This window comes from Numida meleagris, chromosome 3 (genome assembly GCF_002078875.1).
Source record: "Numida meleagris isolate 19003 breed g44 Domestic line chromosome 3, NumMel1.0, whole genome shotgun sequence".
NCBI lineage: Eukaryota > Metazoa > Chordata > Aves > Galliformes > Numididae > Numida > Numida meleagris.
Window position 1 is genome coordinate 35,934,518 of NC_034411.1, and position 72,089 is coordinate 36,006,606.

At 40.2% G+C, this 72,089-nt stretch overlaps 3 protein-coding genes across 23 annotated transcripts in view; 2 read left to right on the top strand and 1 right to left on the bottom strand.

The window, feature by feature from the left end:
• On the top strand, nt 363–27,115 carry OPN3 (opsin 3). The gene is made up of 4 exons (XM_021392554.1): nt 363–1,747; nt 13,246–13,565; nt 14,606–14,857; nt 17,035–27,115. The coding sequence occupies exons 1-4, from the start codon at nt 1,396–1,398 to the stop codon at nt 17,296–17,298; spliced, it is 1,188 nt and encodes a 395-aa protein (XP_021248229.1). The 5' UTR covers nt 363–1,395; the 3' UTR covers nt 17,299–27,115.
• Nucleotides 58,805–60,714, bottom strand: PIGM (phosphatidylinositol glycan anchor biosynthesis class M). Its single transcript, XM_021391146.1, has one exon. The coding sequence runs from the start codon at nt 60,687–60,689 to the stop codon at nt 59,433–59,435; it is 1,257 nt and encodes a 418-aa protein (XP_021246821.1). The 5' UTR covers nt 60,690–60,714; the 3' UTR covers nt 58,805–59,432.
• The window catches only part of RGS7 (regulator of G protein signaling 7), a 271,402-nt gene continuing 260,079 nt past the window's right edge, over nt 60,767–72,089 (top strand). For 17 of the 21 annotated variants that reach the window (XM_021391140.1, XM_021391122.1, XM_021391137.1 and 14 more), the window contains exons 1-2: nt 61,153–61,278; nt 63,101–63,196. The gene's annotated coding sequence lies outside the window, so the exon portion shown is untranslated. Of the gene's footprint in view, nt 60,866–61,152; nt 61,279–63,100; nt 63,197–72,089 lie in introns of those variants that run through there. The other 4 variants (XM_021391124.1, XM_021391127.1, XM_021391132.1 and 1 more) reach the window with 1 other exon arrangement.

The window sequence follows — 72,089 nt, forward strand, 5'->3', positions numbered from 1 at the left end:
GCCACCCACTAGCTCAGGCTGCCCAGGGCTCCATTCAAGCTGGCCTTGAACACCTCTAGGGATGGGGCAGTCACAGCTTCTCTGGGCAGCCTGTCCCAGGGCCACACTGCCCTCTGAGTAAAAAACGTATTCCTAACATCTAACCTAAATTTCCCCTCTTTCAGTTTAAAGACATTTCCCCTTGACCTATCACTAACAGATCGTGAAAAAAGTCAGTCCCTCTCCTGCTTCTAAGCTTCCTTCAAGGACTGGAAGGCCACAGTGAGGTCCCTCCTGAGCTTTTTCTTCTCTAAGCTAAACAAGCCCAGCTCCCCTAACCTTTCTTCATAAGAGAGGTGCTCCAGCCCTCTGATCATCTTTGTTGCCCTCCTCTGGACCCACTCCAACAGCTCCTCATCTTTCTTGTGCTAGGTGCCCCAGACCTGGTTGCAGTATTCCAGATGGGTTTTACAAGGGCAGAGTAGGGCGAGACAATCACCTCCCTCACACCTGTGAATGCTGGTTCACACCAGCACATACAGTGAACCTTCCAATCAGAATACAAGATCAGCTGGTAAAGAAAACAAACTGGAGTCTTCCCGTGGTATGACTGATGCTTGGCCTGGCACGATGCATTAGGCCTGAAGCTGTTCTGAGCAAAAATTGCAGTGATACATATTCAGGGAGAAGCAAAGGTTGTACAGCTAACCCAGCACAGCTGGGAGTTCTACCACACCATAACTACTACCAGTTAGACTTGTACACAGGCAGGTTTCCATACCATTTTCTCACAACGCACACTGGAAACAAAAGTGTAGAACTTGGTGACTTTGCAGTGTGGGCTTTGGTACCTGCCACAACTTAATTGTCTTGCGTCTGACAAAAAGGTTTTCACTTGCCCCATGGGACAGGACGCTGCCAGCCGCTTTGTGAAGGTGCAGCTGTTACAGCCACCTCAGAGCTCTGCAGGAAGCATCTTGCTCCTCTACTGCCAGTCCTAGACAGGTGCAGGTGAAGACTACTAACTCTGCCTCACTAGAGATGCACACGCAAAAAGAAGCCAATCCTAACGTAAACTACTTCCACAGGAAGGGCTTGCACTGGTGAAATACCTGAATACGGGCTTAGCGGTTTCTACATCTTCCTGAAGCACAGCAGAAAGGTCTGCCCCGCACGAACGCGCTGTTGAAGGCAGCTTCACGAGCCCAAATACGCAGAGCATCCCAAGGGCAGAGGACAGCCCCACGCCAACCACGTCCACGCTGCTCACTGCAGCAAGCCACGGAGCGAAGCTGGGGAGGCGCCGCGCCGGGGGCGAAGGGCGTGCCCTTCGTGGGCGGGAAGGCGGAGAGGGCTCCTCCTCCTGCCGCCTTCAGTAGTGGCCCGCAAGGGCCGGGCCGCGGTGGGCGATGAGCCATGCACTCGGGGAACGGCACGGGAGCGACGAGCCGCCCTCATCCCACGGCGGCGATGCACGAGGTGCCGGGCGAGCGGCCGCTCTTCAGCGCCGGCACCTACGAGCTGCTGGCGCTGCTCATCGCCACCATCGGCACGCTGGGCGTGTGCAACAACTTGCTGGTGCTGGTGCTCTACTACAAGTTCAAGCGGCTCCGCACGCCCACCAACCTCTTCCTCGTCAACATCAGCCTCAGCGACCTGCTGGTGTCCGTCTGCGGCGTCAGCCTCACCTTCATGTCCTGCCTGCGGAGCCGCTGGGTGTGGGACGCCGCCGGCTGCGTCTGGGACGGCTTCAGCAACAGCCTCTTCGGTGGGTGCCGCCGCTCCCGTCCCTCCCCAGTCCCTGTGGGCCTGGCTCCCTCCCCACTCCCTGCTGTCTTCCCGGGGATCCTGACGGTTACGCCGCCGCCCCTCACCCGCCGCCGCGCCCCTCGCAGCCCCGTCAGCGAGCTTCCCCCAGCCCGGCGCGAGGAGCTGCCTCTCGGCGGCCGTCAGCGGGCACCTTACGCCCGGGTGCTGCCGAGCTCGGGCAGAGTTCGTCAGCAGTTGGTTCCTCTCGGTGCGAGAGGAAACCTGTGGAGAAAGGCGGGAACGTGATTAGAGGTGCCTGTGTGGACTTAATGAGCATAAAAGATTTTCTTTCAGCGGGGAAGCGTTACAGTGTGTGGATAAGGACCGTGCACGGTTTTGTCAGTGGAACTAGTAGAAAACCGAGTCCTCACTCTTAATATGTCCTATTACTGCGTGAGGGGTGTAGCCTCCCCAGTATTCAGACTTCTCTACCTATAAAACTATCCAAAATGTGGCAGCACCTTGAGGTTTTTTCTCTTTATGAGAAACTCAGAATTATCTTTCAGCTGCAACGGTGTCACAGGGGGATCTGGGCAATCTCTGGTTGCTGTGAAATAGGACGTTAGCACTGCAGGAGCACTTCCATCTAAAAAGCAAACCGACAAACAGAAACCAACCAACAACAGCCCACACATTGGGTCTCAGTTTTCTTTCCTGAAGTTTGTATTTGCCCTTTACGGAAATCTGCTGAGGATGCAGTCCAGCTGTGTGTTTAACAGATGCTCAATCCGTTAAAAGGAATAGAGAGATTTTAGTTTTTTACTGACTGAGCACGTTGTAAAAAACACATTTGTGTTTCTCGTGGTGAAAGTTAACATCCAGTCAGTAACAAATTGTTAAGTTCTTTTTTTTTTTTCTGGCAGAGGTGTGTAGATGAGAGGTGGGTCACTGTGTGCATGCACACAATGTATGCTCACAGAAAGCTGGTGTTATTAAGGTAAAATAATTAAATAAATAAATAGATTATTTTTTAAGAATTGCAGCTTTTTGCCTAGCTTTCCCTTCACATAACACTGTAGTTTGCTTTTGGTGGGCTGTTGGGAGGAACTGTGTTCTTCTCAATTGATTTGGCTGCTGCTGGATAGCGTAGCCAAAATGCTGGATCTTGGAAGGCAGGGTCAATTCAGGAGGCAGTGAGACCTTTGTGCAAGGTTTGGCATTGCATAATTTTCACTGCCCACGGCGCTTAGACTTTTGTTTCCTTGTGTTAGAAGGGAAAGTACCAGAGAGCCCAGCTAGCATCAGGCTGTCTACATCAGTCAGCCCACTCAAATACCTCCAGCTGATTTTACCGGGCAGCTGAATATTAAGCTTGCGCAAGAGAAGTTACATATTGTTCTGTTCCTATCTCTGTGTTTTACTTAGGATTTTTGATGAAGGCATTTTGTATAGAGAGTCAAAAAATAAGGTGTGTACTAAGGGCAATGGAAAAAAGCAGACTATAATAATCATCTCTTATCTTCCAAAGATGGAATAGAAATAATGAGATGCAAAATGCTTGATCATACATGACTTTTCATTTCTTTTTTTTAGCAATGTGTTATGTCACTATATATTCAGTGTTGATGCTTTTTTGCATCGCTTTGATATAAAACTTATTTCCAAAAAAAAAAAAAAGGTAGTCAAATTCATGGGTCTTATTTACAGAATGATCCAGATTGCATTTTTGTTTGCAAAAATTACATCATCTTGTGCTTGGTCATATTATTTTCCTCTTAGTGTGTGTCAGTGCACAAATTTTTTTTTATGATGTATTAAAGTGCACATTTGTGTGTGCAGTCTTTCGTATGGAAGTGGAAAATAAGTGTACCATTTAATTCAGGCTTTCAGTATTCCTGAACACTGCTTCATTCAGCTGCCATGTGAAGTAATAGCAAATTTTTCACTTGAATATTATAATTTGACTCTAACCTAATAAAGTTAGTTCCAGTCATAAGGTTCCCTCTCGTACATATTTTTTGCTTCCAAATTATCCACTGGAAATACAAAGATTGTTCTCTTCTGCCAGTGAAGATTAATAGTTCTCCACCTAACTGAGTAGGACAGCAGAGGCATGTAAATACTGGGGGGAAAAAATGCCCTGCAGGTAGCGTCTCACTTTGCTGTTTTTCATCTGGACTACTACCGCCACAGCGTCTGTTTTCAGTTTTAATATGCCTATGAAGAAAGCAATGACTTGAGGATATTCTTCTATTTTGGTGGTATCAAGGAGACTGATTAGAGATTTCATTCAGTGTAACTAGGTATTGTACTTACAAATACAGTTCTCTTGGTATATAAAAGCCCACATCAACTATTTTCTTGAGGTGAGGGTTGGCAGGGGGAAAATAAGATAATGAAATCTTGTATGCACAATAACTAGTAGTTATTAAGTGTAGCACTCTTCTTTTGAGAACTTCTGGGAATAGTACATTCTCTGATCAAATGAAACTGACAGCTTAAATTTACATTTAAAAGTAGTGGCCTCACTAACTAAGCAAAATAGTTGCAGCATTCAACTTCAGTAAACCAGAGTGACCTAATGAAGACCTTTCTAGAATGGAGTTCATTCACTCATAATAACAAGTACTGTGAGGTTACTTTACTGCTGTGAATATTTATCTGCTGGGTTTGGACACATTCCAGCTCATTTCACACCAAATAACCAGAACCTTCTTATTTACAGTGATGTGATTATATTCTTGAGTGTAAACTTGGTCTTTGATATACAAGCCGTTCTGTACCCTTCTGGTCCAAAGGCTTTTCAAGTTCAAGCTAATTTTTTTCTTAGGAGAGCAGCTATGAAATCAGTCTAAACTGTCTTCTGCAGTTAGAATAGTTCAGATGGAAGGGTTCTAAAAAGGTCGTAGAGTCCAACGGCCTGACAGCTTGAGGGCTAACCAAAAGTTAAAGGGCATTATCCAAATTCCTCATGAATGTTGGCAGGCGTGGGTTATCAACCACCTTGCTGGGAAGTCTGTTCCCTTATTCACACTGGCAGTAAAGAAATTTTTCTGAAACTCACCCCTGGTACAGCTTTGTGCCATTCCCATTTGTCCTGTGATTGGTTCCCAGGGAGAAGAGATTAGCACCTCCCTCTCCACTTCCCCTCCTCAGGAAGTTGAGAGCAATACGGTCACTTCTTGGCCTTCTTTTCTGCAAACTGGACAACCCGAGTGTCCTCAGCCTCTCCTCATAAGGACATGCCTTCCAGAAATAGTTGTATAGTCTGGAGTTGATGTATATATGAGAACTGGGAGGAAAGCGTTTGGATTTGAGACGTATAGGGTTGAAAAGCACTACCCCTTCTATGCCTATTAGTGCAGCTTATTGCAATAAGTTATCCTGCTGAGTTGCAGACCCTCTCCTACTTCTGCGTTTGACTTCTTCTGATAACAAAATTATTCACACCATGAATTCAAACTGCCTCCTTGAGGAAGATGAATGGAAACAATTTCAAATAGTGCAATTATATTCACTATTGACTTTATAGCACTTCAGTCTTGAGCAAGTTAGGTTTTCAACAATTTGAACTACAGTTTTCTCTGACTGCGAAAATGTTTAGAATATGTGATTAAAGCTACTTTAAAATAGTTGTGACTTTTGTTTTAAACTCAGTTATTTCTCAGCAAGTTTTGAAAATCAGATTATTTCCAATTACTGTAGCTAATAATCCAAAATTAGGATTCATTTTGAAAGTTATGGTCATGCAGCTGTATTTTTAATTGTTACCTATGTTGTTATAGGTAGAGTGTGTGCTTAAAATAAACTGGTAGCATTTGCATTTTCAGACATCTTTGTTAAGTCAGTATGGATCCAGTTTGCTTGTTTGTTTGTTTTCAGAGCCCTCTACATCTCTCATAGAAACTTTGCATCAGTCAATCTGAATATTTTGATTGTGAAAGCGCTTCTGATTGCACCAGCCAGTCTGAATGACTGGGAGCACATTTTGAAACTTTTCAGTTGAGAAGAAAGTAACAGAGCTACAGATTGTAACCCTAGGCAGACAATCACAGTTGTTGTTACGTTCCTAGCAATAGTCTATTTTTGCATTATCATAACTTTATCATTGTGCAAGCCTATGTAGCAATTTCTGCTTCATTTTTTGTGCAAATTGGGACTTCCTGCATGTAAGACAAGCTATAGTTTAGGTGCTTATATCTTCACAGCAGAAGTCCTGAAAAGAGCTTCCATATGCCATTGCAAAGCCATTCTCAGCACTCTATATACCAGTGTGGGGAAAATGACATAGATCAAATGAGTACTGACAAGTTTATGTTTCGATTACATGGTAATACGTCTTGAATAATAATATTCATCTAGCTTAGTTTACTGAGTTCTGACATTTATTTTTTTAACAGGTGCATGGTCCTGATGGTATAAAATAGATACTGCAGTTAAGTGATGTATTTAATCTGTGGGAATCGCCTTTCCATAGGGTTGTGCTGTCAGTTCAGAGCTGGTGCCACTGAGACTGCCACCCTCTCTGTATGTGAAAGTTTGTAAATCTTTTCCTGTCGGTAGTAGTCAACCAAACTGCAAGTAGCAGAGAACTGTGTGATCTCTAAATCTGATTATGTTACACAACTCATACTTGGAAGGTTTTGTGTTATTGAGAGTGTAGAGTTTTGGGTCTAAGAGCAAGAGAAGACACATTTGGGTGTATTTCCCTGTCAAATCTTTTTAACAGAGATGGTTACCCCTTTACCTGAAGTAAGTGAGTGTTTACTTGTGCAATAACTGGCTAAGAGCATAATAATCTTTATGGACACCTGTCAGCTTTTCACAAGTAAGATTTTAAAATAATAGCGACTGTTGCAGAACTTGATGTGTGCAACAGAAGTGTGCATCTACGGGTTTGCCTAAGGCTCTTCCTGCATGCTGTGAAAGAATGCTACCCTGTACCACCATCTTGCATTACCAATGTATGTTATGTGCACTGATTTAATATCAGTAAAAGCATTTTCTGTTACTTGGCAGACGGTTTTAGGATCTTGTGTTACAGACAGCTGGAGACTTGATCAGCATGCTTTCAGCATTAGCAATTTGTTTCAAGTGAGTTAATCGCTTGCAGGATTGAATGTGGAAGAGGTGATTAATTCCATTGTATTTTTATGGTTCAGATATATATAAAATATACTTCTAAGTCTGTACTGTCCAGAAGAAGTGATTTTTGCCTGCCTAGATTGGACTCCAGTTGCTAAAATTTGTTGCAAGTATAGCAATGGTACTGTGCTCTTTCACAGAAGACTTGGACTGCCTTAGAAGTGAATCTCACTGCTGCATTAGGTTGTAGTTAGCTTGTAGAGCTGCTCTGTCCACCTGAAAGGAGTCACAATATTTTGTTCTAATTAAGGTTTAGAAAGTCAGAGTATACACTCATTATATGGAATGATACACTGCAGCTCAGATGGATCATAGAAACAAAGAATTGTGGGATCACTGAGGTTGGAAAAGACCTCCAAGATCATCTAGTCCAACCATACTCCTACCACCAATATTGCCCGACTAAACCATGTTCCTTAGTACAGCATCTAAATGTTTCTTGAACACTTCCAGGGACAGTGACTCTACCACTTCCCTGGGCAGCCTATTCCAGTGCCTGACCGCTCTTTTGGAGAATAAATTTTTCCTCCTATCCAATCTGAACCTCCCCTGCTGCAAATTGAGGCCATTCCCTCTAGTTCTAACTCTAGTTACACAAGAGAAGAGGCTGACCCTCACCTCACCACAACCTCTTTTCAGGGAGTTGTTGAGAGCAATCAGGTCTCCCCAAGCCTCCTCTTCTCCAGATTAAACAATCCCAGCTCCATCAGCCACTCCTCATAGGACTCGTGCTCCTGACCCCTCACAGCTTTGTCCTGTGCAGGTCCTCCATGTCTTTCTTGTAGAGTGTGTTCAGTTTTGGGCTCCAGTACTCAAGGTGTGGCCTCACTCTTTTGCACTCTGTTGAACTCTTCTCCATGATGACTTACACTGTGTGGCTTGAGGTATTTCATGATTTACCAGGAGTAATGTCACTTCTGGAAAAACCCAGGGTACAGAAAAAATAGAATGCCACATAGGAGAAGTGAAGAAACCTACACCAAATGCAGTATTTCAGTAGGAAAGTCATGGGTTTTTTTGTTTGTTTTTAATTGGTAAAGAGCAGTGAGCTATTTCTTATTCTCAGCTCACTACTGGAGAAGAGTACAAGCTGCAACGTAGAATTTGCATATTAGTAGCTTAAACAAGAAGACACTTTTGTTCTGCTATGTTTGACATACACAATTTAAATGAGAATGACTCCTCTCATACCAGTATAATCTTAGGTTTAATTCAGAGTTAAAACCAGTATCTGCAGTTCCTTAACACAGAGTGTTTATAATCAGTACTTAGGGAAAGAAGTATTCTCTGAGATGAAAATCTATAGATCAGACAAGCGTTATCTGTAAATATTGGTTAGTCAAGCCTTCCAAAAGGAGTTTGGAAGTCTCTGATTTGCTAGTAAATTAAATCCATCCTCAGAATGTTGGGCCTTAATCTTGGATCAAGAATCAATACCTTCAGTTAAAAACAAACAAGCAAAAAATTGAAATGCATGTTTTGTTAAGAGAATTAAAGTATTGAATTTTCATATTTCCCTACTTTGCTTGAAAAAAAAAGTGCAGGTCCTCATACCAAGGGCTAATACCCAAATAATTTCCATAATGGCTTTCTGTAACACTTTTTTTTTTAACTTAATCAGCATATACTTCATTATATTAAAATGTAAAACTCATTCAGGATGAAATCTACATCATTTATAGAAAAGCTGCTTAGAGAGGGAAAAAAAAATGTAAAACTGAGTGCTTTCCTTTGTGCTGGGCCACAAAACCTGATCCATATGTGGAAAATAAATGGAGCTATGTACATACATAAATAAAATGTAAGGTGACTGGAAGCAGTGTGAAAGCACAGATCATGCGCATAGCTACTGGGCTAAAAAGATTTTTGTAGGTGAGAATTGCCACTATTGATCCTGATCAAAGGTTGGCGTTATGCAAAGCACCATGTTTCTGTGGGGACAGCGCAAGAAGCCTGCCTCTGTGTGCTCTGGTCAGAACCCTGCCCGGGTTTGGCTTAAGCTAAGTGACATCTTTACATTCAATGGTTAGAGTAGACATTGTAACCTGCTGTTTGCCTTTGTTGATAGAAAGTTGATTGATAGTCCACATTTTCCGATTTATTTATTTATTTATTTTGTGGAGATGAAGGAAGATGGAGTCGTCTTTGACAAAATCATTCAAAACCAAAGATTCATGGCTGCATCACGGCATTTACACAAATTGAGTGAGACACTCTTCATTTTGTGATGTGACAGCTGTTTATGGCCATCCAGAACATGGCTTGTCTTTTGTGTCACTGTTGCCACTGCTGAAATGCACCACCCATTGCCTCACTGTGCTCACATCCACTGTTTGGTCTTCACAAACATTCAGCAAGTTTCAGTGAATGTCAGTGGGTGCAATTTTGTCTCCATGAAGGAATTCAGTGGCACTCCTTTTCTTCATACACTCTTCCATGTCAGATACCATTCTGTCAGACTACCCCTCTGCAGCCATCTGTCACACGGCAACAACATGTAGTGGAATATTGTTGGGAAGGTCCAGCCTCTACTGCTGTACCACTAACATCCACTTCTGACATCACAGGCCACGTAGTAACATAGGAGGCATTACTTTCAGAGCAACCCTTATGTGAGATTTTTTTTTTTTTCCCCTATGTGTGCCTACTCTAGGTAAAAATATGTGTAGAGTTCCTTTCTTTCCTGCATTATCAGGTACAAGTTCTAGAATTCGGTTGACAATTCCTGCTGCTACACATGAGTATTGTTGCACAAAAACTACTAACTCAGCACTAGGGAAGAATTGTGGCATTAGGACAGACATGTTGCATACCTGAAGAATATTCCATTTTCTTGATATGTGAAATGCCATGGATCTAGCCTTTGAAAGAAATGATCCATACTGCAGTGTCATCTATAAAAGAGAATCTGCAGAAAGTCTGACTAGCCAACATAAAGCTAAGTAACAGATGCATGCAGTCATTTGTGAAAGATTGAGGACAACAACCACCTTCTGCTGCCCTCCAAGCCCCAGTCACAGGGTATGGAGTTTTATAAATTGATGCTATCAATACTAAGGATGGTTTCCATAGCATCAGCAGACAGGTACTTCCCAACCCTTGTGGTTCAGTTTATGAGTAGTTAAAGAATATTTGAAAGCTGAAGAACAGGTGGAAGGTAAGTCCTGGGATCGTTTTGAAACTTGACATCATAGCTATATTTAACATAGAGAAATCAACATTAAGAATTTATCTGTAGTGGGGGAACCCATCCTCTGAACACTGCTGGCTCCTGATGAGGCTCTGCTTCCCCTGGAGCTGCCCTGGCTCAGGAACTCCCTGGGTGCTGCCAGCCCTGCGCAATGGACATGCACCACAGTGAGCACCTCAGTGAAAGTGGGCAAATTATGGACATCTAAAAACATACCTCTTTAGTGCAGATCTTGGTATTCCTCTTTCTACAGTTATTTCCATGTATCTTCTACAAATGGACAGGCAAGCATGGCTCCACAGCACATAAGGCTTTCGTGGGACAAAATTCTCTATGTGTTGTCATGTCCTGGAAATACATTTTGTTTCAAACTTTCTTTTTTGTGGTTAACTACGTTGACCTCTACATGTGCCTTGTTACAGTAGAGATCCAGCATCAAAGAGAGGAGTGTGACGTGATATGATCTGACTAGCATTACATGCCTAATGTCATCAGACGCTTCCCAAATACCCATAAAACCAGCGCTTGCATTTCAGTACACATCGGCTGACAAGGTCCCTTTTTTTCTGGTAGAAAACTCAAGTTTCCTTTTAAGGAGCACTGGTTTCAGACTTGAGCTAAAACTATTTGACGAACTATGTGCAAGTACCACTTAGAGATACTGAACTTCCAGTGGCTTTCTTGAAAATGTCAAGGACTCAGCAAATTATTGATGCTGAACTGAACACCTGTGCTTTCAGATTGTTCAGCCAAGCGTGTGTGCTTTTGATTTTGTCATAGCCAAAAATCAGTGCTTGCATATAAATATGGATGTGAAATATTAAGTGTACACAGGGCCACTACTTGTTAAATTACATCGTAGGTACCTTATTTATCATCTTGATTTCCCTGAGCTTCTATAGTGGAACAGAAAGAAATGATGCAGCAGACCAAGGGATTAAACTAGAAATTTTGCTCCACCATACTGTGAGGCAGAATCCTCTTGCTCTACATTGGTCACAAACAGAGCCTCATACACCAGATAACCTAACTTTGTCTGGAGTTGCATGATGTGACTTCTCCTCCATAACCATGTCTGTGGATGATTTTGTTACCCATCAGGTAAAATTTTATAATTCATTGTGCGCAGAGAACTACAAGGTGGTTTTCTTGCTTTACCTTGTGTTCATGAAGTAGACTACATTTAGTTGTATAAAACATTTATCTGTGTTAGTATAACAGCATGGAATGTTACATATAGAATTCTAATTCCTGCTAAGATCTTGCTTAGTTCCAAATCCTTCAGACCATTTTCAGTATATTAAATCTTGGACAGGGATGTTGCCATAAAGAACTTCCTATTAGCTTAATTAAAAATCAAATAAACAAAAGAAAAACACAGGAAAGAAAATCCCTAAGTCTTTTGGAAACCCTCAAGTTCACATTTGGTAGTCCAGTTTCTCTTTAAAGCCATCAAAAAGAAACCCTCTATAGCAATGAGTTGCACAAGAAAAAATTAAACTATACAAAACTATGAAATCAATAGACCTTGCTTTCTGCATGTCCAGCAATATCTACTTTTCTTTGTGCTGAAAGTTTAAAGATAACACTGGCAAAAAGATGTACATAATTAAAATAAAATTGTTCCATTTCAAGAGCAGTAACAATAAAGTGTCACGTTTTGCACTGGAGTGCTAATGCTGTTAATCAAGGAAGCTTTTTTAACTCATAACCTTTATAAAATAAAAAAGATCCTCTAATACTTGCAGAATAAAGCAACTTTTCTAATAGAGATCTTAAAGCATAGCCTATGAGATACTCAGTTAATCGACAAAACCAGCATACTATTGACACAGAGGTTAAGTGTTTCCCTAGATTTTTTTATTCTTGTCTTCCTAAAATTCACATTGCTGGTGCTTAAACACACTATTGTACATTTGTATTGCTTAATGCTTATGCTTTTTCAAAGTGAGATGAGAAATTTATGATATCCTTTGAAAGTTTCTGATGGATATAAAGATTATTCTCTTTTTAGCAGATCTGCACATTTAGCCATCTCACAGCTGTATAAATAAATACTAAGACTGGTACGAATGCAGTTGTAGAACTGAAACATCATCTGCATGATATAAATACTCAGTTTTTTTAGATAAAATGTACACATACTTGAATATACTCACAGTGTGCTGTGAAACCCTTTTGTGTGTAGATTGTGTTGTTTAAAAGGCTGCGTATATGAGCTTGATGTCTGAATCATAACAGAGATCTAAATTGACTGACGTATGTATGACGAGAAGATTTGTTCTTGATCATTAAATTTCACAGACCACTCAAACTGAATTCCTTATATCCTAATCAAGACAGAATTACCTGGACTTCATTAAATTATAAGTGTCTGGATAGAATAGTTCTTAGAGCTGAAAATGACACACAATTTCTGTCATGACATATTAAGTGTGTAGTCTATTAGAAGTGGACAGAAAAGGATGAGAATGCAGAAATAATTGAAACGAAGACTCTGGTATTTTTATGGTAGAATCAAGATAGAAAAGGACACTCAAAATAACCAGATCTCTTCCAGACAGAACTCCTTCAGCAATGTAGCACTTTGCTTTAGCAGTTGTTCTTTGGAAAAGAAAGACTTCTATGAAATCTTCAGAGAATCTGGAGTTCTGCTAGTTATTTTGTTCACATTGCAGGTGTATTTCAATACTTCAGTTCTAAGAGGCTTTCTTCGACCTAAGTCTCAACTCTGAATTGCCTGGATTCCTAATAGGTTTTGTTATTGTTAATTCTTGCATTTTTATATGACAGCTTTTTCTTAAAAAGATGAAAGAAAGAAAGAAAGAAGAACAAAGCAAAAGACCCCAGACCTTTGAAGGATGATCTCTCAATAATAAAGTAATGTTTAGGGGAAAGTACTAGCTTAGTCTTTCTTTTTGCTTGTTCTACTTTCTTTTTTGCCCACCGTACATAATGGGTCATATTGCAGTACCCTGCTCTGAGTAGTTCTGAAGAGGAGCTTTTTGAGTTAGTAGATAATGATTACTGAGTTGTCACCTAAAAAGGCTTATTGGTGTTAGATTTCATAATACGAGCTAGCTAGTTTTTGAGTTAAATGTTTCATTTGCTACAAAGTTATCAAGAAGACTTAAGTCCAATTTACAATGTTTGTGAATGATTAACTTTTCCTTTTCTTACAGGAATTGTTTCAATTATGACTCTCACAGTTCTTGCTTATGAACGCTACATTCGAGTAGTCCATGCAAAAGTGATTGACTTCTCTTGGTCTTGGCGGGCTATCACATACATTTGGCTTTATTCATTAGCCTGGACTGGAGCACCTCTTTTGGGCTGGAACAGATACACACTGGAAATTCATGGATTAGGTTGCTCGATGGACTGGAAGTCAAAAGACCCCAATGATACCTCCTTTGTGCTACTTTTCTTCCTTGGCTGTTTGGTAGCACCTGTTGTGATCATGGCCTATTGCTATGGCCATATTCTATATGCAGTAAGAATGGTAAGTTGATGGAAATAAGACTTATCTGAATGGAGTATTTTCAGTGAAATGCTGATACTGTATATTAGATTTGGATCAAAGCCTAAACTTACACTCTCACTTCCTGTTCACAAGACCTTGGTGTTTAGGTCTTGAAGTCAGGACCATTAGAAAGGATATAAAGTTGAAGGAGAATCAACCCAGAACTACCATAATCTTTTTGTTGAGTAGTTTTACTAGTCAGTGAGCTACAGGTAAAAGGGAGTTTTGGGAACTATTCATGCTCACTGGTCAACAGCAAATCCTTCCTGAAAAAGAGAGAAAAGAGAACTTTAGTTGCAGTTCTTATCATTAAATAACTCTTTCTCTCCTCCTCATTGCTCTTGAGAGGATAATCCTGTAAAATTGTTACAAGTGGAGAATAAGCCCTGTTAAACAAGTTTTCCATGTTCAGGTAACCCATTTTAATTCAGGCCAGACCTTCAGATATTAGAAAGTATTCGTGTTTCGTATTCTGTGGATTATAAGTCTGATGACACCGCTCAAGCTTGTGACCAACAGTATGAGCAAAACCAACAGCTCTTGCAAAGAACATTCACATACATATCCCATCTTTTCTGCATTTTATCACATTAACCCAGATGACATTGGGAACCTAGTATTCTGCTTTAAATAGAGATTTTTAATAGAGATTTTATAATTTCAGAATGACAAACTAAGTGGCAGAGAAGTATAGATAAATCTATTTATCAAATTGTAATCAGCAGTCTTTAGAGGGAAGAAAAAAAATTGCAGTCTCGCCTAAGTTTTCAAACAAAGGACCAGTAAGTATAACCTGAACCTGCATTTATGAAAGAAAGTTAGTTCTCTAAAGTTTTTATGTTACTTAATATACATGGTAAAAGTCTGGGTAGCATGATGCAAGTTTTCAGAAGAGCTGCAGTTCATGAAGTGAGCATATAAGGATCTATGCCTAAAACTATTAGTGAACTAGTTTTTTTGTAAATAAAAATAGAACTATTCAATGATTTTACTTTAACATTTTCCTTTGCCTTTTACAGCTTCGATGTGTGGAAGATTTTCAGACTTCTCAAGTGATTAAGCTACTAAAATATGAAAAGAAAGTGGCTAAAATGTGTTTCTTAATGATCTCTACCTTCCTTATTTGTTGGATGCCTTATGCAGTGGTCTCCCTCCTTGTAACATACGGCTATAGCAACCTTGTAACTCCCACAGTAGCTATCATCCCATCTTTCTTTGCCAAGTCAAGTACTGCTTATAACCCAGTCATCTACATCTTCATGAGTAGAAAGGTAGGTACAGGAAATAATTTCTTATTTGACTAATTAGTAGCATGTTCTACAGTTGTGGAGTTTAGATCTAATTTACGTTTATTTGTAATGCCCAGATTTTTTCTTTTTATTTGAATGGTGAGGATCACTAGAAAAGGGTTTTAAAGAAACATCAAATAATTACAAGAAGGATTTCCCTGGATTTTTATTATCTTTTACCTCATAATAGAAATGGCATTTTCTGTGACTTGGGGGCCAGTCAGAAGTGCAAAGAGACAAAACAGCCAAGCTCGTGTGTCTGATCAGCCCCATACATGACCAGGTAAAGGCATTGCTCCAGAACAGCTCAGACCAGGACTAAAAGCAAAGCTGAGCTATAGTACTGCTCCTGAGTGGAGGCAGGAGGCCCCCAGCCTGCCATCTAGCAGCTCGTCACACACAGATCTTTTCAGGCAGGCAAATTCAGTGTTACATAGCAGGAGGATATCAGAGCTGGCCCTGGATGTGGGTTGCTAAATCCCAGGGGTGGAGAGGGGAGGAAGGGGTTGTAGAACTCTTGAACTTCATTTAGAACCTTGGCAACAATCATACTCCAAAAAAGTATTGTCAGTTGAGTGATTTTAATATGGTGGCTCTGACTCTGCACATAGATGTCAGACTGATTTGTTTAATCTGATAAAGATTTTCTAGGTTCTGGTACCCAGAAGCAAATCAAATCAGTACCAGGTACAAATGCCAGTAAAGTCATAGCCAGGAAAAGAATGATTCAGCTAAATGTTTGTATTGGAGTTGCATCATGAAGTACTTTTCACTCACCTCTAATTCCAGATTAAGACCAAAGTGATAATATTTTTGCTCATTTCTGAGTTAATTTGGAAATGAAAAAACAATCCTTCACTCTTATATCCTTCTTATATCTGACCTATGCTTCCATGCTACTCAGAAGTACCACTATAACTCTGAAATATTCAAGGCCTCCACATGACCATTCCGTTGTGTTTTTACATAGCATCAGATCACCTTTCATTGTCTTTTTAGGTTCCCTTCCCAACAAGATCTACTGCCATCACTGTATCAGCGTAGGATTAATTTCCTGTTACAAAACCTTGTTCCAAACTGGCATGCCAGAGAATTTATTGTATTTCGCTAGACAAACAAAGTCATTGGCCATGTAGAGTAGTATGGAGTAATCCTTAAAGCAGATAACTGGCAGGAGGTTGAGAAAGATGTGGTACTACGTTCTCAGAGAAAAAGTGTGTGGGGTTTTTTTTTGCGTGTTTTTGTTTTGTTTGTGCTTGAAGCGCTCTCCAAGAGCACTCCAGACATGCCTTGTTATGGGTTAAAAGGAAGATGTTGACATATTTCTTGTAAAACCAGAGAATTTCCCCAGACAGTCATACTTGAGCTTTAGGTGTGCACGGACATGGAACTACTGAATGAGTGCATCTTATAGCCCTCATACTTGAATACTTTGTGAAGGTGAGACCGTAAGTGGAGCATTTAGAGCAATGCTGCTACTGGAACTGTCATTTTATTTACTGATGAGAGCTTTATGTGAGTATCTTGCATTTTTTAGTCTCCAAGTAGAACAGAATACCCTTACCATAAGTGGCTTGTAGTTAGCTGATAGACTTCCTTCCCTGTTCAAAAGGAACATTTTAGTTTTGCATTACTGACTTCTGAAATTTTATTTTATACTGTTATTCAATGATTTTGTTGGAATTCCAATCCCTGGAGTTATGTAAATGGGAAACTTCACTTTCATTTAATTCTCCTTTGCCCTTTGTTCCTTTTCTCTATCTCCTCCAGTGAAGTGCTTCTGAGAATATTCTTCCTATGCTCAATGAAATTTGTAATTTTTTAAATACTCAGATGGAACGATACCTATGGCATGTTCTGAGGCTGAGCTCTCTTGTTCTTTATGGATTGCAGAGCTTGCTGCTGGTAAAATATTAAATCGCATTTTTAGTACCCTCTACAAGCTGTGTCATCCTATGTCTTCTTTGGTGTGTGGGGGAGAAGTGCTTGCTAAAAAGCCACTGTGTTCATTATAGCACTGAAACTAACTGAGAACAAAGTGAGGATAAGCAGAAATTGGTTGTTTTGAATAATTTACTGTATTACTATCTTCACTGGATCATACACAATAGTGAACACTTAGGAAGTTGTGATTTCATGCTGTTTATTTTCTCTTGCAGTTTCGACAATGCCTTTTGCAACTCTTGTGCTTTCGCCTGATGAGATTCCAGAGGACCATGAAAGAGCCCTCAGGAGCAGGGAATGTCAAACCAATACGACCTATAGTAATGTCTCAGAAAGTAGGGGACAGGCCAAAGAAGAAAGTGACATTCAGCTCCTCCTCCATCATTTTTATTATCGCCAGTGATGACGCTCATCAAATAGAAGATAACAGCAAACACAATGGGACAAAAGTAAATGTCATCCAAGTAAAGCCACTATAGGGATGAGATAAAGAGACATTAGAATCTGATAGACTCCAGCCAGCAACTGTTTGGGCTGAAGATCACTGGTTTCAGTGATAGCGCCAGTGATTTGCCAAAGGAAGCTGTATTAAGATGTGAAGTACTGAAGTAATTCTGCATCAGAAGCTCTGTAGGCAGTTCACTTTTGGTCACAATATAGAAATCTTCACATCTGTGCCAAACTTGATGAATGTTTTTACTCTGAATTTTCTTAAAGCTTATCATAGTGTTTAATGGATTGTACCCTACCTGGAGGCCAGTAAGGAGAGGAGTCCTGCAGTGGACTGTGCTGGGCCTTGTCTGTCTTTATCAATGACCTGGAGAAGTGACAAGTGTATTCTTGTCAATTTTGAAGATAACACTAAACTGGGCATGAGCAATCTTTAGGCTCAAGGACAGGACTGCCATTCTGGAGAACATGGTCAGGCTGAAGGAATGAGCTGACAGAAATGTTACTAAATTCAACAAGGACAAGCGCAGAGTCTTGTGCTTGGGGTACAGTCATGTGCAGCACAGCAGGAAAGGCCCTGAATGCCTGGGATGTAGCTCTGTGGAAAAGGACCTGAACTCCTTCTGAGCAACAAGCAGGGCATGAGCCTGCAAGTGCGCCCTGGGAACAAGGCATTGAACTGGCTTTCTGGGCTGTAATGACAACAGCAGAGCCTGATAGGTTGAGTGAATTATGCCTCTCAACTCAGAACTCATTACATCACATGTACACTGCATTCAATTTTGGAACCTCTAATACCATAAAGGCACCTGTAAACTGGAGTGAATTCATTGGGTCTGCCAAAATTGTCAGGATTTGGAGCACTTGGCTTGTGAGGAGAGGCTGGAGCAGTTGCATTTGAGAAGCCTGGAGAAAAGAAGTCTTCAGGGGAATATAATAGTAACCTTCCAATAGTGATGAAGAGGTTTTCAAGAAGATGGAACCAGGCTGTTCAGGGTGATGCATACTGAAAGGATGAGATTCAGACAGGATATAAAGAAAAGCTTTTTAACCCTGAGGACAGCCAAGTAATGTAACAGGTTAGACTAGAGAATTCCGAAGGTTCCTTCAGCCTGATTCCCTAAACTGCCAGTACTTCCAGTGCACAGAGTTCTTAGGAATGGGGGAGGAATATTTGAAATTGGCTGGAGTTTAGTTTGTCTTACTTGATGCTTTGCAGGGGAGAAAAAAAGAAGTGATATCCACAATGACTGGGGCAGTGGTTAAACCAAAAGCCACCTAAAGGTTATCCATCTGTACTCAGCAAGCCATTCTCTTCTTGCTCCCTGGTAGAACTTCTGAACTCTGTTGTGTGAAAAAAATCATACAAATCAAAGCTCCAATGAAAAACAGTCAGTGAAAAAGGACAATCATTTTTGTTTTGTTTTTACTTGTTTGTTTGTTTGTACTTTATGCGTCATACAGGAGCCTCATGCTATATTAATACAAACCTGCTCAGGCACTTTGGCAAAAGTAATGGCTAAAGAAGAGTAGGGGAACTTTTGCCTACATTGTAGTGTGGGTAATGATTGTCCTATTTATTGTCCAGTAAACAGAACAGAAACAGATTTTTCTCACCTTTGTAAATGCTGATCATACCAAATGACAGCAGGATTCTGCTCTGGACAGGGCTGCCTGTCATGTTGGATGAATAAGTTTGAGAACTAATTTTGAGTTGTGGGAGCTGATTCTCCATCACATCCGTTACACTGATGTGATTTATTTGCTTCAGTCTAATAAATGGGCAATGTGGGTCTGCAACATACAGCTTTTCCATCTTGGTGAAAGCTATGACAGAAGCTATTAAGCAACTGCTTGCTTCCTCTAGGGGTAAATCTTTGAGAGGTATAAGAACTATGTGAAGAATAACTGCCAGGACCAGCAGCCATTGATCTCATGGTCAAGAATATAACTTCAAATAAAGGAAAATCAGACCCCAAATACAGATCCGTTTGGCCTCAATCACTGAGGATATCACGGTGTTCCTGGGAGTAGGGACTGATGACTTCAACTCAAAAGACATGTTTGTGCATGTGCTTTTGAAGAGGCAAATTACTTATACATGCACTCCTTTAGAGCATCAGCACTGGCATTCTGGTTCTGCATCATATTTAAAAGTACATCTGGAGTCCACTCTGTTTCCTAGATTAAATCACAAGCTAAGGGAAAACATGAAAATTACTCATTTTTTTCATGTTATTTTTGTTTTGCTATAAATGCATAGACAAGTTGTCTTAGGATGTCAAGGGTTTACCCTTACAAAAAGCATGTTCATTTCAGTGTCAACAACTTTGTTTTCAGCCAGTGATCACTATATCTATGCACTTTTGTATTTACAAAAAGTGTACCCTAGCATTGCATACAGTAATTCCACCCTTTTAACAAAACGTGATATTTTAGCTTTTTATGTATATTGAGCTTTCAGTAAGTGATTAAATTTATCTTATTTATATTAGTGTGTTCTCAGTGAAATATTTTTTCCCACAGAGAGGAAGATGTTTTGATATCACCACTTGTTGGAGGCAGCTTGAAGGGTATCGTTAGACACTGAAAAAACAATAGCATTTCAAGATTGCAGTTGATATTTTGTAGAAAAAATATGAATTTGTCTTAAAGAGAAACTGTTCAGATTTCTGAAGGTAAAATTTAAGTAATTCAGAACACTGTATTTGGAACTTTTAATAATTCGTGTAAGACACGATACTTACTGTGACAATGCCCTGAACAATTAAAGTTATATTACAATATGGGAAAGCTAATCAATAAGAACTACTATAAATTTGTTATTTTGGCTACTTCATGTAAATCGGTGGCCTAAAATGATAGAATTTCTAAACTGTTTCAAGTAACTTGTTCTTGCAGCCCTGTAAAAGTCACTAGCTTTACCAGTGATGCTGTGCACAGTTAACATGCTGCAGTCCTATTTACTGATATTTTAAGTGCAACTGTTTCCTGTAAGTATCTGCAGCACTGACACAAAATTCACACCCTGCTACAGAATTTAAGTATTGTAATGTTTGATCTTGAGAGCATCACCAGAAATTATAATTATTATTACTATTATTTTACTATTTGTTATCACTTTTTAATTTCAAATCTTTCTTTGGTCTGTTCTGAGGATGAGTTGTAAATTGCTAGTTTATTCTAGCAGAGATGCAGAGACCTTTCTCTCCCATTCCAGGGAATGGAGAAAGAAGACACAGCACTGAGATCTGGATCATTAGCTGTTCCTAAAGTAATAGAAATGCAAAGAAAGAAGAAAAAGAGGAGGAAGTATGAAGGACAAAAAAAAATGGGAAGAGAAGGATACACAGTTTCTGGAGGTGCTGAATAAACTGGTTGATAAGAATTTTCATGATCCCATCAAGCAAAGAGAAGCAGCTGTATCCTGACATCTTTGAAGACAATTAGAATCATTAAGGCTGGAAAAGACCTCTAAAATGAATTTCTTTCAACACAATTTCATTCATTTTTTTTGCATTAGTGGGAAAGTATGCATGATGATGTTGCTAGAATGTTGTTTGTTTGAAATGCAGTAGCCCAAAACAGTGAAATTGTCTCCTAACAGCCAGTGCATCAGCACTCTGCTGAGATACATTTCTATGTCTTCATGTGCTGTGTTTTGAACCAGCCATGAACCTAAGGCTGTGTGTCCATGGTCCTGCCAACACAAGGCCTCTGCTGCTGCCCTAGATTTCATGGAGACTGGAAACTATGGGATATTTGATGCAGATCTGCTGCAGCTTTATGACCACCTCCTTTTTCAACCCCTAGAATATGCTAGGTTTATGCTGAATGTATATGTCTTCATGCAGAAAAGTTGGGTTTATAGTACTGAGATATTATCTTTTACCACAGTGATTAAATCTGTCAGGCAATCAGTATTCACAAACATTATCCTTTGTGCATCTGTCCCTTCCATAACAGCAGTAGCAGAGGATGCTGTTTCCTGCCAAAATACTGCAGCAACAGCTAAGAGAAATGGGTATTGAAGTGTTTTGTATTGTTCTTTCTGGATGGTTTAGCACAGCTTTTAAGAATATATTATTCTGAGCTTATGTCAACAGCCTTCGTCTCAATAACAGAATTTGACTGTACGTTATTAATAGGTAAAAGAAGAAAAAATCTAATAATGATGGCAAAAGATTTCACAAATTTCTATTTGACCCACAAATGAACAGCTCAGTTTGCAAATATCTGCTATTAGTTATTTAAGAATCTTTTTCAAGGAGTGAAAGACACCTGCAAAACCTCAAGCAGTGCTAGTGCCTGCAATTCTACCCTGGACGCAACAGCAATATCAAGGCAATATGAAACAAAAACATGGTGTGAAGTTTTGGGATTCAAAGAAATGGGAGGATGGAGCAGAGGAGGAATAGGAGCAGAGAACTATGTTTGTAGTTGAGGATACTTTTCCACAGGGCTGGAAAGTGATGATGCTTTTGTCTTCGATGATACAAGGATCCGCTCATTTCATCAAGAGTAGTACCCATCAGTGCTGATGTGCTTTGGAAAGCCTCTTCTTTAAAATACAAAGAGAGTGCATCCATTTATTGGAAGAAAATAATTTGAAAAATCAAGAGTCAAAGATCTGTGAAATTATTTTGGAAGATACTACAAAGTGGAAGCCTAAGAAAACAATTAGCTACTCTTTTCAGATCTTAGTGAATAGAAGTGGCAATGGAAAAAGAAGCAATCAGCAGTATAGAATTTTTTACATTATGTTTTGCAGAAAACTTTGAAAAAAAATGTTTACACTATAAAAGTATAAATATCTTAATGGAAAAGGTTCAAGAAAAAGAACATAGAAGAATAAAAGATTTGTAGGCCTGGGTGATGTGCACAGAAGAGCACTGAAGGATGTGGAACTTGCTTTTCTGAGCAGCAAAGATATATTCAGTAGCTTGAAACGAGAAGAGGGAGGGCTTGGGCATGGCAATTTGTGTTAATGGTATTATGTGGCATTAATGTAAACTATGCTGAGAATTAATGCCCGTTTCACCACAGTTAAGGAGCCCTATTTCTGACTCCTTGAAAGGAAAAGAGGAGGGGGTGAGGTAGGAACAGTTCTCTGTCTCTCTCTCTGTCTCTCTCTAACATATTAATATTGAAGATTTACTTGTAACAAATTAAATCTAAAGAGGAAATTAAATTGATTTTTCACTACAAATTAGAATTCAGGCTATTAGCTACAGGCTCAGCATCAAGCGCAGCCTGGACCTGGCTCTTCTACCAGGTGTTTCATTGAATTTTCAACAGTGCTTTTACCCCCTCTTGTGGTTAGCTCAACACCTACAATAGAAGAAAGATCCTGTCTGCATAAGACGTATGTTTTCCTTATGCACTTTTCCTGTGTATGAGAAGATTCAGTAGGTCTGTTTAAGGTCAGTTGTATTTTGGTTCTGTTGCATGTGACTCTGTATTGGAAAAATAATGGGAATGACATGTCTGTAAATGATAGGAAATCTGGTCTTTCACTGTGGTAGTTGGAAGAGGTAATGTCTTTGCATATTCTGGTAGAAGGCTGCTTTTTATAGACTGTGTAGGTGTGGTGCTGGAGCAGTGTGTGAAAGTGTGTCTAAATCCACTTTTTGCCTTGCTGAAACTTTCTCCAGAGGAAAGTAGGATTTAGGTTTACGTGAGGAAGGACAGTTAGCCACAGTGTTTTTTCACCTGTCTTTTTTATAGATAGGAGATTGAAACTAAGGCCAGGATATGGTGTAAACTTAATAAATCTTATTTAATAGGCCTGGTATGTAGCAGAAATGATGCTTGCTACCACCCTCTTCTTTATACTGACTGATTTTCTATTACATTAGTGAATTTCTGGATGTAACTGAAATGGAATTTTGTTTCAATTATGAATGGATCTAAGACAGAAAATAAGAAAATACTCTTTGTTTTTACATATATCTTTGTCCTCATGGTTTATCTAATTGACTAGTATCAATAGACACTCAATACACTGTGCCTTTTCTTTGGTTTGCTGTGCTGGAATGAGTGGTGTACTGAGTGCATGATCTAGGCCATGACTGATGTCTTGAATTGTGTCTGTTCAAATTCCATCTGAAATTGCCTTTTACTAAGGCATGCTGAAGCATTCAGAAAGAGACACAAAGTCAGGCAATATGCCAAATTCCTTATGTCAAACATGCAAGATTGTCTAGATAATAAAATTTATTTTATCACAATTTCACTAACATTTGTCTACCAGCTGGGTCTGAGGAAAACTTAAGTTATGATTTATGTGCTATTGAATGTGAATTCTAATTATCCTCCTTGAATTAAAATATAGAAGAGACGTTTGTCCACTTCTGAATTCTCTTTCAGCACTGAGCTTATATGATCATTTGAGTAGATAGTATTTATATACATGACACATAACATCATTCTAAACTTCCATTTCATATGCCAGCTTCTTTTAATCATGAATCACTCATTTGTAGAGATAGTTGTAACAGAAGTATTTTCTTTGAACCTCTCAGAAAACAATGAACCTTTATAAATCATGGAAATATGTATGCTCAGTTGCCTGAAAATTTTTAAATGAGATGATAGTAGATCAGGAGAAGGCAAAGATGTAGGTGTGGGAAGACATTTTTTTTATAAACACTAGAACAACGTCTGATCTAAAGATGCTAAATGAAAAAGTAGTTCCAGTAATGTAGATATTTATGGTTACACAAAATTGTTCACCTCAAGAATACTGGATGTATTTAAAATTTTAAATAAAGCTTAGCTATAGCCATCTTCTTTTCCTGCTCTGAAGGTACTTCTATTAAAGTTAATAGCATGTCTGGTCTCCAGAGAATTGCTATGAAATGGACTGACAGTGGAGAACATTTGCTTTGGTAACTGTGTTGAAACAGCTTATTGGTTTCTATTATTGGAACAATGTGTGATAGAATAATAATCATATTTGCTTTGCGTTTCCTCTAACTACATTTTGTACTTCCAGATCAGAGTACTGTTGTAGAAGACACTCAGCTTTTAAATTTGGGAGAACATAAACTGCCAGTTTCCAAGGTGAAATGAGAAATCAGTGATTAGAAATAGACACATTACTGCCTGAAGTGGACAGAACGTTTCCCCAGAACAGTATGTCCCAACCCTTACCTTTCAAATGCTATCTCCTAATAACTGGTTCTTGAGACATTAAAAAGAGACATATAAATGATGATGTCTTTCTCAGAAAGATAATGAAACACAAAAGAAATTATGTTCTAAATCGTCTAATATAGGAAAAGTTGCTAACAATGTACCCCTTTATGTACTCATTTACTCTTTGAAATTGAATTTTTAGACTAACAAGGCATTACTTTTTCTGAGTGAAGGCCTCTGCATTTTCCTATTTTTCTATTTTTCAGCTGGTCATAACACTCTTTCATTAAGATCTCATTTTTTTCTAACAGAAAGCCTCAAATATGTCTTTTGGTGAGTAAAAAGGGAAATACAATATATTTCTTGAGAACTCCACCTTATTACAAGGAGGTGTGGGAAGACAGCATCAACTCGGCTGTGGGGAAATTGGACTGAACTGAGATCTACAGAAATTTTTAAGAGGATGATGTAAAGTGAGACTGGCAAGTACTTTAAATCTTTAAAGTAAGCATAATGTATCCATATGCTTACTTTGCAATTAGTACACAGTTATATCTGAATATAAGGAATGAATTATTCCTAAGAATATTGCAATTTTCTTTGGAAACAGCTTGACATGTGCACTGATTACATAGCAAGACTGTATTTATCTGAAGAAGGCATCACCCTGCAGAGGGAGCCATTGGGTTATCAAGCCAAGCAAAATGATGACATTTTTATTGCTGGAGTTTGACTTATTTTTGTGGTCTTGATAGTTTGTTTATATATGTATATGTATATATAAATATATATAATGTTATTATTTGCATGATTACTTACGAACTATGTATGTTTCTTCAGGTTTTGCTATGGTTTGCAATGTCCATCTCCTTTAACTGTTCTTCCTAGAGGTGAAGATAACATGCTTAATGGTTTCTCTGCAAACGAAAAAAGATAGGAGAAAAGGTCCGTCCTGTTCTAAAGTAGCAAGGACAATGCTTAATTTGTATGACATACAGCCTGTCTCACAAGAGTACAAGTTATCTGAATATCATATCTGGGTATACAATGCTCTGTGTGAATGGAAGCAGCATTCTGCTGTGACAGAAGAAATGAGTTGCTTTCATGTAAAAGAAGATGCTCACCACCAACATGCATAGAGAAGAGCTGGTCATTTCTTGTGTTGGTGTGAGTCCTTGCATTCTTTTGCAGGTCCAAATATGAGATGCTTTAATCCACTATAACTTTATTTTGTCCAAAGCTCCCATCCAAGGACTTAGGTATTGAGTGTCTATACAGTATTGCTGCCTAACAAGAAGCATTTAGTATACTGTCTCGTTTGTCTCTACAATGTAGTTTTTAAAAAAGCCTAATCCTCTCTAAAATTATATCCACGATAATGTCAGCAGAACATTCTCCTGATTCCACAGTTGCAAAGATCATCTCTGTCATACAATGTGACCAGAGAGTAGAGAGCCAGGAAAAGCTGTTTGTGGTTAGAAGGTTTTCAAGTTTTCTTTGAAGCAGCTGAAAGATGAGGTCATGACTTTTGACAAGTAAAGCAGTCACCCTCTTCACAGGATAGGATCTGGCTGTCATAGGGGGGTGCAGGTCTCCTGTTGGACCTATTGTCAAACTTATCAGCCATTCCTGGATGTCTTGAATACCCTGGAGAATCCCAGGTGCCGGAAGGCACCTCCGTAGCTGCATACGTACAGAGAAATGTCTCCACTGGCTACAACACAGTTTAGTGGGGAAATATTGGTGGTAGATGGACAGTTGGACTAGATGATCTTGGAAGTCTTTTCCAACCTTGGTGATTCTACGACTGTACACTTAGTCCATACTGAAGTAACTAAATTGTATACATCCAAATACAGGTGTCTGAATTTGGGCTTTAATCTTCCACTGCTCAGCTCTTGATCAGGGTGATTCTATCACTTAAACCTGATGACTCCTGTTTCCTTCCCCTCTCCGCTTCTCTTGCCTCTTTCTTTCTTTCTTCAGTAGGATACTATAAACTTTACCTGGACAGCTTAATTCCATGGCAGCTAATCACCTAGCATCTATGCTGTCAGATGTAAAAACAGTTTATCCAGATGCATGATCTGCCATGCAACAGATGTTACACCATGAAATGAAGAGTATCTTGATCAGCTCATTCATGTAAATAATGGGATTATGACCAGGGAACTGTGTAAGGAGCAGAAGATTGACTTCAATGTGTTGGAAACAATGGTAGCAATGTTAGAATATCAAAAAGTGGGTCCCACGAATGCTTGCGCAGGAATAGAAAGAACACTGTATGCAAGTTTGTCAGGGCCTATTGTACCAGTACAAGTCTGAAGGTGACAGTTTCTTGGATTCACTCATTACCAGTGATGAGATGTGGCGTCATCACTCCGAGCTGGAGTTAAAATAGTAGTCTGTGGAGTAGCAACATGTGAATTTCGCATCAAAGAAAGAGTTCAAGATGCAACCCTCAGTGAGTAAAGGGATGTGCATTCTAGTTTTCCTAGAGTCCAGAAAAACCATCAACTCAGACGGTTTGAAGACTGCGGAGGGCATTGCCAGTCTTTCCTGGAGTGTCCTACACCCCCTGTATAGTCCTGATTTGTCACCTTCTGACTTATATCTGTTTGGGCCAGTGAAAGATGGATTATGTGGGCAACATTTTCCTTGTAACGATGCTGTCATAGCAGCTGTGAAACATTGGGTTGCCTCCGATGGTGCAGATTTTCACAAGCGTGGTGTGCAGGCTCTTGTTCATCACTGGTGGAAATACATAGCTAATGGTGGTGACTACATTGAAAAATAGTGTTTTGTAGCTGAGAATTTGCTCTCTCAAATAGTATTATTGTGCTCTTCGTATTTGTTGTAGTTTCCATGGAAACAAATGGAAGGCATTACTTTCAGAGTGACCTACATACTGTAGATGTAGCAAGAGAGAAAAAACACGTTCTAATCTAAACAGCTTTCCTTAGGAGCAGAACATTAACTTGAAAAAGGCATTTTTTACCTCTCCATAAAGAGTGGAGCACTGACAATTGACACGTTCACTTTTTCTGAGAATCTTCCAAGTCCAGTGTTTTTTATTCCTTCGAACTTGTAGCAGTGATCTGAATCTAAAATAGTTTTCAACTTGTTTTTATCATTTCATTGCTGGCCAGTGGAAAGGAGATGCAAAATGCTGCCAATTTAAGATGGCAGGGATTTCTGTACATTTTGCATTCTGAGGAAGCAAACTGCATGAGATGTAAGGTAAAAAGGACATCAATATAAAGCTTCAATAGAATGTACCTGAGTCCTGGAGCAGCGGGCATCTCCATGTGACTCCTCCATTACTGTACTGCCCAAGCACGCCAAATTATCCTCACATTCCTCTACAGTGGTACACTACTAGATCTTATCCAAGTATCCAAGCTACTGAAAGGTCACACAGGAAAGTGTGGTAGCAGGAGGAATGCTTTCCTGTAGTTTGGTGTTCTTTGGACTATCCTACTCCTGAATAGACACCCCCTCCAACAGAGATTTGAACCACTTTTCTTTCTGGGAAAGAAGATATATTTACTGCTGCAAACAAGGAAGGAGAAGAAAGCAGATCCTGCACAGAAAGGCACAGGGGGGGTGATTTTTATGACGGTGAAAATAATTGTCTTTCATTAAATAACTTACAATCTCAACTTTCAACACTGCTTTCCTTAGCAGCTATTTTGGGATTCAAGAACATTTGAAAGTTACATTTAATTCCAGTGTCTAATTACTTTTTTAATCTTCATTTTAAAAAGCTGTTGAAATAAAGGTCACAAAATGCTAACTATAAATTTCCCAGGTCATTGCTTTTCAATGACTGTTGCTAGAATGAGCAAAACAGTTATGACTACAATACAGATTAAATATCTTAAAATATGTTTCCACTCCTGCTATGCTAGCAAACATGAACATCACAAGGTGTAATGATTTAGTAGATGTTTTTCTGTGGCTCAGTATGACCACTGAGATTATATAAGAATCTCTTTTAAATACTGTTGTTAGCAGTAACAGCAATGTTTGACATATCTTTTTAATCAGCTAATGACTTAATTACAGGGAACACTGGTAGACATGGTGGCTTTTTTCCATAGCGTAGCACAAAGTAAGTCATCATAAGTTTAAACCTTCAAAATGCTGAACAGATAAAAGCTAGCTTTATTTGTCTTGGAGACAGATTTTCCCTTAATTTTGTGAAAACAGAACACAGAGGCTGAGTGCCTTCCCATCTTGGAGTCGTTGTCCAGCTTCATCATCTGTCAGATTTCCCTACAGTCACTCTTACATTTGGCTCTCGGTATTATACTGCACCCCTAACAGTAGTAACATTGAGCAAATTATTAGCAGCTTAACAAATTAAGCTGTTTGGGTCTGAACACTTTGCTTTGTTTACATATTGTGCCTGTTCTAGTCAATATTAATCTGAAGCATTTGACAGTTTACATTGTAAACCATGGTGGCTCATATAGAAAAAAGCCAATGTTAACACTCTTATTGTCTCCTCTGCAAGAAATCTAGCCAGAGGAAATTTTAGCACATGGAGTAATAGCTCCAAATTGGCAAGAGAGATTACTGTAGAGACAGTTCAGATAGCCAAGGATTGACCTTGACTAGTAAAATATCATTTTGTATTCATGGATAAACTTCATCATGGACTGCCTTGCTGGCAGTGCCCGAAGCTGTGCCTGGGTGGATAAACAAGTAGTTAACCAGGAAAACGAGTGTCACTTGAAAGAACGTGTTGCAAGCACTTGGATGAAGCAATGCTTAGAGAAGAAGATAAGAGAGCAACATCTGTTTGTAGCTGTAAAAAGAGTTTTGCCCTGGGCAAAGCCATGGATTGACACTGAATTATGAAGCATCAGGCCCATGCCATAGGGCATGGCAAAAGGGACACAGCAACAAAGGTGCTGCCCTGGACATGGGGAGGCAGATCTGTTACAGAAATCTGGACAGGAGATAAGAGCAGAGGAAGTTTGGAGAAGCTGCCAGGAATCTGATGATCTTAGAAGCAGCTGTCTTCTCCCCCAGACAATCCTTCTGAAAACAGGATAGCTGCTTATAAGTGTAGCTCTTCTGCTAGTGATATACTAGTGAAATACAGAAGCTGTATTTTAACAGCTGATTTTCCAGAGATCACCAAAACCCACTGAAATCCATACCAAAAATAAATAAGAATCTCCGTTTAGCACGGGCTGAATGACAAATAGCCATTACAGCTGAGTTTGCTGAGTTAGAGGAGAATATATTTCAGAGGTCAGTTAGTTGATTTAAGCTGTGCTCGCTCACCACGGAAGAGGTTAAATTCAGTAGGAGATTGATGTAAGCACTGCTCTTCGGAGTTAAATGCGTTCATTTAACAGATGAAATTGCCTTCATTATCTGTGGCTTTTTTTAAGTGAGGCTATACCATTCCTCCTCTCTCTCTTTGCATTGGTGTTGACAGCTGCCATTGTTTACAGGAAGCATTAGGGGAGAAGCTAAGCTGCAGACCCAGCAGCACTCCTCAAGGTCAGCTCTTACGTAGTAGTTGTCTATAAGCAGCATTGTGTATACTCCGTCAAGGTCCACGGGCTTTTCATTCCTGGCAACTGCCATTTTCTGTTAGCAGTAATTGGGAAGTAAATCAGGGCCTTATTATATATCAAGCCATTGATTCAGAGCTTCACTTCTCCTACTCCTTTTGGTTTGTATGAGCACTGAGAAGCTATTAGTATGAATTTCATGTTAGTACATAAGGATACTTGGATATCGCAAAGGAGCACTGGAATTCAAGGGCAGAAAAAATAGAGCACAAAGAAACACATGCATTTTAGGGATTTAGATTCAACAGAGAAACCCAGTAAGAGACAACTATGTGAAATACATGGAGTTGAACAAATTAAACAATTACACTAAGATTAAACTCCTTAAAGCCATCTGTAACAGTTAAATTTGACCCATGTTGGTAGTATTTTGCATTAACATTAAGCTGCCCCAGCTGCCCTTCCCTGTTCCCTGTTTGAGACTTCTGGTGAACTGTTCATAGCTGTAGGGTCTCCTGTGCTGGTCTGCGGCCTGTCTCTTCTCATTCCATGCCTGCACTGCTCTGCAGTGCAGCTGCCATGGCCCCTGTTCAAGGCCCCTCCTGTCAGAGTAGATCTGCATTTCTTTATGCTACATTGTTGTGTTAGTTGTAAATATCTTGTTCTACAATAAAACGTTATTTTTTACTTGTTACTATTGCCTACATAAAAAAATTTGGTTATTACTGAAAGAAAAGCAAATTTATTACAAAGAAAAGCAACTGTAAAGCAAATTAGTCACAGCCTGGTCATTGGGAAAATCTGTGTTACAGCCAAGCCAAATGAAAGCAAAGCTGCAGTCCACAAGTCCATAGAGGGCAAGCTGACAATCCTTGGTCATCAGGCCTTGCAAATTCACTACAAAGCCTGTGACTTGTGACTTGCAATGGCAATGCTTTCCCGGCATTTGCTGTTTGTAACACTTAAGAAAGAAGCATGTTTGGTTTCTGTGTGCAATGCTGTTATGGCATCCCACCAGCTCATTCCAGTGCCTCCATTCCTGTCTGTATTTATATTTATGCCGACACTTTCTCTTTTGAACTAGAAGCAGTGTAGTTCTTTCTCCAGCTGCAAAATGTCAGGGAAGACTTTATTCTGAAGCTGTAGACGTCTTGGGCAGAGACAAAGTGTGGAAGGTTAAAGCTGAAAAGGAGGATATAATGAGTAAGGAGTACTTTCGGTTAGGAAACTTAAATAACGTTCTGCAATCTTGCTACCTGCAAAAGCTGTAATGAAACATCTTCAAAGTCAGATTTGCCTTCTGAACTCATGCTGGGAGTTTAGCCTGTTATATATGAGAATATATTCTTCCAAGTGGAGTACAGGGGCTGACTTTGCAGAGGTAAAAATTGGGGCAGGCTTATACCTGATGTCATTCTTTAAAAGTCACATCATTGCTGAACCCCGTGTTTAAAAATGTCTGCTGTAAGATCAGTCGATAAGTCTGATTATTCAAGTCTGAGGGAATGATGTGTTCTTTGCAAAGTCAATGTGGAGTTACTATATACTGTGCTCTGTTAGGGTTATCTTAGGCTACAAAAGACTAATGAGGATGCCATCATTTTCTTGCAGGAGATGCACCCTTCAGTTTCAGTGACAAAAGAGCTGGAAACTTAACTGTTTTCTTCACTCTCAACTGTGAAAGTGTCCCGCAGGCAGAAAGTACTGCTTGATTCAGTGCTACAGTATTGAGAAACTGTGCTTTTTTCAATTTTTAATGTCTTAAATCTGAGATAGAATGGTATTCCCTCAACTCTTTTCTATCAAGAAGCTGTGGCAGCTAAACCAAGACCAATGGGTTGTCATCTGTCAGTGGAGAGCTGTTATAAAGCCTTCACAGGTAGCATTTTGCTGTCAGCTGCATCACAGGTGTCATGAATTGAAGTATCCTGCAGAGTGAATTTTCCTCACTGAACTACCTCAATGCTGCTCAGCAGCATGGATAAAACCAAATTTTCACATCCTAAGCATGAAGGACTGTAAGCAGAGACTTATTTACTCATGTCATGAGAAGGCAGTAGTGGAAGGGACAGAGATAGGATCCAGAGCCAGAGGGAGGATGTGGGGAACCACTTTTCCTCTCCTGCCACTGCTGGGTGATCAGAAGGTGGATCAGCAGCAGTTGGTGAGTCTTGAGTTCCCTCTCTTTCTCCTCCACATCCTCCTTTTCCCTTTCTTCTCCCTGTTTTCCCTCTGTCCCTTCAATATATCCCATCCTACGTCATACATTGGCAGCAAGTGGTGTGTGCCCTCCATGGCTATCCAGGACTTTAGCAAGGTAAAATAGGCACCAGGACCACAGATGTTTCAGTGCCCTCAGGCAGTTCTGCCTCTGCTCAGTCTGGTGTCAGAGCTCTGGGAGAAGATGGGCAAGCTGGGGAGCAGCAGGGAGCCAGAGAAGGAGATAACTGGTGGAGTTGTGCTTTGCCATCCTCGAGACAGATACATCAGCTGGCCACAGCACAAGAAACAATGGATTTCAGCAAAGCTTTCAATTATGTTTCTCACAGTATCCTTCTGGACAAAATAGTCAGCATATAGTTAGACAAAAACACAGTGTGACGGGTGATGGGCTGGGCTCAAAAGGGTTTTAGTAAATTAGGTTACATCAGGCTGGCAGCCAGTCACGAGTAAGGTTCTGCAGGGCTCTGTTTTAGGGCAAGTTCTCTTCAATCTTTTCATCAATGACTTGGATACAGGACTTGAAGGTACACTAAATAGGTTTGTGGATGACACTAAATTGGGAAGAGCTGTTGACTCCCCTGAGGGTAGAGAGGCCTTGCAGAGAGATCTTGACAAATGGAGGGCTGGGCAACCACCCATGAATTTTGCACTTGTGAGGGCATAACCCTGAATACATGTACAGATTGAGGGATGAGAGGCTGGAGAGCAGCCCCATGGAAAGGCATCTGGGGATTCTGGTTGAATCTGAGCCAGCATTGTGCCCTAGCAGCCAAAGGGCCAACCATACCCTGGGGTGTACCGGGCCCAGCACTGCCACCGGGGAGGGCAGGAGGTGTCCGACTCTACACTGCACTGTGCAGCCTCACCGTGAGCACTGGGAGCAGGTTTAGGTGCCGCAACATAAGAAGGACATAAAACTATAAGAGAGCATCTCAAGGAGAACTACAAAGATGATGAAGGGTCTGTAGGGCAAGGTGTATGAGGTGCGGCTGCAGTCCCTGGGTTTGTTCAACACAGAGCAGAGGAAGCTGAGAGGAGGCTGCAGCTCCTCACAGGGAGAGGAGGGGCAGTGCTGAGCTCTGCTCTGTGTGACAGTGACAGGGCCTGAGGGAACAGCATGGAACTGTGTCAGGGGAGGGGTAGCTGGGGTGTTAGGAAAAGGTTCATCAGAAGATGATGGACATGGAATGGGCTGCCCAGGGCAGTGGTCATGGCCCCAAGTGCCGAAGTTCAAGAATAGTGTAGACAATGCTCTCAGAAATATGGCTTGAATTTTAGCAAGCCCTGTGTGGAATCAGGAGTTGGACTCGATGACTGTTGAGACCTTTCCAACTCAGGATGTTCTATGATTCTATGATTTTGTGTGGCTGGGACAACTGAAACCTACCTTACACTTGTAGTGAAAAGATCCCACTTCATTAATGAATTCTGACCTGAAAGAAAGCTAGTATTTTCTCAGGACTTTGGAAGTCACCAGTACCCCCCTCCATTTAATAATATCTGCAATTGATTTTAAAGCATGGGTCCTCTGTCACTTCCATACTTCCTCCTCTTCTTTGCCCCAGTCAGAGGCAAGTTCTACTAAAGCTGATTTTGTGGCCTTCTTTTTTGTGGGTGATCTTGACACGTCAGGAAAATAAGTGTTGTTAAAAACATTTTTAAAAAGAGGCTTTGAACTTATGCTTTTGTCCTCTGTAATTAAGTGTGCCAGGAGGAACATAGCAGTCAAGGACATGAGAGGTAGACTTGAGTGACAGATTCGAAAAGGTTTCTTTTAGTGTAAAAACTTCCCAGTTATTATCCAAAAATCTCCTCCTCTTAGAAATACTAAATGGTGGTCAGTGCAAGCTTACAAGCGTAATGGAAAAGGAGAACAGGAAATGTTGCTTGAAGGTTTCATTAATGTGTCGAGCTCTTTAACAAGTCAGCATTTGAATCTATTTATCAACCTGACAGCTTCTTCCCTCATCAGTCTCACTGGTGACATCATGTTTACTTCTTCATTTCTGAGAATTTAACATTAATGCAGCGAAACTGGTGTAAAAAGTGACGGTGTGGGGAATAATGGAGTTAGTGGAAATGAAATCTTTCATTGATTTTTCTTGAAAGGAAAGGTGACCCTATTCTGTGTGAAGCTGTAACCATGGTAGCAGATCTAGTCACTGGGAGAAAAATGCTGCTGCTTTTACAGTAGGAGGTAGAAATGGACACTCTGAGCTGAACGTTTTCAAGCCCATGATTGGTTGCTTGAGACATTTTCATTTAATAAGCTTTGACTTTGAAGATGGATTGTGCTACTGTATTTCTTACAGAAAAGAAGTCTGTGGGAAGAGAACACTTTTGGTAATTGGGCCACACCAGCACTGAGAAGCTGAGGGACACCTGTGCTGGAAGAAAGCTGAATCCCTGATGATAACTGATCTAATAACAGCTGTCAGAGATACAACAGGGTATCCCAGATATGTAGGGACCAACTATTACTTAGATAAAGGACCTTTACATTACTGGCTGCGCAAAGGGGCCTTGAAGCATTAAAAAAGTGTCTGGATATGTAACCAGCAATTCAGGCCATGGGCAGGGTGGGGCACTTTAAGTCTCTCAGGTGCTTTAGAAGAACTAATTCTCATTATTATCTGGGAAAGAAGACAGCACGGATAGTGAGCCAGGAAGGTCAGCTTGATTGCCTAAACCCGGACAGAAAATCTATGTCAAAGCTAGTGCTGGAAAGCATGACTCAAAATCCCGATCCTGTACCAGTTGCCCCTGCAGCTCCCAGAGTACCCTCCCAAGCCGTACAGACATGGTCACTGTATGTGCAGCTTCTTTCTGAATTCTGGAGACATACCTACACATGGAGACATACCTACTGGAGACTGATTGGTCCCGATCCAGCCCCTGGGTGCTTGCTCCAGTTTGTACCACAGCTAAGCACAGTGTAATTCGGCACTTTTGGGCATACTTTCTCCTTCACAGCTGTAGTAGGATCTGGCTGAGGACTGACACCCATGAAAAATTTAGCTCCTCTGTGTTCTCCCCAGACTTGCCACAGACAGTGTTCAAAGCTTTGCTGAGCACTAGTACGTAAACAAGGAGGGCCAGCATGCTCATTCTTCATCTTAAAGAAAAAAAATGTTAGCAGTAGACTTGTATTTGTGAGGTACAACTGGTTGCAATCTGCATAGGTAACTGATTCCTTCTTGGTTTTAATATCAGTGATATCTAAAGCCCCATGTTTTTGTTACTTTGGGACAGTTACTAGGAAAAAAAAAGACAGGGAGCCAAACTACTACCTGGTATATTTTTAATTAGGATTAGTGTACCCCTTAATATATAACAATGATGGCATCACAAACCAGTGTGTAGTCCTGCAACCCAAGAGAAATGTTCACTGTTATATTAAAATATTATACCTACTAGGAAGTGTGTAATCTGATCAAGAAGAGTTGACAAAAATCAGAAACAGAATACTTGTTTTGTAGCAGCACTTTGATTCAAAAAGCATTTGTAATCCCTGCTGTGCTAGATAGCCACTGTAAAATTAAAAACACTCGTCCTTGTAACGCTAGGTAAGAGACTGAGTGGCACAGTTACAAGCTGATGCTTCTGCTTGTTTTTGCTGGAAGCTGCCCTGTAGAAGTAATCCCTGCAATAATGTACATCCAGCTAGAGTATACAGGAAAAAAGAGAAAACAATACGCAACTTAAAATGTAACCTTCAAATATAGCAATAGCAGGAACTCTGCTAACTGTGACAGATGGGCATACTGCATGCTTTTCCCAATGGGTTATATGCTTTTTGTGCATAATATCAAATGTTCCATTTTTAAATCTGGGCATTTAATCTCAAGCTTTCTTACTGGTTTTACAAAAAGCTGTCACCTTGTTTATACATTCTGGAAACAGGATTGACATAAGACTTGCTCCAGAGAGGCCAACCATGTTTCCCATGGAGCCATTAAGAAATCTTTCCATCAGCAGACTGAGTAACTCTGGTTGCTTACCTGTCCATACTCCAACAAAGACACCCAGTGGGTTTTGTATCTACAACTCTGTTACACAGCGTAGTGCAGGCTACTGACTGCAGTGACGGAATGGTTCCCTCAGCTGACTCAGCCTCTCCTGGTTTTGGACGCCATACTCATACTGCTGTGAGCTTTTGTGATCCTTCCCATACCACCCCTGAAGGGGAGCCACATTTACTGTGGTAAGCACTAAGCACTTGCTATATGAAGCCCTCAGGGGAGCTTAAGTTGCACTGTCTGAATCTCCTTAGCTGTGTGGGAAAGTAACTTTCAGCAGGAAATAGGGGAAAAGAGAATCTGTTTCAGTAGGCACTGAGGAGTAAAAGAGTTCAAAAAGATTGATTTGAGGATAATGATAAAAGGACAACAGCAGAGGTCAGAGAAAAGGGCAAGTGTGAAAGCTAGAGAATCAGAGGATGAGAGAAAAGGAAATTACAAAAATATAGCAAGCACTTTAATGATCTCAGTTGTGAGCTTCAAAGGAGGGGAAGGATCAGACTTCCTTTGGTTTTGGGTCATTGCTAGAAGACTTCACTCAGATCCTCAGAAGATGAATTTTCCATCTTGACACCTAACAAGTAATTGTGCAGACTGACTGGCAAATGTTTTTTTTTTCAGTAGACTCATCTGCTGTTGGGGTTTTTCTGGCACCACTTTTTGAGTAGAAATTGGAATAGAAATAGACACAATATAGCAGATCTCTGCTTTTCTCTCTTCCCTTTTGTGTGAAACCCGGTTCTTCCCACCTCAAAAGTAATTTTGGTTCTGTGTGGGGAATACATATATTCACAATAGTAAATAATAAATAGGATTGGGGAAAGGGAAGAACAGTCACATAGAGACAGGAAAAGAGAAAAGAAATGAAAAGAACACAACCTGGTCTCTGGAGGAGAGTATCCTGACAGTAGAGGACATCAGAAAAAAAAATAAATGAAGCAATATAGTTTGTTTTTGTATGATCTAAACAGAACTAACAAGGCATATTTCTAAATGACCAAAGAAGCTTGTTAGAAGCCGTTCGCAAGGCTAACTTTTTGTGAGTCAGATTAGCATATTGAAAAGGTATAATAATATTCCCAAAAGGCGATTAAAATTTACAGTTTTGCAGAAATTTGTTTCTTTTTTTTCGGTGTTGTGATCAGCTGCACTTTGTTGCCACATTGCACTAGAAGGTTATTGATTGTGAAGCCGCATAACGTATACACGCCTTCTAGTGGTATATGTAGCTCAAATGTCATTTGTAAAATCTTCATTTTGCTTAGCAAAAGTAGTGCTTATGAAATGTTCGTGAAATGTTTTCATGCAGAGAGCTCAGAATAGTCCACAAAATGCTCTAATGCACTGTGATCTGGATAAACCATACTATTAAAAAGTTCTTTGGGCTTTGATATGGCTCAGTTTCAAAGTGGATGGTAAATATCAGTGAGTATGTGCATATGCATGTGTGTATGTGTGCAGACAGAAAGGAAAAACAAAGATACATACACAGAGGGCAAAAGAAAATGGAATAGAACATGGGCCTTAGTCATGGAGCTGTATCTGTTGAGTTACTGTGCCATATTAGATATTTTATGCAAAAATTCATATTCCAAAAATGCTAAGCACTGCTTCTAATAAACAAATGTTCTTCAGATCAAAAATGCATTAAACTTCTAAAACCTCTTAGGAGATGCCTGCATTTCCCTCACTGCCAGCTGTGTGGACAATCTAAGCAAATGGGTGATCAACAAACTAATGAGAAAGTCTTTTGATGGAAGTGACAGAGCTGAACATCCACATCGACAAAAGCCTGAGGCAGGTGCCTGCCTGAGCACACAGAATGCATCTACTTCAAAAACAAGGCATAGAGTGAGCAAGCTAAATCATAAACTACTTCAGAACTGGCCTTTGTTACCCACATTTTTCTTTGCCTCCTTTCTCCTTCTCTCCTCCCTTTCACCATGTGTTGTATTTATTTAGATGGAGGATTCATGTCAGTGAATGGTTTCATCATATTTAAAAAGAAGCTGTATCATAAAGGGAATGGCAACTTTTTTTGCTTCTTTAATTAACAGGCTAACATCTTCCCTACTTGTGATTCATGTTGAAGATCTCAAATGCTAAATTACAGTATATATAAAAAAATCCTACTGTACACAAATTAGAGGGTGAAGACTGCTGTCAGTAAGGATAGGAACTTGAAGAGAGCTATAAATCCAGACTTTTGAGGGTGTTAATAATGTGTTCACGGGTTACGCTAAGGAATTACAGAGGAATGCTAAACTACAGCTGTAGGATAATGAGTAACATTTCAGCTCAAAATCATGTAGGTCATTGTTTTGCATTCTTTATTAGCTATCTGCTCGTTCTTCCATACAACTCAGCAAGGGTGCTCTTTGCCAAGGTTGCGTTGTACCAAACACTCTGTTGTGCTCATCATTTTGCCTCATGAACAGTAATACCCCAGGGAAACCTTTTTTTCAGTCACCTCCTTTCTTGTATGAACATGTGGCTTGAATGCTGAACATCCTTTCTTGTCCAGTTACCTTTATTCCTGTTCTGATTAGAAATGCAGGCAAATGTCAAAGACATTAAATTGTTTTCAAATAAGAAGCTAAACACTGAGCATTGTTCAAGGTCTGCTGGTTTCCTTCAGCAATGTCCTTTACCTGACAGTGAAGTGAGGTCTTCCACAGACAGGGCTGCACTGAGAGCTGTCACATAGCAGAAGAGGAGGACTTCATGATGGGCTGGGGCTGAAGATACCCATTTGTCATGCTGCAACATGTATTTTTGAAGTGCTGAGGAGATCCAGAGAGTGTTTTCTTGCACTCTGTAGTTCCTGCCTTCAGACTGCTCCATTATGTGGAATATAAATACCGCTGTATCGCTAGGAAACATATCAAACATTGCAGTGGGGCTAAGTCTGATAGTAATGATGCCCTTTATTTCATATAATCTTGGAAAGTGAATAGTGTGGTACTTCAGTATTCCTCTTCTGAGAATATGGCTTCAGTTTCTTGCTTTCAGGCTACATAATCAATTGCATTTATAGTTTCATAGGAACGAGAAGAGGACGAAATTGAATAAGTAAGTCAGAGTAAGATTTTTGTCCATGGTATTTACTATGTGTAGTATTACATGGTTGTAGTAAGCCTGTACCTGTGCAGGGGGTTTCACCAGTGCTCATCCTGTCTGCCCTTCTGGCCAGCTGCCAACATCTGACTGCAGCTGGCAGGCCAGAGGAGCACATTAGAAGAAGGGAAAGAGAAAAGCTCAAGAAGAGGGCTCCAGGACAAGACTGTCACTCATTTTCCATTCTTCTGTCTTCTTCAGCAGCTCCTCCACTTTCTTTTTACATGAGTTTACTTCAAATTCCAGTCCCAGAGAAAGGAAATTTAGTAATAGCCTTCATGAAGAAAGAGCTTCACTGTGTTGAACATCTTTTGATTTCTCTCTAAATTTAGCTCTCTTGAACCCTGTGAACCAGCAGGCATGAAAGCCATCCAGCAGCAGGGTCACGGCGTTACTGCTCTCTTCGAGAATATCAGTGCATCTGAAAATCTGTCTTCTCCTTTAATCCTGCCTCCCCTTTTCTTTCATGATTCAGTATCAGGGAATCAAAATGCCAAGCAGAATATTCAGTAGCTAATAGGTGGAAGGATCAGCAAAATAAAATAACTAGGATCAGTGGGAGCCAGCTAACCTTATTCTGTGAGGAAATATGTGAGTGGATGTATTAGTAGACAAAACAATGTTTGGTTTTTGATTAGGTGTACTGCCCTGAACTCACTGCAATCATTTAGGTGGAAAACAGCATAGGATTTTAAAAACAGGACAGTGACAGGAGGAAGATTTTGTTTTCCCCAGGGCAAACCTGAAACTTTGCATGTGCCTGCATATATATAATTCCCTTTCTGTGACTGGGAGAGCGGCCAAATGAAAATGTTTTCATGGCAAGTGTAATTAAAAAAATTGCTTACTACCTGAGCAAGTCTCACCAGATGCCAGTGAGTACCAACGAATATCAATCAAGAAAATACTTGCTCAAATAACATAATAAATTAACTAGCTAATTATATTGGATACATGTCATCCTTGATCAAAATAATACGTCCCTCAAGATGTCCTGGCTGAAAAGTGGGAGTCAGCCAAACAAAAAACATGACTGCACTATGTAACCTTGGGATCCATTCTAGGAGACAAATAAAAAGTCAATGATCTCATAAATCTTCTTTCGAAGTACATACATATTTCAAATTTAAAATTGAAAGAATAAAAAATTTGTATAGGATATTCCTAATGCAAGCAATGAAACGGTGGAGGTCTGAAAGAGAAAAGGGGAGCTACTGTTCATTCCCCTGGATAGAAACCTCTAGTTATGTTGGCCCAGAAAGGCTGTTTACTTTCAAAAATGCTTTTCAGTGGGGTGATGTTTGATAAAGAAGGAACACTATCACAGATTATTATAAAAACAGTTTGAGACTACTGAACCCCTCTGTTTTTCCCATACAAGACAATTACAGATTTTTTTTCAAAGAGAAGGCTACAAAGCTGAGAAGGAGGAAAGCCAGGCAGGTGTAGAGGGAAGGCTTTGCCAGAGCATCTGGCTTAGGGCCTCCAATTTCATCAATGTGCCACAGGAAGTTAAACCACAAGAGTCCATAGCTTCTAACTTGAGAGATGAAGAGTATGCTCTTTGTAAGAGTCTAAACATTAGTGTTTCTATACAGCAGTGCAGTGTAGAAGTATCCAAATTATCACAAGGACTAGGTTTAGTTACGCTGTATGTTTGTGGGCCTACCTGCATCTGGCCTCCTAAACCAACCGAGACAGAAGGCCACAGTGTATAAAGACTAGCCCAAGTCTCCCAAACAGATTGGGATCTCTAGAAATTATGCATATTAGGATACAATGGAGGTGCCCAATGAGTGGCTTGGGAGACTTCAAGTCCATTCTCAAAGTAGCTCAAGAATTGAGGGACCAGTTGGACCTTTATTTTCTTGGGAAATTAAATTTTAAATATCATGAATTACCACACTGCTTCCAAACATTCGCCTCAAACCTTGTTCTGTCAAGGATACAGGGTGAGCTAAAAAACTTCTAGTTTTGCTGTGGTGGTGTAACAACATTTCCAGCACGCACAGCTACTTAGTTTACAGTGGAAGATGTTGTATGTTTGACTACTTGCTTTGAACATAAAGCTTATGGATCTGAAGTGAATAACATCATTTTGAGGTCAGAGCTATTGAACCAGAAAGCACTGGGAGTTAGACTTACATAGATACTGCAAAGCAAGCTAATTTGGCAAAGATACAGAGAGGTCTTAGAAGAATATCTGCAGAGGAATTTTCAGATTACTTTTAAAAAGTGTTGGCTGGAACACAGATAACTTTTATCTGGAAATTTATTTCCATGTACAAAGCTAGGACAATAGTATACTATAAAAGGATATGAAAAAGTGGACTTTGAGGAAGCAAAAGTTCTGTTCAAAGTAAAACAGGTAAAACAGAAAGTGGACAGTGGTTTGCCATCTTTGAGCTGGTGACTATGTAAATGCTACCCAGGGCTCCTTGACACAACTGAGAAGCCATTGCAGGCACTTCAACATGCAAGCAAACCTGCCTGGAAATGCCACAGGAGCAGCAGCACTCTGCTGCTGACAACCCAGCAAGGGGAATGATGCTGAGGACACACTGCTGGGGAGATGTTTTTACTCCTAAAAAACTACCGGTCTGAAAATCATTACACCTGATTCTAATTTACATTTGAGAACTTTTACACAGTGTGAAGGGGCCCTAAAAGTTGTGATTTACATTCATACACACTTCAAGGGCCTTCTATATTGCCAGGGTACCCAACAGAGCAGTAACATACAACCTCCATGAAAGTGGAGATTGGGCGTAGTCACCCAAAAATGGACATCATTTGGGAGACCTGGATCCAGTTGGTGTTGGGGGAGGGAATGAGACCTGGACAGCCAGAGATGACAAGAATGAGTGCTGTATAAAACCATGACCATGAGGCTATGTCCTTTGCACATACTCTTCCCTTTTTTTCCTCTTTCCTCCTCTGTTTGTGCGTCTGTTGCAGCAAAGATACTCCGCTTTAAGTAACAGAAAAAGAGAGAGGAAAATGATTTCATCATGATTTCATGTGATTTCCCTGGGTAGGTAAAAATAAAGTCGTTAACCAGGTGACCATGCATGAATGTCACAGAAGTGACAGCACCAACTCCTCTGTGCTTTTCCTATATATGCAGAGCTGAAAACAGCCGATACGATGTTGGCCTAAGATTTTATCTGTCGATATAAATGTTCTCTCAATGACAGTGAAACAACCTGGCAACACCCATGAAAATGCCAGATCAGGATCTGGCATGGAAGACATTACATCAAGAACAGCTAGAGATAATAGGGAACTTTTCCATAAAAACTTATGTGGAGAAGATTTCACTGGGGAGAGCAGGAGACTGATTGGGTATGGCTCAGAGGGCGCAGGATGAGACTAGGTACCAGGAGGAGATAGAGTGCAATTGATGTCCCATGCAGAGAACGTGCATGTCCCCTTCTTCCCTCCTATATGTAAGAGCTAAGTTGTTTTTTTGTTTTGTTTTGTTTTGTTCTGTTCTGTTTTGTTTTGTTTTTCTGGAATTTTGAATCTGGTACCCAGATTTTTTTCTGGTTTTGAGGACACTGGATACTCTGAGATAACACTAATGCTCACTGTCACTGTCTCATATGCCTTTTTTCCTTCTGCTCCCAATACTCCAAATATATGTCCAGTCATATATTTTCTTTTGTTTTCCCTATAGGATCAAAGCCTCTGTTTTTTTTCATGAAGCTGAACTTACACACTCTGGCCAATACTAGTGAGAAAAAAACGTGATGATTGAGAGTAACTGTGTAAAATTATTTTTCAAAGTACTTCAGTAGTGTAAGGGCTAAGGGAGGTAATAAAAACAGCTCATAGATTTTGTTTTGTTTTGTTTTTAGTCAAGAAAGAAAGAGCTCCTCTCTGATCAGAATCCTGTCTCCGTACCCTTTTTGTCCTCAGAAGAGTTTCCCAGGTGTAGCTGGGAAAAGACCTGGCCCAAGCAGGCTTTCAAACAGAAGTTAACAGAGTGTCTAATAGATGGATCATGTAAAATCACTTTGTGATTGCTGTTGCTTTTTAAGCCCACAGTCATGAGTAATCCCTCATTTCCTTCCTTTTATCTTCCACAGGATATTACAAGACAGACCAGATTGCCAAGAGAGCAAACGAAGGGATGGCACCAAAAGCAGCTGCCAAGTTTGGATTCCTCAGATAGGAACAGTCTGATCAGCAGCAAAGCCCAAAGAAATATTTGGCTTTGAGTCATTTTCTTTAGCACCATGGGGAACAGAAAATAGAAGAGGGAGAGCAGTGACAGAGAGCTGCAGATGATTCTGGTGCCTGTTTAATTTTTTTATACAAAGCAATTTAATTGTGAAGTAGAATTTTTTCATGTACATTACATAAGAGAGTTACCCAATGTGATAAGCACATATTAGGTATTTACTAAATGCCCAAATGATATTGGCCACATTAAGAATACTGCTACCTCAAAGACAAGAGCATCTTTTACAGTTTAAATTTACAGATATCTGAAAAGGAGAATTATTTCTATGCTAGATGAAAGCAGGGCCATGCAAAGACTCAATCAGCCTATTTGTTACAGAAATGTGAGTGCGTAGTTCAAAACTAAACTTCCTAATTTATACGGGTGACCTGCAACTTTACGATTTGTTCATTCCTTTCTGTTTTTATCTTTGATGTCTGGTTTGCACTTTCTAAAGAGGCTCAGGAGATTAGTGGAGCCTTGCTGTTTCAGGTCTGAATGGCCTTGTAAAGAGTTAAAAACAGACCGAAGAGATGCTTCCAATGATCTTTTTAACAGCCATATAAGTTGTTTCAATGCTTGTATGACACTAAGTGTGTGGAGTGGAAACTTTCCAGTTTTTGCAAGAGTTGGCAGATAGAAAAGCTCCTTAATAAAACAGCAACATATTTTTCTTTCAGATTTGCAGTTTCTAAATGTCACTCTTTTCTTACTGATTTATAAAGATCTTTTCATACCAGACAGAACCAGAGCAATACGTACACATGAAATAGATATTCTATACTTCAAAAGTAATGCCTTTTCCCTTGATAGAATCAAAAATTATGATGAAACACTGAAAATTATGTCTGCTTTACACAATTGTATTAAATAAATCAAATGGTTGGATCTTTCTGAAAGAGAACTCTTCTAATTCTATGCATAAAGTGGCACAGTGCACTGAAGAGAAAGGATGCTAATTTACAGACACTGTTGACCATACATTTAATTTCTGTAAAAGGTTGTCTACTAACTGCATAATTTGATAAAACTGAGTAAATAATGCACCTGTGCTATTTAGTGAAAGGTACACTTTGGAATTACTTCCTGACATGTAACTTGAACAGTTTAATACCTCAAGAAATTGCATGAAGTGAAGAAAAATCTAGTAATAACCGTACTGTAAATAAGATTTTAATTGAACGGAGCCAGAAAAGACAGTCAAATAGCAGTCTCACCCCTGCTGTTTCTCCTGAAGACAGAGACAGTATTTAGTGGCCACACTTGAAAAAGTCAATACTTGAGGGACAAAGGTGAAAATTTAGAGAAACACAATATTTTCTCTTTATTCAGAACAGAAGCAGACCCTCATTTTGATACAAACTTCGGGGAGTTCTGGAGTTATCCCGTGCTCCTGGGCTGCAGGTGTGAAACTTCCAGAGCTGTATGAGTCACTGTGGTCAGTCATGCAATTTGCACTTGGCTCTGTTATAAATAACTCCTACTGGCAGTGATGCTCAGCAGATTTGCAGGTTTCGTGAATTTTAAGGTCCTAGCTGAGCCAACAGCTTCACCTGTGCCACTGTAGACACCAACACTGTCTATTTTTCCAGATGGAAGAATGCTGCTCTTGCATCACCCATTGCTTGCCTTGCCTGCTTTGCAGTTTGTGCCTTCCAGTGACTGGGAAGTTTGGTTTGTTGCAGTTAGCAGTTTACTGCCTCCTGTTTTCCCATATGTGGAAAACTAAACAAAATAATAAAAGAATACTCTTTTGCTGCAGGAGAAAAGATAAAGCTGTGGGAATTGCAGCATCACCTGAACTTTGCTTCCTTGACATGCGTACCTAAAAAGGCTGCCTGAGCCGCTGATTTATGGGGGGACGTTAGAACTTGGGAAGTTCTGGCATGTTCTCGGGGGAGCTGTTTCCTGGAATGTTGTCAGATTGTGGCTGAATACGTTCTAAAGAAGAATTCTTTTTATAACCACACTGCTCACTTATAGGGAGAGCATCACGGAAGAGCAGTCCTTTATGGAAAACTCTCAAGCTCAGTAAATATATGTTTTTAACCATCCATAAAGCAAAATCAAAACAGGGTAGAAGCTGGCTACTTAAAACATACCAGCTAGAGGTAATTTCAGGCATGGACCAAAAACTAGACCAGAGTATGAAGGGATCTGAAAGAATGTACAGTAATCAGCATTTTCCAATAACCTTATTTATTAATCTATTAATATATTTACTTATTTACCAAAAAGGCAGAAATTAGGAAGGACTGAAATTTGAGGAAGGAAATAAGATACTTGCTGGCATCCCTAAGACAGTTTTTAGCTGCTATCGATGGAGTTTTTATACTGATATCACGTAAGTAACATCTTGAGCATCATATGGGGGCATGGTGAGATGGTGAGAACCTGCCAGTTTAACCAGTGCTACAAACATGACCGAAGTTTGCTGAAGTAGAAGAATAGAGCCCATAGCCTACTTTGAAGCAGATCCCCTTGTAAGGACGTGCCACATCAAAGATGCTCTGAGCTGTTCTCTAACAGGGATAACAGTCCTGCACACAGGCAGTTTGGTCATCCACAGACTGTGCTTGGAAGTCATCCTCACGTAGTGGGCACACTGGGATGCAGCTTGAGTTGACCGTTAGCTAATTAAAAAGAATTCTTTGTGTAAAGCTTTTGCTTTTCATGTCAAGCAAAAGCTGATCCTGTATTGAAGAAGAGGTTTGAGTTTTTCAAAGAATCACGTTGAGATGATACTGAAATTGCTCCACTTGTCTCAGTTTCTTGCATTGTTAGAGCATCAGCTATTTGTCTTAATACTTAATATTAATTATTTAGTATATAATAATATCATTTGTCTTAAATGAGCAGCTTGTACTCATTCTCTGCAGATCAGCCTTGAATGGAAACAAAGAAAATGACCACCGGGACCTCTGTGAGCTAGAACGGTGTCCTACAAGCATAGATCTCATCCACAGCTACACCTGACTCATTTTTGGTTGTATAAGCTGAAGAAGACAGAGGTGGACATTAGTGTCAATCCATACTGTGCCACACCAGAGTCAGGTGTTGTGTCCTGGACAATACTTTAGGCAGACTTCTGAATGCAGCAATTGCAGGCATCCTGCAGGCTTTCTTCAAGTAAATTTACTTGTAGAAGGGGACATTTTGCATGGCTGCCTGGACAATAGTGACATTGGTGAAACATATAGTAAGGCAGCATTTGATACATGCTCCAAAACCTTTGAAACCAGTGGAACTGGACCCAGCACAGCAAAGCACTTCAAACATGCTACATTCTACAGAACATCTACTGGCAAAGGATAAGCATATGAAGATTTCATAGAGTGAAAGTACAGTCAATACCCAAAGTATTTAGATGAAATTTAAATACAGTATATTAAATGGCTTTGCAAGGCCAAATACATATATATTTTTTACAAGTATGATACATTTTAGACAATTCACATGACTGAATTCTGTAGGTGGTACTGAAGTTTCTCAATAATCTGAATTAAAGGAAGGAGAATGACTGCAGACAGGGCCAGAGATGGTTAATTTAGATGCAGAGCTTGGCCTCAGTACAAGGTTGAATTTGAAGATGTAAACAGAGTAATTGCCAGTGTGAAATAGAACCATATATAATAGTTGGATATGATAATTTAAGATGTAATTTTGGATAATAAGGGTGTTTTCAGAGAGCAGAATAGCAGTGAATGTCTTTCCACTTTGGTGCACCACAATGCTATTATCATTTCCTGCAGTTTTTTAATGAAGTATCTACAATAACTATTTCTGTGTCTTTGATTAAATTCATAAAAAGACACTAAGAAAATAAAATTACAGGAAATAATGGGGATCACGGCAAAAAAGAAAACATGGACGATTTTTTACTATGACTAAGGATGCCTCGCAGTGGGTGAAATGAAAATAAAGTGAAAATAAGGAATTAGTAAATCTCTTCTTCAGAGGCACTTGCTGAACAATTCATTTCCTAAATGGCTGCTGACGAAGAGGCGTGAGCAGTGGGTCTGTCATGGCATAGCTGTTTTGTCTCTGTATTCTGGTTAGTTGTAATTGTGATGCTGTAATCATACTGATCGTGGAAGTAATTGCACTAAATGTGCCTTTTCACACTGGAGCTTCTGCTGGTGGTATGGCTGACTGGCAGCGTGAGTACAGATGTGACTACCATACCCCAGCAATCACAGATGTGAGCTAATCACTAACAAAAAGCTGCTCAGCTCCCAGCCCCAGCGAGAGATTCCTTATTGCTTGTGTGGGTTTAATTAGGGCATCCAAATAGGAAGCCCTGAAACTTCTCCGAGATGTGAATAAGATGCAGGTCTGTGAAGAATTGAAAACTCATTATTCAATTAAAGGAAAGGAAATATAGCTGCGAGGGTTATCACAAGCAGATTGGATCAGGTGCTTTTGTTTTATGCTTTTCTTGCATATTTTTTTCTCATGTCAAATGGCCAGACCAGGAGGGACAGTCTTCCAAACTGGAAAAGAAACCACAGAAAATGTTTTGTTTAAAGAAGGAAAAAGGGACTGAGATTTCAGACTGATGATTTTCAGAATTAATCTGTCTACAAAAGATTTTAGTACTTTTTTAATCGAAGAAAATCTAGAGACACTGTCTTGATTCTGCTTAATTCTTGTAGTGACAGACTTTCATCTGGAAGGACTATTGCCTTTCGTCTAGACTTGAATTGTTGTGCTCCCAGCTACCGGGAGAAAGGAAGTTCCCCTTCACACTGAGGCACAGCAAAAACATCCTGAAAGAGCTCCAATGTAATTGCCAAATTCTGCCCTTAATTACCCTTCTGTACTTGCACTGATTTCCACAGGGATCAGAAAGCCTGCATTTCTAATGCTGAAATGTCCATGTAGGTTTTTCTTCAATTAAATGGAATGTATACCCACGGATTTTTCAAAGATTAAAATGTTTTCAGTCACTTCAGGCTACAGCACCATTAGCAAATAGTGTAGAGTAACATGAATGGAGCAGCAGGCTGGAGCAGCTGGGGCTGAGGCCTGGAGAACATCTGAGGGGTTGCTGCGGAGCAGCTTTGGCCTTGCCCCACTATGTGGCATTACTGTGGTCTCAGAAGCCGAGGAAACCGCCAGCCTCAGTGGGAGAGATAGGGGCTGGGAAAGGAGGGACAGTGAAAGAAGAAAGGGAGACAGAGGCAAGCCATCTGGAAGAGTTCATCCACACAGGGATGGCAACAGAGAGGAAAGAATGGAAAAGATAGTGGTGAGGGGATGCCTCCATGGAACAAAGAAGAGCTGTTCTCGTGGAGGACTGGCAGCAAGTGTGGAGGTGCAGATGACTTTGCACAGTACAGGGAGAATTTGGGGTTAGCAGAAGATGACTCGATTTGGTTAAAGAGTGTTGGGCAGGTGGATGCTTATTCCACACATGCCAGTGCATTCCCTCACTGGTTTAGAGCCTCTGATTCCACAAGGGAATAGTATTCACTGGCTGAGCATCTGGAGCAGGTCTTTATCTGCATGAAATTCAGGTTCTGTTTACCGACAGCATGCAACCAGCACATGGTAAGAGGGGACAGGTGGGGAACCATTTCACTGCTGCTCTGAGCTAAAACACAAATGTAGGTACACTTTAAAAACTTGACTGAGGTCTGGTAAGACTTTGTTATAGAACTGTCAAGGATAATTGTTCTGGAGGCAAATGCTCTCCTTTATTAGGGGACAGATGACAAATATAGCATTTATCATCTTGTTTGTAGGATACCCCATGTCACTGTTAGTGCTTTCTCAGCTAATCTAGCATTGTAAATGGTATTTAAAGTGTCTATAATGCTTCTGGAAGGTATTTGGTCAGCAATGCTAGAGATTAGGTTTTTCTGCCTTCCAGGAAAGTTTGCAAAATACACACATTACTCATGAGTCACTGAAGACCTGAAAAATCACTTGTAGTGAAAGAGATGATACATTTTGCTGCTGCATCATATTTTGATGTTATGTCAATACTTGCATAAGAACAGGTATCATTTATTGCAGAGATCTTACTATATATATTTCTCTTTGGGAAATAAATACACACATTGTCTGTATTATATATGTAAAATATTGAAAAGCCATCAGATTAAAATTCCTTTCTGTCCCATATGACTTACTGTTAATGATGACTCAGATGGGACAGCCGCTAGATACCAACTCCTGTGTCATGTGCTCTCACAGAAGACAAAAATCCTGCATTTCCTTTGAAAGCAGCTCTTCTGGGTGGTACCACAGGATCTACCTAAACTTTCAAGGCTGAAGCACATCTTTTACCTTCTACGAGTGTTCTTAAAACTGCTTTGCAGAAGTTTACCATTGCATTAGCTTCCACATTGCCCAGCTAAGTGTGATCCACAGGGTTCCCTTGCAGTATTCTGACCCTTTCTTCTATAACAGATGTGTTATTCATATTCATTTGCCAAACATACATAAGATCACACGTTCTCATGAATTTACTTGACCTTTAAGATGCTAAACCATATGCATGTTCAGTGACTAATGTGGCACGATTCCTTTGTAAACAGAGTTTTCATTTGGCTTGCAGTCAAAGCACCTGAATTAATTCTAGCACCTTGGCTTGACAGGAAGATGTAACTGTATTAGTTTCTCAGTTTTGCAAAAACACTTTTATTTAGGTCCAAATAATGCTCAAATTCCAAGCAGCTCAGTGCCCACATAAGACCTCCTCTGTCATCCTGAGGATTAATTTTAGACAGAATGTCAGCTACTAATTAACACTAAGGATCAGACTAGTTGTAGTTTTTCCAAACTGCTGAATTAATATGGTGTTAGCCTTGGTGAACTGCAATGAAAACACATTTTATATGGTACTGTAAATTGCGTGCAATGCCTCTGTAACAAGAGTTCACTTCTCTTTCTTCAGAGGCATAATTAATGCCAAAACTCAGGGAAAAAAAAAGTATGCGAGTTTAAAATGAAGAGACCAGCTATGCTTTCAACAGCTTTTGCCTTTTTTGAGTTCTCAAGGGACCCTCCTAAAATCGGCATTAATGAATGACAGAAATGTAGGAACAACTTTTTGCACCGGATGAACATTAGCAAAGACCTCAGGACCAGGACTATGCAGCACCAGGTGCAAGAACTATCTGTGTGCCTAACAGCACAGCACTTAGATAGCAAGTGTAACTTGGGACTACAGACACGCCTAAGGCCTGTAAGACACAAGCAGTTTGCAGCTATGCTATGCATGGCGAGCTTTCTTTTTGCCCTTGCATTTAAAACACTGAAAAAGCAAAGGTATTCTGTTTGTCCAAAGTAACACTGAGCAGCTCTGACAGAAAATTTGCCTGCTGCTTTTCCCCCCGGAGAACACAGGTGACGTGCCGGGGATGAGAGCACTTGGGAATGTCCCCGTGAGGACCTGGCCACAGCAAGGAGAGCAGACAGGTGTAATGAGACCTCCAGCTCCCCACTGTGCAACTGCTGCTTTCAGCCTGGCAGGGACTTATAAGGTAAAACGATTTCTAAATGGGTGTCTCTATGTCACAGGCCATACCTGAAACATTGCTAATTTCTCTGTATTTAATTAATAGTTTGGACACTAACTCTAGAAAATGTTTTAACCTTGTACCCTATTAACTGTAGCAGCATGTTGAAAGGATTTCTATTCTGAGAAGAGTTCACACCTATTTCCTACAGGCATCACTATTCTTCTTGCCTATACACGAAGTTAATCATTATAAAAAGCAGTTATGTATCATTCCATAGCTAAAGGTAAACTATTATTAAGATGGAAAAATGGAATAAGGATAGCTTTGGCCAAGGACCAGATCTGTATTGGAAGTCACTGACATACATCACTTTGACACAAATGACTGGAGCTGTGCCAACGCATTTGTTTCCCTCCCCATCTCATGAGATACAGTCCCATAAGTGAGACATGCGTTACCTCCAGGAGAGAAGGCAGCCAAGCTCCAGGCGCTCAGTATGCTTGAATTAAACTGGCCTAATAATTTGTCTGAGTCTACCTACTTTTTAAATTGCCTAGCCAGCCAAAATCACTCTTTGATCAAACAGATCTGTTGTGTCAGCTTTGATTTTGCTTTCTGATCTTCTCACCTATCAATCTGTCATCAGCTGCTAACTGTCATCTGTGAAATGCCAACAAAATAAACTGTGGCTGTGCTTTACTGGCCCAGTCTGATAGCATCCTTTCTGGAAAAAGAGCAAGCAGACACACAGGCCCAAAACTGAGGCAGTCACTGACATGTCCTGCTGTATAGGGAAGGGCACAACTGTGAATGAGTGGCTAGGGGGACACTGCTGGGGACGCTCCTGTAGCTAGGAACCTAGGAACAATCACAATGGATGGGACCAAATGCTCTCTGAAACCAGCATCCTTCTCCAAATCTGGCCACTAAAAGATGCAGAGGAAAACTAGAGAAGCACAGAAAAAAATTGTCCAGAAATACAATGCTAGTTTGCTACATCTTGTAGCTCAGTGAATTCTTGAAGTCTCTGGAGATGTTTTTTTGTTTAGATGCCCTTGGCAAACTTTTCTTCTATGTGTTTGTCCACCTGTTTTCATAGCCCTGTAAATTACCATCCTCAGCATCCAAAATTAAGAGATCATTTATTCATCCCTTCCACTGTCAACAGATCTGCAAAGGCCCTGTTCCCTTTTGGGGACAGCCAAGTACTTTCTCCTTCAAGCCTTCAGAAGATGTAAAAATGATTCTGAGTGTAATGAACTTCAGAAATCCTTTACGTGTCAGCTTTGTCTCTGACAATACATAATGATGGAAACAGGCTAGTGTCAAAGTTGTTTCTTACTGCAGGATCATTTGGTCTTCACATCAGTTTTCTCCACTGACACCTAGTTCTAGACTTTCTAACCTTTCCAGACCTGAAATAGAAATATAATTAAAATGACTGCTTGCTCTGACCCACATTTATTTTCCCACTTCTCATTTTTGCATATGCATTCATGCCTGCCTTCACAACTAAAAAGCAATTGGAATTCCTTACCATACAAGGACAGCAGTGGCAGTCATCATCCATTTTACCGAGAGGCAAAAATAGCTGTATTGTACAAGGCAGAGGATATAGCTGACACTGACCAGTTTTCAGATCAGCCAAGAAGGGTACTAGTCACAATTTGGTAACAAAGAAGGGATAGCTTACCCCTTTCTGAGGATAAAGGCTTACTGGAAAGCTCCCAAAAGATCTCCAAGTAAAGATGCTTCCTCTTCAGCTGCCAGCCCTTAAATGAGGTTAGGGACGGGTGGACACAAAGCGCACTCCTTCCGGTCCCACATGTGAATTGCTCACACCTGTGATCCCAGGGCTGGCTATGCCCCTTCAATGGGTGCTCAATCACTGGTTCAGGCCGTGACCTAATGGCTCCCATATATGAGCCCTAAGGAAATGTCCTGCTAAAGGGCCTGAAGTGGCCCTGTAACCCAAGAGAGGAGACCTTCTTATATCCTTAACAAATGCTCATCCAGTTGGGCTGGGCATGAAGTCCCTGAATATGCTGCTGTAACACTATAGCTGAGGAGATATATATTAAGATACACATATGATAATAGATGTAACAATTATAGCATATCTCAAGGCAACATCTGGTTGCCTTAAGAATCATGGTAGGCTTTATTTTGGGTGTGCCATAGGGAAGTTTGCATCTGTGCATTCACACCACTTCCAGCTTCCAGCACCGAGCGTACGCTTGTTCTGGGAGCCTAGGAAGCTGAAGCAGATTTAGAGCTCCCTGTAACTGTTCCTTGTACAGTATGTTAGCCTGGATTACACTTTGGTAGTCTGCATTTTTCAGTGAAACCTTTGGGAAAAGACCAAAGCAAAAGAATACAGTTTCACCTCTATCTGAACACAGAAAGGAGATTTGTCTTCAAGAGTGAAGGACAGCAACTGATTTTTGCTTGGATAACAGCATAGTGTATAGGACATTTTATGAATACACATATCTCACATCTGAAGTGCTGTCTCACATCTGAGGCAATAGCAGCTATTTACACCAGCTGCAGAGCTGTCTGTGGTTTCATTTCCCTAATACATTTTCAATAACTACTTCCAATACAATCTAAGCAGGCTGCTAATAATATAATTTTATTTACTTGCAGTATCAACTACCCTGTAATTTTTAAAAAGGATTTTTCTTTATTGTCTAGCTTTTTACCATGAGTGCTGTTAACCTACTTCTAGATCTTCATTTAACTTCAGCACTGGTCCACTCTCTCATACAAATACAATGCTGAAATGCATTTGGGAACTTAACACATCTCACAGAAGATTTATATATATGCAAAAAAAAAAAAAGAATATTTTTTAAACACAATGTCTTTAGGTGTTTATGATTTACTAATGATCAGATTTACAACTGGTGCAAACAAGACTGCAATCACTTTCTGGCAGTGTGTTATGGGAATGGATCAGGAGACACGTTATGGCTAGAATAAGTTATTTGAATGGATCAAGCAATCAAAAGCCGCAGAGGGAAACAGCATAGCAAGCTGAAGTCATTTGTTAATGATGAGTGGCAGAAGCCAGATCATAGTCAAGGTCTTGTGGGCCTCACTTTTGTCCTTGTTTTTCGATCACTTCGCTCCATCCTGCACGTGTAAATTTTGGCACTAGACATGCTGTATTTCTTTCCAGTGAAAAATAACATTCGGTTCGCTTCCAGCAACAAACTTTCTTATACTTAATCAAACAGTTTATTAGAGCATGAAGGAAAATTGGTCATGACTTCAGTTCCTGTACTGCCTGAATTAACAAGCTGGCTGTTGCCAACACTAAACTTGGAAGTGCTAATGGTAATTAAAATCTATTTTCAAACAGATCTCACATTTTTAAGGTGGAGAAGTACTTGACACTCATGTGAATTCCCAGACTATGCATTAAAAAGAAGTATTAAAAAAAAAGGTGCTACTTTCTACAAGATGATGTTATCTGTGGGAAAGAGGTAATAATTAATGAATTATTAATGCAGTGTGTGATATGGCATTTGTTCTCCTTTAGTATGTTTCTGACTATGTATGTTCTCTAAAATCTTTTAAGAGAAGATTGAAACTACAATTTACAAGTATTGCTATTTTTGTTAACATTTGCATTGTTATATTCTTGTTATAACAGCAAAATACAGAAAAAAATAGTGCTAATATTGAAATGGACAGGTTATCAGTAGCTTCACTGTCATTTGGCAAAAGTCCATGTGGCTCATTCAGGTACATTTAGGTAAAAACACCTTATATTAAGGAAGTACTCTTACCCCAAGCTGAAGTGGCACTGTGTCCCAAAAGGTAATCTTTTTAATTATTCAACATATTCTTGCTATGCAGTGAGGGAAACAAGAGAAGGATAATCATACTTTGTTTTCCACTTCATTTTCTTAGCCTGCTTCCTAGCTCACTCAATTTACTGGATCAGAGGGAGGGACACGAGATGGACTGAAAAAATGTCGACTGTCAGATCAACAGGGGATTTGAATTAATGTTCTTTTGCACAGAATGGAAGCATATGGGCCGCAGGGTGCAGCTCTCCTTGGAAAATTACTGCCAAAACAGTACCATCTCTATTAACACAGCCACTGGCTTATGAAGCAGAAATCAGTTCTTACTTATGTTAACCTTCAAATAACACTTTCAGAGTTACTGCACACTAATACCCTGTCTTTTGCTACACTACAACATTGCCTATTAAAACTATATTCCGAGTCACACCTGTACAGCTCCGTAAGCGTTACTGTAGGATGTAACATCCTATGGACTCCTCTTACGGTAATGTGAAAGAATCAAAGTTATGTTCATCCAGCATGATTACTGTTACCAAGATCTCATTTTCCTCATGTGAAAAAGGAAAGCACACTTTGACAGAATATCTTTCACATAAATAATGTCTGTTCCCTGGTACGGCGCATTGCTCAATTTGCCTGCATGTCAGCTGATTTCCAAGGCAGAAGTTCTGTCCTCCTACACAATCAAATACAGACATTTCCTTTAGATACTTCTTCCACAGATGTTCTAGTTTGCCTCCCTACTGTTTTCCACAGGAAATAGCGAGGATCTCTTATTTCTCATTTCTTTACTTGCAAACTGAAATAAATGTTTTATCTGAAGAGCACGTTAAAGACTCAAGCTCCAAGAATATAATGCTGCAGTTAAAGTGTAATCTATGCATTAAGTAGGACTGCCTCCAATGTGCAACCTCTTGTTTCTGCAGCAGCCCTCACCTTGCTCAGCACGTGCCAGGAAGGAGGCTTGTCATTAAGGCTCTGTATGGGAATCAAAGATTTGCTGTTTTCTGTTATGGCCTGTGCTATCACATCCTGTATTATCATCTTATGTAACTTCCTCAATCTTTCTGTGCTTCATATCTCTCAATGTAAAATAACGATAACACACACTACTTCTCATTTACGTGGCAAATGGTGTTGCTACATCTATAACTTCTGAGCAGTTTAAAATCTCGTGATGGATGACACAAATCAGTTCAGGGACTTGGGTCTGCTGAGAGGTTTGCAGGAGTGCATAGGGATTGAAGGGATGGTCATGAGGGCTTCTCCTGAAATAAAGTACTATTGACTTACACTGTTAAAAAAGAATGCTGGTGAAATGGGTACAGTCAGATATAGTCAGAATGAACTGGTTCTTGAAAGTGTCTCTTCCAACCCACTATCCTTGCTACCTGAGCAAGAATGGGCTTGGGTTTGGTCTCACTGAAGACACTGTCCCATCCCACAGTGCTGCTAGCACTGGGGTGTGCACTCTAAAGCTGTACTTCGGAATGATATGAAGAATATAGTTCCTGTGTTCCATGTGCTCACTCTGAACTTTAACGTCTCTCTTTTAGAATAGCAGCCTTCCCTTTTCTTCTCAGCTAAAAAAGCAAAAAACAAACACAAAACAATTTGCTCATAATTTACTGTCATAAGCATTGCTCACTTTAGAGCATATAATTACTGATTTTAGGGTTACAGGAATCAATCCAGTGCTAGTTGCACTGACAGGACAGCTGCATAGCAAGGATCAAGAACATGGTTATTGGGTCAGAGATGCTAATTTAGCATGCTCAGCCTAAAACTCAGTGAACCATTTATTATGATTTTTTTAATCTTATTTTAGTAATTTCATGTATAAATTTTGCAGCAAATCAGTGTTCAGTGCTGAAGATTTTACTAAAGACTTGAGAATTCACCATGAGCCTTTGGACTATAGGCTACAACGTAAAAGGCAACGCAAAAATGTTATTTGTCTTGATATTTATTTTCTTTTTTCCCTTCTTTTTTCATGTCTTGTCTTTAGCTTTTCAAGGCTGATTTCAGTGCAATCTATAAAATTTGTGCAAATGAAACACACAGATCTTTTGGGCAACTCTACCATTTCTTACTTAAAATAGACAACACTACAATTTTGCAACCCACAGAAGGGAATGAAAACTAGTATTAGCATTTAGACATTTCAGTTCCCAATTACTAGAAGGAAAATGGACATACAGTCACTAAGTGAAAAAATCTGAACAGCAGCAAAATCAGTAATTTGCCATAGGAAATGAATTTGGTAAATTTTAAGGAGGTTGTAATTACTGATCATGACTTGTTCAAGAATTACAACTTGTTCTGCACTTGGCTGCAGTTACTCAATTTAATGATTTTTATCAGTGACTAAAGCTATTCAATTCCACTTATCTATCAAAAGTGATTTGCATGATATAAACCCTCAAAAAACGTTGATGTTCATATCTTTCAGTTCATTTCTCCCATCCATTTTGGAGAAGATGTAGGCAAGCTTGTGCTAGAAGTCTTTCTTCCTACATCCTAGGCAAAAAAAGCAGAAGGAAATCCAGTGCCATAACTGCAAGACCTGCCTGAAAAATCAAGAATTTGTCAAAAGAATACGTGTTTGCTTCATCAGATTTCTGGATTTACAGAAAAAAAAGGTTAGCACTATCTGTGTGATGTGAAGGTGAGTGTGAATGGGGCCAGTGGGGAAAATCAGCACACCGTTGCAGCTTAAGAGCAGAACCAACCCTGTGCCATTGTGAGCGGGGAAATTCTTACCTCTATGAGAATGTCAAAATGGCTGAACTAGGCTGGAACAGTGCAAGGATATGCTACATGTGGTAGCACGCTCTTTGGCTTGAGGCTACTGGGGCTTGAGGGCTTCCTCTGCTTTCCGTAACTGCCCCAATTCACACAGCTAAAACCCATGGCCCAGCCCCAAGAGATAGAACTACACCAGGGACAGAAAAACCTGTCAGTAAGCAAGCTGTGGAGCTGCCGCAGCACGGGGAAAGCAGAGCTCCCTCAGGAGATCTCAGGATTCTAAGAGGAAGCATGTCACACAGGAACTTCTGCCTCATTCTTCCTCTCTGGTAACGCAGGTAACCTCACTGACTGGTTGGAATTACTTTGCCTTGAAACTCTGCTCACAACTCTACAAATTTCCCTTTCCTGTATCTGTTAGGTAGGGCATAACTTAAAGTTGAGGTAAATATCAATTCTTAAATTTGGCATTTATCTATTTAAACTGAAGATCTTATTAAAAACCACACAGCTAGCTACTTCCTCTGTCAAAAGCCGTGGAGACCAGACCTCTGGTAGCACGTTCTTGTGGAGAGTGTTGACTTCATCACGGCTCTGAACTCCTCTCACTACCACTCACATCTCCTGTCTCATCTGGGAATAAATACCTCATTTTGACAGGATACAGAAACTGTTTTAAAACTTTCCTTCTGGCAACTGCTACACTTCCTCAGATCCTTTCACTTCCCTTTTCATTCATTTTTAATAGCAGAGATATTGAATTACCGAGAAACTATATTTTCAGTTTCTCTTTGGTATAAACTCTAGCGCTTTTGGGACACAGGTGGTGTTTGAGCTGTACTTTGACACTGCATTTGCTTCTTTTAGCACCCACAATAATTGTTATTGAAATGCTGATTAAAGCAGTGGCCTCTTTTTTAAGATTGTGGCAGCAAGGAATACAAATACTTTTGCTTCGTGTGTTTCTGTCATCCAAGACAGGCATTTGTTTTTCTCTCCAGCAAGAGAATGGATTAAGTCTGTCTGTTCAAAAATCCAAATATCACTGAAAAGGGGGAAAAAATGTGTCAGAAAGTGAGAAAATCTGAATTTTAAAATAAATGCAAAGTTTCAGGAGCTGATGAATTGCACATAACAACCATTTTTTCCCTGCTTTGCTGAAAAAAGACTGGGTACAGGCCCCAAATAATATATTGCTAAAATGCTAAAATGAAGTGTGAGAAGAAAAAAAAATAAGTGATTCTTTTTCATATTTATTTATTAACTTAACACTTGCAACCCCCCCCACCCGCTTACTGGAGTGTATAAGACCATCAAACTCGCAACATCCCTAGACAGAGGCCACAGTCCTTAACAAGGACAGAGCAAAGTAACAATGAGAAAATGGGTGTTGGGGAGTATGACTGGGGCTGCCAGCATGAGGCAGAAAGAAGCCCCCAGCACAGGCCGATTCGTCACTGATCGAGGCACAGCCCCACAGCATCTGGCAACAGCAGGCAGAGATAAGTGCAAGTAACGGAGTCCACCTGCAGCCCCAGACGTGGCAAGTGATGAACCAGGTCTAAAGTCCTTCCAGTGAGTCCAGACATGAGCAGCAACAGCAGAAGACAGAGCCAGGACAAGGCTACAAGGCAGTTTCAGTCCATGTGGCAAGCAGGTTCCCTTGTAGACAGAGATCAGGGTAGGACAGTGGCTGCTTGCTGCAGTTAAGACCTACGAATGCCCTCAGAGCCCTAACAAAGCATTGCTTACATACAACATACGTTATATAATGTACACATATTTATGTTAATCGAAGTGCTGCTGGTATTAAAAACCTTACTAAAGATAACAATGCTCTTTCTGAACGTTGGTCTACTTATTACTGCTCTTTGACCTTCTTGGCAACTTGTGTTTCCTGTTGATAATGTGAAATAATCTGAACGAGTATGAAGCTATTGATAAAAAGAAAAAGCAAGCCAGCCAACCATATAAGTAAAAAAGTGTTATACCCTTTGAACTCCAGGAAGTACGCAGGAGCAAGCCACAGGCCTTGTCCAATGAACCACAGAAACAGCAGCAACAAACCGCGATGCCAGGACATTTTAATATTAGGTATTACGATGGGCAAAAGGCAGAGGTACCAGACAAAATACTGGGATGTGCACACTTTGTTAAAACTCACAAAAATAGCGGTGTGCAGGAAACAACAAAAAAAAAGGTCTTTGTAAAATGCTATAGACACAACCAGGAGCAGGAGCAGCTGGGGCAAGAAAGCTGCAAGCCCAAGGGCAAAACTCCATTTGCTCTCTGCAGTTAAATACAACATGTAGAAATAGGGAGAGAAGTTGTGTCGGATATCCCTCCTGGTTAGGTGGTAGAGGTAGGCGTGCTCTAAGAACTCCCAGCCGTAGTGGTGGTAAAACACAACCGTCAAGGCAGCCAGCACGGAACCAGAGACCGCTCCAAAAAGCAGCACGTTGCGGTTCAGCACCCGGACAACCCGCCGCCAGAAGGCCCCTACGAGTGTAAACTTGGCCGTTCCATCACGCCCCGCACCCGCCGCCCTTTCCCCGCTGCCCTGCAGGTGCAGCGCTATGGGCAGCGCGTAGGTCAGCGGGTAGATCTTCAGGTGCACGGCCAGCCCGTAGCACAGCGCGGCGCTCCCTACGCTCCCCGCTTCCACCAGGTGCAGGGCGGCCAGCACCAGCAGAGCCACCAGCGCCTCCGCGTTGCCGCGGCTGGACACGGCCATGGGCAGCGGGTTGAGCAGCCAGGCGGCGGCACAGCACCCGCAAGCCCTCCCGGGGGAGGCCCCTCGGCGCCGCAGGGCCCGGTAGGCCACGCCGGCGGCCGCCAGGTCCCCGGTCACGAAGAGCAGCTTCCCGAAGAGCTCGCCGAGGTGAACGTTGGGCGTCAGCAGCCAGGCCAGCAGCGGCGTGTAGCGGTAGGTGGCCCGCCGATAGGGCGACCGCCCCTGGGTCACCAACCGCGCCGCGTCCGTAAACACCTGGTAGTCGACGTCGGTGTACCGCACCCGCATGACCGCGTCCTGGTACAGGCCGTACAGCACCAGGCTCAGCCTGGCCAGCAGCCCCGCGCCCAGCGCCGCGCCCAGCCCCGGCCGCCCCCACCCCATGGCCGCGCTCAGGAGCTCGCGCTTCCGCCTGCGCGCGGAGAGCAGACAGCCCTACTGCCCATGCGCGCGCCGGCACAGCGGCCGTTGGGTGATGGCGCGTGCGCGGTGCGGCGCTGGAACCGGTACAGCCGTTACTCCGGCCGGGGACGGAGGAAGTCACTTCCTTTAAGCGGCAGGTGATGGCATCTGCCGCTCTGGGCTGTAGGCACGGGTGTCCCACGCCCTCTGAGGTGGCTCTGGAGACAGAGCAGAAGCAGCAGCAGTATTCGCCGCGGCCTGCTGTCCGCTGTTAGCGTGGCGTTAGTGTTGGTTTTTCCCTAGTCTGTGGTGCCCGGCTGTAGGGAGGGCGGTCCCGGAGAGCGGAGGGGTACCGCCTGTGGGGGCTGCCGGGCAGGGCTGTGGGCTCTGCCGGCACTGCTGCCTTTCCCGCCCCTCCCCAGGGCCCGGCGCAGCGTGCGGCTTAGAGCTATAAAGCTCTTCCACGTGCTGTGTAAGTTAGGAGAGAAAAAGGAAAAATGACATCTGTCATTTACCTTCTGCAACTGGATGTGTTTTGCCTAGATATTTGAGTTCACTCTGGAAGGCTTGGGTAAGCTGCCTTCCGTGTTAAATTTCTCATTAGGATTAGTACTGTGAAAATCAGAATTTAAAAAGAGGTACTTACAATAAGGAAATAAATATCACTTTTTATTCAGTCTTACTGTATATTTTATCAATAGTTTTCATACCTGGGCTTTTGCCATACATTTCTTCACATTTGAATTGCGGCTGACTGAAAAATGTGTTTATTAATTACCACTTTCATTTTAGTAATGAGTGGTTTTTTTTAAATTTTTGAGGAACTGAATTCATTAAAAAAAGAGCGCATTTATTTAGCAGTTAATTGCAACTGCGTTCTTTGGTGAATGGCCTCACAGAGGAACGCTAGTGCTACAGCACTGCTGGCTCACGCCACTTACGGAAAAGAACTTTTTTCTGGTCTGGGGATACCTACGGAGGAAACCAGCAGATCTTTCACATAAGTCATGGAGGATGCCCTAACTGGCAGGCCATTCAAGTGACAGGAGAGATTTCTGATGGTGTTCACACAGTTTTTCTCAGCTGTCTGTTTTGCTTTGCATAATGATACAGAAGCATAAAGGCTAGTGGCCAGTGGGGGAAACATACTGACTGACACAGATAATCAGTTTTTCTCTGTCTGTGTAGTTCACTACATGTTGCCATATGCATATACTTTTGCCCTCCAAAACTAATGCCTCCTATTTATTTCCATGGAAACTGCAACAGATACAAAGAGCACAGTAACACTATGGGATAGAGCAAATTCTCAGCTACAAAACACTATTTCTCAACATAGTCACCACCATTAGCTATGCGTTACTGTCAGCAGTGACCGGGAGCCTGCATACCATGCTCCTCAAAATCTGCACCAGTGGAGGTGACCCACTGTTTCACAGCTACTGTGATGTTGTTGTTGCTGAAATGCAGCACCCACTGTCTCACTGTGCTCATATCCACTGTTTGGTCATCTTAAGCATTCAGAAGGCATTGATGAATGTCAGTAGGTGCAGTTTTTTCTGCATAGAGGAATTCAGTCCTACACTTTTGCTTCATCAACGCTTCCATGTCAGATGCCATTTTGTTAGTGTCCCTCTGCTGCTGTCTGTCACACGGCAACAACATGTGAAATCCACCTTCGAAGTCATGGGCCAACATAATAAAATAGGAGATGTTACTTTCAACCTTCATATTAGTCTAGACATCTTCCATAGGAATCATCAAGAGATTTCTCCATTAATTTACCATATGATACCATTAAATCCTAAAGCTGATAATTAAGGTATTTTTGGGATGTTGCTGCTTCATAAGTAATTGCTTACTACTGCTTTTCTACTTCAGAACAAGAAAGATTGGTGACATTTTATCTCCTTCCTCCTTTTATGTATCTTGTACCATAATGGTTTGGATGTTGTATAGAAAATTATGTCACCTAGTCTTTTGCAGTGGGCAAGGTACCCTTTGGAAATGCTAGGAAATAATAGAGGCTTACAGAACCATTGAAACTGAAATCGCTTGGTATTCTATGGAACTACAAGTCCAAGAAAAATTGTGGGAGTAGATACTCATTTCTAAGTTTTTGTTTCAGGAAGTTTATTGCTAAAAAAGAACTGTTCTTGCCATCTCTGTTTCTTCCCAGGATTATCTGTGATTCTTCTGTTACTACCTTTAATGGAATATGTTTTGTTACTTCAGATTCTTTCTGGAAGCTCTCTATTGCTGGAAGAAAATTCATTGCAGTTTATTTGATGGTGTGTCGAAGTTAAATGTTACTGTTTAAATAACACTAGTTTAATAAATAAACATACTCATTTGGAAGTCTCTAAGATGTTTTTTTTGTTTGTTTCTGACAGTTTATTTTCAGACAAATATTTTATTCTCTTCTGAAGTCAATAGAAGTTGTGAGGCTGTCCCTAGCGACTGTTTATCTGGATTCTAAAGAAGAAAAGGTAGGTAGTTTAATTCTAAAGTGTTCTAAAGTTAATAAGATAGAAAAACTACTTTAGCTATTGCTGCATATAATGTAACTGTATGACATTGCCCATGCTGAAAAAATAATTGATTTTCCTTATCAATAATTTAACATCTTGAAAATAAGCCTGAAGCTCTGCAGAGAATTAACGTCTGGCTAAAAAAGGTAATTGGCTTCAGATTTGATACCAGCTTGCTTAACCTGGTTTGTCATGTACTGTAGACTTTAGTGCAGGAAGGAGAGCAGTCTTATTAAAGCTGTAAATCTGTTGTTCCTGTAAAATGTTGTTTTTATTTATATAAGTCACGAGGAGCCACTTTTAGAAAGTGCTAGAAAATAAAAACAAATAGAACCACTGAGACTGAAGCTGACTGATTCCAGTGCGCATGAAGATGGAAACAGTATGAAGGAAAACGTGGAGTGGAGTCGAGCGTAATCATGCATAAAATATGAATTAAATAGAAATGCATATGGGAATAGATGCACATCCATTATTTTATATGCATCTGTGTGTGTGTGCACATAGGTAAACAGGCCTTTTCTGTTACCCATTGTGTATTTGGATTACACAGTCTCATAGATGGTACCATCAGATATTTTATAAACTGGAGGCTATTGAAGAGATGTGAAGAAGTCAACAGTGAACTAAAAGATGATTTTGGTAGCATGTAGGAAGGAAGATCTTGGACAATAGCTGATATATGATCTTTGAACTTCTAATAGAGGAGACCGCTGTGCTATGATTTATTAGGGTTCCCTTTCAATTTCTTTGGTTTTTGAACTTGGAATGTTTCCTTACAAGAGAAATATTCCTGCGTAATGTATTTATCAACTGCGAGTGTGATTGATAAAGCAATTGATACAATCTGTTTATTGCAACACATGAAATTTGATAGAAAAAGTGAGTAACATTTATGTTAGATATTTTGGGCTTGGTAAAATAAATTATTTTTGCAAATATAAATGATGCCTTTCAAATATTTGTATTGTGTTGAGCTTCTTGGGGCAAAAGGAGAGTATGGCTAAGATTATATAACGACATGTTCACTTCTGCTTTAATTCTGAAATGAGTAATACAGTAGGTTTTTCGAAAATAAGTTAAAAAACACATTAGATCTCTTCACAAAGAAAATCGCTGTTATAAATATAAGGTCACGTGTTTTCACTTAATTTTTTTTCTCTTAATGTATTTACTTAATACTTATGGGTAAAGCTATTTGGTTATTCACACATTATGCTAAAAATGTGCCTAGTCAGAGAATGTGATATGACTTGACTTGTAAAGGAATTTTTTTTTTCATGACATTATGGTTTCTCACAACATGCTTTAAGTGTTGTTTGCAGAGTTCTTCTTGCAGTGATTATGTTGGTTGTATGTTAGCATAGTGAGTAAAATGCTCGCCCTTCAGGAAAAACAAGTACTTGATAAAAATTAACTTGTAGGGAAACCTAATAAACGTTAGTATTTCAGAAAAAAAAAAAGCTACTGTTGAGAAAATGCATGTGGAAGGTTTGTCAGCAAGAGTAAGTCTTCTGAAGGATGATGCTGACCTAAGGAGAGATTCCAGAAAATTGTCCTGGTTTGATTGAAGGCAGCCAGAAGTGTCCTAAACGGCTTTCAGTCACAAGACATAAAAAATACATGAATAAGGGAAATATTTTGTGTATTTTGAGTCTATAACCACTTAATACAATGTTTTCCAATTATTCTGAGGAAGAAAAGAGACGAACCTTGGGAAGTATTTGTTTCACACTTCTCACACAATTCTTTTATCAAATATAAAAGATAGGTTGTAGTTATAGCAGAAAAAATCTCTCTTGAGTGTAAGACAGACCACCACCTTCTGTATCGGTGAGACCTTTGCTAAAACCCTGTTCCTGAGGTCATTTTGAGATGGATGAGGCACAAAACTGTATTTCGATCTTCTGTTCTTTTTTTTTTTAGACTGACAAGTAGGCATCAAATATAGAAAGAAAATCATATCAGCTTTGCTACTGAGTTTGTTTTTCTTCTAACTCTGCTTTCGGAACAGATGAGATATAGACATGAAAAGGCAGAAGAGGTAATCATCAATAATGTGTTTGGAAATAGGTCTAAATGACTTCTTTGGCTAAGTGGCTGAAGTAATAAGTGCGGGATTATGGGCTGTAACTCAAAAAGTTACAGAGGCTGTGGTTGAGGCCAGAATTTTTATGACATCCCTTGCAACAACACATGCTGGCACTGGACCACAAACCAAGTGCTTTCCTGGATAGTTGAACTATGGAAACTTTGAAACTCGACCTCTTCTAGCTTACATGACCATTGGATTCAATGGGATCCAATAACGTATGAGTTTTGGTCAAACCTTTTCCTGAGGAAGAAGCAGACATAGCTTCTCTCAGTCTTCCTCCCACTCCCTCCAGTTTCATTTTCTAATTCAGTTACTGTTTGTGCCGCTGCTTTCTCTTCATGGGGGAATTCTGCTTTACCTGACTGCCTGTTCTCATAAAGTCAGTGGGAATTTAATCTCTGAATATTGTTCAGTGTTATGCTACTGCAGTAGAGGTAGGGAGACACACAGTTTGTATGAGCTTACTGTGCCCAAAGCACACAGAAACAGTTCTGATTCATGAGTCCTTTAGTACAGCAGAGAGCTGTAACCTGCCACAGCTCCATTTCAATCCATTTGAGCATCCTTCTGTGCGGCGCTCACCTCTTTTGACCTCCCAGTTAAGAGGACTAAAAGTAGTGTTATGCCAAGAAATACTAAATAAACCACCTTAATGAAAGTCATGGGAATGACGGGCAAATAAAAAAAGTAGTGTAACTCTCTCCAATGACCACTCTTTAAAGGAAGAAGGTGAAATATGACTTCTTTGCTATTGCAATTTTTTAAATATAAATAACTATCCCCATAATAGACTTCTGTGTATTACTTGACATGTCGTGTTTCAGTGTAACTAGAATAAGCAATTAGATTGAGTAAGTTTGTTAAAAATTGCAGATTACTGTTAGCAAATGCAGATAACATCTCTTAAGAGTTTCTGCTGGAAAAATTTGTGGAGATGCTAGAAAGGTTAAATTTACAGAACTTCTAATAAAATGTGCCCAGTCCTTCAGACTGAGTGTTAGGTGATTTTTCTGAGATGTAGGACCTCTGCATTTAGAAAGGTTTTAGGATGTTTTCTGCATCCCTGCAGGTACTGTCATGCAGAATAGTTTTGTGAACCTTGGAGAAAGAAGATAGTGGAGAAAGCCAAATCTTAACTGGTAGTTCGATCTGAACCACTGTTTTAGGGTTGTTTGTTTGTTTGTTTTTGTTTTTGCATTAAAAAAAGGAAAAAGTCTTTGTGCAATTATGCTGAGTAATTCTGGCTGAAGATTTGCTGGAGGAGTAGAGCTCTCAGTTGTTCCTGCAAGTATTGTGAGAGGTGACTGACACTGTTAGAGATGCTGTTAGTGCTCCTGCATGACAAAGGGCTGCAGCAGGAATTCAGAACACTGGGGAATGAATGTTACCTTGAGCATGACTCCTATGTGCCATGATCAGAAACTATCCCTTCTTCCAGATGGTACCAATGGTCCAGCAAAGTTACACAGAGCTATTGAGAACCAGGCTTTGCTTTTCTGTGTCTATATTTATATTTGCATTTGCTTGTTGAGGTAGGAACAAGTAATTCTTCTTACGGATATAATCTCAAACTAAATTGCACAGTATTGGCTGAGATGAACAGTAAGAGATGATCTTCGCCCCCACTATTTCTTATGCTTTTAAGCATCAAATGGAATTCCAAGGATGTGGTCTTGCTTTTTTTTCCCAACAGACAGAAATGAGTTCCAAGTCTCTACTGTAGATAGTTCTCTCATGTAGCACTAAAAGGTTTCTAAAATTACTTAATAAAATCAATGATGTGGTTTTGTGCTGTTGTCTTTATGGTCAAAACTAATCAATGTATCAGGGAAGTTAATATCTTACATTCTTTTATGTTTTGTGACCAAAAAAACCCACGGCCCTTATGAAGAGCCGCCTTTCCTTCTCAACTGTAAACATCTTAATGTTTCTTCTGTAAATAATCTTGAGAGCGTTGTTGCACTTCAACACAGGGTACAAACACTGAAAAATACATTAAAAGAAGAAAAAAGTCTCCTAACCTTTGCCCTTCTTTATTCTTGTTTCCTGATGGCATTTTGTGATCTAGACAATCAAAACAAAAAGAAGATGATGCATAATTCAGGGAGGATGTGGGATCAGTGGGAACATATCACAGTGCTAGGGTGAGGGGTTCATGTCCTATCACCTGGATTTTATTTGTACTGTCATAAGGTCTTGAAGAGCTGTTCAGAGAAACAAGAAAGAAGACTGTAGTATGTTATGAGGAAGTTTTTAAAAGAATCAGGCCTGTAAACACTGTATTGGCAATATTTATGAGCAAAATTAGATGGCTTTTGGATTATTATGAGGCTTCTTATAACCTCACAGTGCAGTCTATTTACCCAGCTGTGGTTGTGCAGCTAATCAGAAGCAGCTGTTATGAAAGGCAGTGCCTGACTGCTAGGGCTAACTGTGCTGGAAGGGCTCCAGAGTATATGAAGAGCTGCAACAGGTAAGAGTGTGCATGCAGGGAATGTATAGGATTTCTTCTGTAGAAATGGTAGAAGGGAAGAGGGAATGTATTGTTCTATGAAGAGTTCTGTGTTTGATTTCCTGTTTTTCAGTTGGTATGTCTAGAAGAAAGTTCAGGTGGGGTTTCTGTAGGAAGTAATGTAAAAGGAGCAGATGTTAGGGTGCTCTTGTCATGTGGAGACACAGGTAATCCTCTGATTTTCCCAAAGCCTGTTTTGAACTTTACTTCTAAGCTGTCTCTACCTGGGTAGGAAAGGTCTGAGTTGGGGGGGAAATAAATCCTCTCTTGGCTTTGCTTGTAAAAGACTGCTCTGGATGATTCTTGGTACTGATAACTGGATATCTGAGTATATGGTATATGAGATACTAGGTGAATGGAGGCCACTTGGGTTTTCATGTCTTTTTTTTACAAAAAGCAATTGTTCTCTAATGGATAAAACTTAAGATACTCCCTTTGGTAAGGAAATGAAATATTCTTTTAGCTACCTGCAGTGCTTCTGGCCTTGACCAATGAAGGGCTTCCCTGTCTTATGACATAAGTATTTTGAAACTGGTTAAATAATTTCTGAAATTAAATAGCACATTGCTACTACTGTTATTAAACAGTTTTCTCTGTCTCTTTTCAAGTGATAGAATGGTCTTATAATTATTTGGGGAAGGAATCATCAAGTTTTGGAAAAGGTTTTAAATGCCTTTGTAGGAAAATGAGCACGTGTTTTTCTATTGCTTTTTCTTTTTTTAACTTGTCATATGGGTATCCCTGACTAATAATTCCTTTTGTGGTATCCCATTCTATTTTGCATAGTGGCTAAGGTGCCATTATACGTGGTACTATGCAGCTGTAAGCTATAAAGAGAGGCTGTTGTAGAGAGAGTTAGCTGTAGAGGTTGAATCCTTATGTAGTTGCCTGTGGACTTTGACTTTTTTTTCAGTAACTAAATAGTATTTTCCATCTCCTGAATATTTATTTGGTTGTGCCTCATTCAAACTCTCTGACAGCTGTTTGGCTGGATTAGTTGCTTATGAACACTTTCTGTTTGAGCCCCACCTCTTAACTTATGCACTCAAAGAGTGATGCTTCTACAGAATATAATGACATGGTAGCAGAGCTGGTGCTGTCTCTGGCAGTTACAGTTCTATCTCTACCTGTTGCCCCTTTTGTTGTATAGGATGTTACTATCGTAACTTTATGTACATGAGTCTCTTAACTGAATCTTCAGAGTTTATTCATTCACTGTTGATTCCAAGTGACAGCTGTGCCGTCAGTCTGTTCATTCGTTTCCCCCCATTTGGTGTACTAAATAATGTTCTCCGTCGCACACGAGCTCAAGGTGCTGTCTAGTCCCTTTTGCTGTGCAGGTCTGCTGCACCCAGATCAAAAGATAAAGGAATACTCCATTGTTAGGAACACCCAATGTTTCAGTAGTAAAAATCCTCAGGAAAGTAAAAAATTCTGTGGGAAAGTAAAACCATAATAGTGAATTTGGGCAAGTTGCGTTCATAGTTGTCAGTCGATTTGTACGGAGTGTTCTCTGTTTGCACTGTGTGGTGTAACTAGTAACAGGCATGTCACTTGTTTCAGTATTGTTTAGCTATCTTCATTCTGATTATTATTGAATTTCAATATTTGTCCTTGCTGACTGCCATGTTGCTGAATTTGATGGGTTGTTGCCAGAATTTGAGTCTGCTGACATTAATTTTGCATATGTGTCAACAAATAATGATGCAGAGAGTCAACAAATAATTTTCTTGTGTCAGAGTAGATCCTGCTTTGTTTATGTAAAGTAGTAGATTAGGAAAGGCTGCCTTTTGAGAGAAGAGGGACAGCTATATCTGATATTTATTTGATGAATCCTTCAAAGAGCTGATTGTGCCAGAAATACAGCACAAAAATATCCCTTGGGCAAGGTGTACCTTAGGTTGAACTACTGATACAACAAAAAGTAGTTTTCTTTATTTAGACTGCCTTGTGTTTGTGCAAATAGTAAGGTAATTGTTTCTGAAAAAAAAAAAAAAGTCAGCAATTGATATTTACTGAGCTTTGCTATTTTAGGATGATACGAATCTAATTTAGAGTTCCCTGTATAACTCAGGAACAGTGCAAAATTAGTGTTGTGTTGGAATATGTGTCATGCTTGTACAAAAGACATAAATTACTTGCCGTCTTACTCTTTAGATGTTTAGCTTCAGAGGGCTTTCTGGAGTAACTGCTAGGAATCAGAAGAAGAGACATTTTTTCTACTTCCAGTATAAATTACCCTGTAGAAATTTTTAGCTAACATAAAGTAGAGGCATCTGAAAAATGAAATTTCTGCATCAGTGAACAAGTGGCTTTCTTCACGAGAACCGCTATGTCAGGATTTAATTCCTGCTAAAATGTTTTTTAGTAACTGTAAAATCTACGATGATTCTTTTAATCAAATGTCTAGAAAAGTCTAGAACGTTGTTTCTGGTTTTGTTTTGTTGAGTTGTTGGCTGCTTTCCAATTGATGTATAAAGACAATTTTCCTTTCTGAGAGCTGGGCTGACCCTAGAATTGTTCAGGGAAAAACTGAATAGTACTTGCCTAGGGAATATTGCTACAGTCCCCCTTAGCATGATCAACAACAGAAGGATTCATTTATTCAGTATCTCTTTCGATGTTCCTCTGAATTTTGAAAATTCAGTCTTCTATGAAGTAAGAGTAACTCAAGTGTAAAGCGATACCATGGTGAGATTTAAGTTCTACATCTATCCTTTGATGTCCTGTGTAGGCAAAAAGATGGAGTTCTTATGTGCGTTTTCTAATGGAAATAAATCATCCCGTCTACCTGACCCCTGGAGAATTCTTAAGAACTTCACAAGCGCATGACAGGAAATAATATTTAAGCCTTTATTTCATCAGTTTCTCCTTATGCTTCGCAGAATTACTATGGCTTTCTTTGCATGTGGTATAGCAATCACAGCAGTATCACACATTTCTTGTGGAATGCTTTCAAAAAAGAAAATTAATCCAGCTTTCACACAAGCTAGAGAAAATTATAATAGGTAATTCTAATCTGGGTTCTTCTTTTAATACTCAATATTTTCCATATTAAAAAATACTATCACATTATGTTTCTCCTAACCTAGCTGCTTGCAAGTGAGTAATGATGAAAAAAATGCTAAAAGTAATTTTTGTCATCAGAGTGGTCAAAATTGATGGATTTTTTTTTTGTGGACTTTTAGAATATCTAGCCACGATTTTCTGATTTTTGAGATTGATTTAGAGCTAAGGAACTCTCCTCTTTCTTGGGGAAGCTGTGAGGAGGGGAAGCAAGAAAGTTTTCTTAGATATTCTTCAAAACAAACCTTTTATTTATGTTGGAGTCATGGCAGCTTTCTCTGTTGATTGAACAATACTTTGTCACTGAGGTTTTGACTTTCTGGAGATATGTGAAAAATCTGCAGTCAGAATGGGAAACATGGTACAGGTAGCTAAGCATGAAGCTTGAGTGTTTTAAGCATTGTTATTCTACCCTGCTCAGAACAAGTTCCTTCCCTTACTTCCTTTGGTGGGCCTGGATTATCTGCCCTCACTATGAATCTCAGTTTTCTGATGTCTGAGGTGGGTAGGAAAGAGAACTGCTGAAAAGAGCAAGGCTGGATGTGGCTTTGGGCAGCCCGGTCTAGTGGTTCGCAACCCTGTACTCAGCAGGTTGAAACTCGATCTTTGAAGTCCTTTTCAACGCAGGCCATTCTATGATTCTATGAAGAGCTACTGACAGGTGGTGGTGGTGAAGCTAGCATTTTGAAGGTTTTTTTTTTGTGCTAGTGACAGTAGTACCAAGACGCCATACAGATTTGTCAGGTGACTTGAGGAGGAAACATCACACTGTGTATACAAGTAAGAACTTGCATACAAGTACATGATTACAGTAGCATCTGTAATAACACCAGGACAAATCAGTAAATATTTTCTTACTTAGTCTTCAAGATGCTGCTTTGAGGATTACCAGAAAGCAATGGAGATGATGACAGAATAAGCTATTTCATAAAAAACAGGAATCTAAGCTCAATACTGAAACATATTTTGTTTCTTGTAATATGAAAGATTTTTTTTAATCTTATTGTATTTTGACTTAATTTATCTAGAGTGGTTTACTCATGTGATAGATTTCCTTATTGGAGCATTCTTGTCTACCTCTGATTGTTTTCTGATACAAGGTATGAGATAGACTGGTGGAAGGTTGGGGGTGGTAAGTCTGGCCTTGATTGTAGCATAATGCTTGTAGAGGAGGCAGC

Excerpts from the sequence above, each read along its gene's own strand:
- OPN3 (XM_021392554.1), top strand. The coding sequence starts at position 1,396 with ATGCACTCGGGGAACGGCACGGGAGCGACGAGCCGCCCTCATCCCACG. Across the intron at positions 1,748-13,245 it reads CTTCAGCAACAGCCTCTTCG|GAATTGTTTCAATTATGACT; the intron begins GTGGGTGCCGCC and ends CTTTTCTTACAG. Across the intron at positions 13,566-14,605 it reads TTCTATATGCAGTAAGAATG|CTTCGATGTGTGGAAGATTT; the intron begins GTAAGTTGATGG and ends TGCCTTTTACAG.
- PIGM (XM_021391146.1), bottom strand. The coding sequence starts at position 60,689 with ATGGGGTGGGGGCGGCCGGGGCTGGGCGCGGCGCTGGGCGCGGGGCTG.